Below are 70,552 nucleotides of genomic sequence, written 5' to 3'. Positions count from 1 at the left end.
TAGTTTTCATACAGCATTTAACTACTTCCTAGCGTCACCTTCTCTACCAGCAGAACCGAAACAAATCCTTGCTTAGCTTTCCCAAACAAGGAAAATCGCTTCGCTTCTGCCTTTACCCCTTGTATGTGACTGCCACCAGGAACAAAGAGGATCAGAATCAAGTCTGAGTCAAGACAACCTCTCCTGACCACTCGCCACCAAAAGACAGCAGATTTATCTATCCAGTATGCAACCCCATCACAGACACACTGAGTCCCACTCCTCCCAGTACCCACCCCAGTCTTAAAGCAGGGTAGTAGCCCGAGGTGCAGACTGGCCAGGTCCCTGCATGGCCAAGAGCACGTGCAGCCGCGGAGCTGCCCCGAAACTCTCCGTGTCGCCCACGCAGGGAGGCAGGTGCCTCACCGGGACGCTCCGATGCGCTCCCTGGAGATGCCGGTGCTGCCCACCGATCACGTTGGCACCTACAGCGTGTCGGCTGAACCCAGCCACTGGGCTCTCTTAAAATCCTATGACATGATTAAACACTTGAACCTCCAAGTGTTTTCTACAAAAACACAGAAGGTATTTGCTGTAATCGATAACCACAGGGGGGTTTATTTAAATTCCCTAACTGGAGCACACACACAGTTTTCCTCTGCTCTCCGATTCACAGGCATTCACGGAATGCACAAATTCACCAAAAGGGCAAGGGGACGGGTGACATTTGAGGTTTTAAAATACCACACATGACAAGCAGGGTGTCAGCCTTGTTGTTTTCAAAGCTGAGAAAGGATTACATACCAAAAAAAAAGCAAAAACCACACAACCAAAAGCCCCTCTCCCTGACCGCCAGACGTACAGGCTCCCACCTGGGCCAGTGCAAGCTGACAGGCACTCATCTCGTACGCGAATGCGAAATGCTGATGGACATTTATAATTTAAGCATGAGATTAAATGGGTTAAGAGCCCATTTGCCCGTTTTCACTGGGAAGAACAGCAATCATCATTTCCATTTCCTTTGCGTCCTCCTCAAGGTGTACAACGCTACATTTTAGACAATCATTCCAAAAATCTCTGAAAGATTGATTTAGACAGAAAAAGCCTGGGTAGATATCTCTGTTCACATTAATTACCTGCACGATCCACTTTCTCGACAGATTTTCTCTTAAAAATGGTCTAAAATTTGAACCTCCCTTAAGCAGTTAAAGCATAAAGCCAAGGTATTCGTTTGTTCCAAAACCGGGTCTCCGCTTGCAGTCAAATTAACGATAACACGGATAAACAACAACATTACCGGGCCCAGACCAAAAACCGCTACTCTGAGACTTGTTAAACAAACAGGGCACAGTCAGGCACCGAAAAACGCTATCAAATTGTTTTAAATTGATTTTTCTCAGGGTGACACCAAAAAACCGAGGCACGGCCCGACAGGCCACCCTCAGCGCTCCCTGGAAGTTAACTTAAAACTGCAGCATTTCCAATTCCGCTGCTGCTACTAGGAGCAAAACCAACCACGGGCTGCTGGGACGGGAGCATGAAGAAACGACTGTGAACAAACAGCACAGCAAGGAACAACCTGTTCTTACCATCGTGCAGAGATACGCTGGGCGAACTATTTCATGCACAGTCAGATGGAATTCTGCAACTGATTTACTCTTGTATTTTTTACTACAAAACTCTTGTTTGTTAAACTAACTGAGTATCAGCAAAAGACAAAATCTTTATAGAAGTGATTTCTAAACAGGAGATACACCTCATGAAATCCCAGAGCATCTTCATATATTCTCCCTGAAGCCGTAAGTATAGTGAGAAAGGCAGTAACAAACCCAGGGAAATTCCACCACGCTTCAGCTCAGCTTAACACGCAATTTCAGTGGCTATTTTCATGCACTTGTGTACACGTTAAGCCATAACAACCTACACTTCACCCTTTAAGACCACTTAAACCAGCCCATAAGCATTTTAAAAATTGCATCAAATACAATTACTGCCAAATAAACGACCTAATCTGAATAAACAGCTATGTGCAGTCACACATCCTCTTGAAGAAGAACAACATATTATCAGACAATTTCAAACCACTTCTGTTTTTGTAAAGGACACACCATGATCACTTAAAAAAACGCCACTGTACTATAAAGGGTGGTGAGTAAGCCTTCCTCCTGCTCTTGAAAATACCCACCAAGTGATACCCGGTAATGACACACGGCTGGCATCATCAGTTTCTTACGTGGAAAATTAAAATAGCAATTGCTGGCAAAAGAGCAACAGAATGAAGATGGGAATTTCGCTCTGAGCCACCCAGCACAGCAGAGGACCTCTGGGGAACAGAGATGTCCAGCTCCTACTGCGGGTCTCGGCAGAAGGTGCTAAAACAACTTTCTCTTCTGGCCTTTCAACCCCCTGAGCGCCCATCGCACGTGCAAGAGCAAACCAGAGGCAACTCTTTGCAAGAGGAACTTACACAAACATTCAGCAGTGGCTTAACGCTGCTCCTGCCAAAAGCATGAAGGACGCGGGGCTGAGCAGTTTGGCAAAAAACCCTTTTATTTACTGTAGCGTGAGCACAATCCCAAAGATTACTCTCTTTCTGCAAATGCCAGAGGACTTCACGTGTAACCCTGGCAAACACCACCATCCAAAAGGTATGAGGCCACAAGTTTCACCCAGGCACGCCAGCTCGGGTGCAGCAGGGCACTGTAGGTGCAGCACTTGCATTCTGAGGCACCAGTAAGGCCTCTGAAACGGCACTGGGCTCCAGGGACCCACAAGTTGACACGGTTACACCACAAATTTAGCAGGCATAGACAAGAAAAAAAACTAGCAACAAGCTTATTCATGACAGAAATCAATGGTTTTCCTCGTGTTTTCTTGTTCTAGAATCTCCTTCATCACCCATGCCACAGCACAGAATCCACCAACAAAACATTTAGTACCTACAAAGAGAGGCAGAGTTGTGCAAAGTAACATTAAATTTTCTGGTTCCAAAAGCAGGAAGATTTTCCCAGCACGGAAACGTTAAAGAAAGCCACAGAACAGCCCTTCAGCGAGGTGGTTTGGGCTAAGGTGGCCACGGCTGCGAAGCCAGGGAGCTGAGATGGTGCTGCAGGGGCTGCCACAAGGGAGGTAAGCAAGGCAACGCTCTTCAGGTCCTCTGTTCACCACTGCTTACCTTGAGGTATCGCTTAAACAACATCCTAATCCTCTTTGCATTCACACCCACACCTCTGTCGCTCAAATGAAACACCGTAAACTCAAGCTCTTTGGCTCGAGTGAAGCGCCAGGGCTGCTAACGGACGGGATACCAGTGGCGATGCTATGGGCTACAGATTAATTAGCTCTTCTGTTGAATGATTCATCTATATTTCATAAGAGCAATTTGGTGATGAATGCTGCTGTTCTGAGATCTGTTTACCACCTTCTGGCACCTCACAGGCGTAAAGAATAAGAGATGCCTTAAACGAGCTAAAGAAATCTGCCATTTCTGTTACATTTCCAATTTCTGCCATCCTTGCTATTTTCCATTAGTAATAGAAGGGTTCAGTTAAGCAGAAGCTAGGATGTAACATATTAAATAAGTATGTTTTATTCAGAGGTTTGCTATGGATAAAACCACAAGCACTTACAAACAGAGTAGTTTGTATGACCAGTCATGAGTTTCACCAAGTTGAAACTTCAAGCATATATATGAATCAAAAGGGGTATCACAAGAGCACTTCATTTTTATTAAACTGAAACATTACTCACTCTATCCAAAAAAAAGGAAAAGCATTCTCCGAAATTAAATGAAAGCACATTTTCATATGCATTTCTGAAAACTTCAGATTATGTGAAGTAACAGAAATTAATTTTTTAAAGCATTTTTTCTAATCCACCAACACTGCAAATTGCCTTGCTCCCAGGATGATCCCTGTTCTTCCCCTGTGCATCACCACCTCTTGAGCAGGGCAGCAGAGGAATCCCCAAAGCAAAAAAAACCCAGAGAGAGGCTAAACCACAGCCACCAGCCCTGCCCCTCTGCTGAGGCAGCTGCTATGGCGGCACTCCAGACAGGGAAGGAAAGGGACAGCAGAGCAGCACACAAACCGAGCCCATTTAATCACAAAAAGTACAAAAATGACACAGTTTGCAAGAGGCCAAACTGGTTCCTCAAGTACCCTTCGAGACCACGAGCACGGAGAACCCATCTCGCTACGCGACACACCTCCGACCCACGAAGAAAAACAACGCTGGTGAAATAAAATCCTCCCTTTTCTAACCAAGATACCCAACGGCCACCAATGAGGAGCTGTAAAAACAAGCCGGGTGAAGAGCAGCGTGCGTAAGCTGGTTTGTGTTTCAGTCCATTATTAGATGGAAAGATCTGTAGAGGGGACAGTCTATCCAAGGGGGCAGTCCAGCCCTTGTGATGGCATCTAGACCTAAAAGCTACGTGTCTACGTGAAGCTAGAGATGCAGGTTGTCTTTGTGCCGACCGTCCGAGGGAGAAACTTCTGTCTTCGACGTGACATGAGAGAAAATTCTGTCTTCAACATGACGTGACGACCGGCCAGGCTGTCCTCCAGAGACGTGGGTCTCACCACTGCGAAAGCAACTACACGTCTCTCTCTTGCGCTGGCTGTAGATGACCAGCTTCAATCAGCTTCCTTCCCTTCTTATGGCAAAAGGAAAGTGTTCATTAGTTGTTTTGTTTTGTGGGTTTTTTAATTATAAAAGGCAAAAAAAATAAGACCATTTCTCCTTGAATGGACCTATGATCACTCCCCTGGAGTTCACCTTTCAGTAACGCTGCTGAAGTCAGACTCGGCAGCACCCTGAAGTGAAACACATGACGGAAAAAAATCGTAGCTCCTCTTTATCCTTAGAAAACTTTGAATCATGTCTATTTTAATTTCTGGGGATGAAAGACCATGTCACCATTTCTAACGACAACGCACACGGGTAAAACAGATTTCTCCAGGACGAAGTCACTGGATCGTAAAGAACAGGAACAATCAGAAAACTTCACAGTTTTCTAGAAGTTAATCTGAAAGGAAAAGCCACGAGGACTTTAACAACATCCTGCGTTCCCAGGAGATTCAGGGAGGACGCTAGAATCGATCCACTAGCAGGGTGGTGATCGCAGTAAGGCCACGATGCACGGTTACCATATGAGCGCTGGGGTGTTTTCGGCTGCTTGCTGGTTTGCAGTTTGGGAGGGGAGAATGAAAAATTGTTCAGCTAAAATGGAGCCAGGGAATACAATTATGTAATACTCAGCAATCAGCATGCAGAATTATTATTTGATCAGGAAGGTATAAAATGGACTACTTTTTTCGAACACAGTTTACTAATATTGTTAAACTGGAAGAAATGACATTTATTTAGAGGAATGTGAAAAAAGCTCAAGGGCTACCTCAGCTTTGTTTAGAGCTTAAAGAACATGCTATTTTAACGTCCCTTTTTCATGAAAGATTTAGGAGATCATAATTTGAGGTGAAAGTGGGAAGTTTGTGGCCTGACCGTCAAGGTAAAGATATATCAATGCTATTAAGCCCAAAACGGAGCACAACAGCGTTCCAGTACAGCAGAGTGACTTTACTGTTGATTGTGGAAAAACAAGCAGTGACCAATTATTTCTTTCTGGGTGCACAATACTTAGATCATTATTGTACATCAGGGCCAAAATCTAGGTCACTAAAAGCTTTTTGCATCATCTGATAACAACCAGAGTCTCTAAGATCCTCTCCCCTTACGTTAATAAGCCTCATCTCAGGCCTTAAATAGAAAGCTCGAGCTCGTTCTAGGGGAGGAGAAAGGGGGAAAAAAATCAGAACACACTTGAAGGAAAAACAACATTTAAGAAAAAAGAAAACGACCACTTTAAGTTCTGAAAAAGAGAGATCATCCTGAAATGCAGATGCAGCACAAGGAAGGGGCAGGAGGAAGAGATGGGAGGCAGAACAAAAGAGATGGTCACGCGAACGGGCTCCAATGGCTCCACGGGATCCTGTCGTGGTTCTCTTCCCTTGGCCAGCTCATGTCATTCAAAGTGTGAGCTCCACCGGAAAAAAAAATGACTTCTTTTATGGAATAATAATTTTTTAAAAAAATGTTCTTTGAAGTACATGTCAGTATCGGAGAGTTTTTTAAATTGGTACTGGAGACAAAAACACTTGGAAGAGAAATATATTAAAAACCCCGTTAGAACTAAATATAGTCAGCAATTTAAGAACAAAACATGGAAAATTATTCAGTCTGGACCTTCAGCGGTAAAAATGATGATGAAATGACACCGTTATTAATACCAAACTCTAAGCGACAGACCAGAAAAGCTACATTTCTTCCAAGAACCTTGTTTCATATTTTCATACAAATCCTCATCAATCCTCAGCAATCTGAAAGACGGTGGTTTCTTGACTCCTTTTCTATTTTGCTTTGACATTTTATGCTGCTCCTGGCAGCTCTTTGGCTCATAAAAAAGCTGTCCTGTGCACTTTTGTCTACTGCTGATGTTTTGTCTGGCAAGCGTGACGCTACGATCTCACAGAACATCCAAGGTTTTATCACAGGCTGTTCATTTGAAGCAGGGCAAGGGAGAAGACTGGAAGCGATCGTATCAGTTCGGTTTTAGGAACCTGACTTCCTCAATGCATCAGTTATACTGTGGTATTTACATTTAAATATTAAGCTAGGAAATCTTGGCAAAGTGCTTCACTGCAGGTAATTCCCAGATAAATATCGGCAAGTACAGGCATTTTACCTAAAAAAACCTCCAGCCTGTTTTAGCAACGTAATCACACGACCATAATTAAAGCACACAACGCAAACATCCCTTACAGGCTCCCGTATCAATTCTTTAAATAGAGGACAAGCACCTTACATTTGCAGCTATTTCTTTCAGAAGTATTACTTCCAGATTTTCAAGGAAGACAATAACTTCACATCTAGATACTCGCAAAAGGAAAATAAAGCCTGTTTCCAAGACAACCGCATTAAGTTTCCAGACTGCTAGATACTAACTAAGAACATGCAAAAGATTACATATCCCAGATGATGACACTTGAAAGACTTTCCATGCACGTTCTTCTACTCCATTTATACCCACTGAAGCATTTCAAGCGTACATGCACATCCAAAAGAGACTCGGTATTCTTATTTTTTCCCATTACTTACATTCCTATATGCTCATTAGAGCCAAAACCTTAAACTAATATCGTAATGAAGAAAACCTCAAGCATAAATAAAACTTTAATCCGCTGCTTGGCATCTTGCATTGATTTCCCTGACACCACAAATAACCTTTCTGCTGAGGGTGCACTGAATTTTTTACTTTAATGGACCCATAGAAGAATGATGTGCTTGAATGAATTAAGTAAAAAGTCACAGGCAATATTTAATAAACAGACCAGAAGGTCTTTAGCGTAAAAGTCAGATCCATCCCTTAGGACAAACAGACAAAAACTTCCCCAGTTTTAACTGAACATATTCTACGTTCCCCGCTCCAGCACCATACACGGGATACTGATTTAGCAAAGCAAATTTGGCAACAGAAAATGCTGAGTCAAAGGCTGATTTTCTTGGCCAGTCTCACCACGGCCCCTCTAGTAAGAGGGGAGAGACAAGCCCTACCCGAGTGCTTGTGGAGGCATTTAAAAGAGCCAAGCGAGGAGCCATCAAAGTTTATCTACCTGCTGCTTCAACGTGGCACAAACAATTCGAGGTGTGCTCTGCACTGAGCACCACCTCCGAGTCTGGCCATCAGTAAAAGAAAGCCTACACAGAGGTGGACTCGTATGATTTCAAAGATAAAAAAAGATATTGCCCCTGGGAAACACAGGCGAGTGCCTGCAAGGGCGCTACCTCGGTAAGTATGACGTTCAGTCCGGTACTTCTGAAACAACTTCTACAGAAAAAACTCGGCGTATTTGACCACAATCACTCGGTTACAATTCAGCCCTTCTTGCTTTTAAAGCGCAGCAACAGGGCATCTCCAGGAAAATGAACACAAACTGATGTAACCGACGCTCTCCTTAAGACAACTGACAACACGCTGGTTTCTACTCAGAACTCACTCTGTGCAAAGGCGGCTTGTTACTGCCATTAACACGTGCTCTGTAGAACTTAATAAAAGGCAAAAGAGATTTGTGCAAATTTTTAAAGTGCTTGTTGCTGCAGCAAAAGATGTTAAAGGACGTTCAAGTTTTAGACGAGCCGTACACTTTGCGTACGTTACCAACGTACCTCTGTCAAATGAAGGTAACAACATGAATTGATTAAAGTCTCCCATATCCTCCAAGCAACAGAACAAATCGCAGCATTTCCTTCTTCTTCAGCTCCCTTGCTCTCAACATTACAACAGAAACTTCCTTACAGCCATTTCATTTTCCTAAAATATTGTGAGGTAACATATATGCAGCCAGAGAGTCCTCTGATGAAACAGTGCAGACAAAAAAGGTCAGAGAAATTAAAAGTTCCCATTCTAAACGTAATTCTAAAATTGTGCTGGTTTTTTTAGCAGTTTCTTAAGGTCAAAAAAAACTCTAAAGCCTACAAATCTATGTATCTTCCCATGGGTTTTTAACTTGCAGATTTTTATACAATCCCCGAACTACTTCAGAAGTAGCCACAGAAGTTAACTGAAGGAAATAAATGTGTCATCAGTACGTTCAAGAGCTGCTATAAAGGAGCATGCATCTCTACTGACTACATCAGAGCCCGCAAACCTGAAAAAAACCCAAAAACTTTTGTAATCATCTGCAAGTCACTATCTATTTATCCCTTCATCCAACGGCTCTGACATTTAAAAGGATTTTTACAGCGCCTGTCACAATACAGCAAGTACAGGCTGGGCTGTCACAGAAGACTGGAGGGATTAAGTACAAAAGGAAAAAGGAAAATTCACTGATCTGCTGAACAAGTTTCAAATTAGCTGTCTCTACAGCACTTTATTGAATTTTGAAAGCACTTCTGAAAAACTCTATCAAACGTTCTGTACTGTTCTTGGGGAGATCAAATACGTATCAAATTCAAGCCCAAACACAATCTCCTGTAATCTCTGTACAACAACTAGTTCAAAATTAACTCACCTAAATCTTGCTCTATTCCTTCTTTTTTGTTTCTACTGTTGCAGGAGGTTTTCCAACTATTACAGGGGGCTTGCTTTGAACTAGCAAATGACAGGAAAAACAGGGTAGGGGAGTAATAAAGGGGATGCAAACCAAGTCAAACAGCTTACAGCTCTACATACTTCACTCTGAAATGAGCACTCAGTTAACAGAAACTTAAGCTTTCGCACCAAAAATCCAGGCTGCCTACTTACTCCCAAGGCTTCTCACCACTAGAACCTCTCCTTTTTCCCTGTCCAACCACGAGCTGTCCGGTCGCAAGCAAAAATACATCTTGCGCTGGAAGAGAAGTTAATTTACCTCAATAATTTAAAGGAAAACGTCTTAAAAAGAATGTAAAAACACCAGGAAAATATCAAGGCAGCCTTGCCACGGCAGGGTTGGTCAAGCTGGCTTAGCCCTGTGCTCTGGCTGCCAGCCTCCCAGGGCTTTCCCAGCCGAGCACCACGGTCTGCAGCTACGGGGAAAGCGCTGACATTTGGAGCAGAAGCAGCCCGTCTGGAGCGGAGATCTCAAGGACGGGAAGTGTAGCCCATCAGTTCTACTCGTGTGTCAAAAACCCCCGAGATAAACTACCCCTGCTCTGAGCTAAGTGGCACCATGTCATCATTTTGGCACGGTACACCCGCACCCCGTCAGGCGCTCCCTCCGCACGAACACAACTATACTTTTAGCGTCAGCGTCAATGTCAAACTGCTGCACTGGTTGTTTGTCCTGTATCCAACAACAAGTCCTTTTCCTACTGTGTACGATCAGGAAGAGCTTTCAAACGAGACTAGAAAAATCTCTGCTTGCCACCCACTGATGACGCAAATAAACAGGTTGCCCCAAGGTCCCCGCGAGTCAGAGAACGCTAAAACTATTCAAGAGGATTCATTTGTGCGTCGAGACTTTTCAACGTTAAGGAATTATCTCACGTTTGCATGGCTTTAAAATGGCTCTGGACTTGTTTAAAGCTACGCAATGCTACATGAACCATAAAAACCTGAAATATTTTTGAGGTGTTTATACGTCTAAATGAATTCTGCTTGCTAGCCAAGAAAAATATGGAAAAGTCTGGTGCACATCTGCCCACAAGCAGGCAGCTACATGAGAATCAGGACGACTTCTCACTCTCCGCTCTGCAGGATGACTTTTAGAGCTACCTACTTAAGATAAACTCCCAATTAAGCTACTCTGCCTTTTAATTTAGTCACAGGATTCACTAGAGAGTCAGGCCAAGAGAGTAAACAGGAAAAAACTCTCAAATCGGCTGCCTGAAGACATCAGCAGAATGATCTTGAATAACGTTTACATCACCCACCACGCAGCGATGTTTCCCCTTGAACCACACTGCTGGTAGTTACGGGATCGTCACGAGCAGGGGTTTATTTCAGTCTTAGCGGGGGGATGAGGGTTAGCGTGCTTTGCTGTCCTGCAGAACGCTTCATGTGCCTCGGGGGACAAAAAAAAACCTACGCTCGCTAAATGGGGGAGAAAAAAAGAAAAACAAACAACTTATCTTCTCCATGTCAAAACGTAACATTTTAACAAGAATTTTTATGTTCTTAGAAGAGGAAAACACTGAAAACAAGACTGTACACCAATGGAGGGGGAAGCAATGGGATGGTTTGTATTCTCCTGTATTTATTCATGAGAAAACAGACTATAGATCGCCTCATCTTCACTGAAGTGTTTGCTATATCCACTACGGCAGCGATTTTACAAACAGCAGCTTTGCAAAACATCTGCCTTTGCAGACCCCAGCTTAGCAGTGCTTTATTTCATCAGCTGGGTGGAGAATTTCCCTGGGAAAGTTCCGCCACAGTTGCCATCAAAATAATCATACCTATCTGGAATACCTTTAGGATCCTATCTTCCCGCAAGAACGCTGCCGACAAGCAACCTAATCACAAACGAAAACAAACAAAAAAAGTCCCATTACTCGGGAAAAAGGAAACCTTTGGCAAGTAACTTGGTAACTTGCCAGCGATAGATGGATCACTGTACCAAAAGCTTTAATCAACAAAGGGGATATGCTAAACAGTACAAGGGGTCATGAGAACTTCATCTCACGCAACAGAATTGAACATCTGAAGGTGAAAATAAAAGACAAAGCCAAATAAACCAAATCCAAAGCGCTCATTCACGCTGCAATTAAACCCATTACACACTGCTGCACGCTTTGTGCTAGGCTACTAAATAAATTCAAGCGAAGCACTGTTAGATATCACTCTAGCTAATGCATCCTGAGATTGTAATCCATGGAAGACTGGCACTAAGTCTGCGATACCGAGGAACTGATTTTCAAAAGAAAAACCTGCACAAACTCATACACTTATTTATTCCTACCTGTACTTGCTACCGTGCGTTAAAAGTGTGTATGTGTGCAAATAAGTGCACAACCCATCCATCAAAAACAATACAATAAAAATTCATGATGACGTAGACAGCATTCACACCAGTTAATACTGGTTTCCAAGCCCTCGCTAATTGCCATAGAAGCCTTCCCATCAGGTACACTTCAGCCTGCCTGGCACACTAACCCTCGTTTCAGCCAGATATGTACTTTATATGGCCGACTCGTGTCTCGATATAAAATCAGATAAACCAAGCCAAAGCAAACTGAACACGCTGTTGAACGGCAAACGCGCAGCCAACATCACATCCACAGTTACATCTATACCTAAACTAATCAAAGTTTTAGGCAAAACCCAGCGCAGTAGGATTCGCAATTCTTGGGGATGGATTATCTCGGATTGTACCGCCAAGGACCCCAGTGGGTGCCAGGGGTCACGTCCTTTCGGAGCGCTCCGCTAGCACTTCAGTGCCAGGTAGTGCGAACGCCAATTTAAACGATGACTTTCTCACTTGTGCTCGAAGACCAGAAGCTCTGGGAATTTTCTCAGCTAACATTTGAAACTTATACTGTAAGTCAGATCTTTTCTTCACATCCTCTACACCGAACAGCAAAAATCACCAGGATCTGTGACCGGACGAGGACCCAAGCAACTTGATGTACGATGTAGGGGGCTCCAGAGGTCTCCTCCAGCCAAGGTCTTCCAGGTTGCCTCTGCTTTATTACCCTACTCATTAAAAAGCCAAGATTTTAATGACTATCTATAAGTAAAAAATATTTAAAATACAAATCTCAGGTTTGATCTGACATTACGTTTTGAGGATCACCAGATTTAAGATCCTTTTTAAAATGTTCCAGTACTGAACATATCACACTATAACAAACAGTTCTTTCCTTTCCCTAAGGAAAATGTATAAAAACAACTACACCAACTACAAATTTCACTAAGACAGACAAGTTCACATACTTAGAGAGATTAGTAATAGAATATTATCATCATTAAATAATCAGCTGATTTATTCAAACTGTACCAGAACACGAGCTTTTACTCAGCGCGTGCATAAGCCAGGTTCCATTCCACTCAGAACAGCTCAGAAATACTGTTTCCATGTTTCCCCACTTCTTACAAAACAGCTCAATATCTATTTACCTGGAATCAGACAACACACACTCAGGAGAAGAACCTGCAGCGGTCAATGCCGACCTTCCACCTTAACCTTTCCGTTTCAATTGTTTTGCTGTTCTCCACTGGACTGAAACATTTTTAAGCACCCCTTTCTATTCTTCCATTCAGAATAACATAAATGATGACAGAAGTTAATCTTTACCACTGGGAAAACATACACTTAGGATAACTAAAACACCCTAGTTTGGAAACATCTTGGACACAGAAAGTTAAATTTTAAAAAAACAAAGCAAAACAAAATGTTTTCATCTTACGATTACGGCCTTTCCAGAAAACCAAGAGCTAGCAATGTTGTAAAACCAGCAGCAAGGACCAGACAGCAGCAAAGGAGCAAGGGCCATACCAAGGGTCTGCTCCGATCCTGCAGGGTCTCGGGCTGCCTTTCTAGCAAAAGCCTAAAGGTTTTGTAAGGACTTGTCCTATTGCAGGTCACTGGGACTTGGGCTTCTAAGTCTTCGTCCTCATGACACCTTTTCAGCCACCCCAATACAGACACTTTTCCACCACTCAAAATCCTTCCATGATCAAGCCTCCCAATTCCTACAAGATTTTGGGGTCATCCTCTATTCAACTAATATACTGCTCTACACAAAACTTTGAAGAACAAGGGCATCTTGCTCTCTGTACTGCCATTTTTCCAGCCCGGGGGGTTTAATGCATCAGCACGAAACAAAACTTTAAACAGCTCCATTGCAAAATATAAATATTTAATTGTTTATAGCATAGGTTGATCTTATCAAGGAAAACAACGACAAACCCAGGCCAACTGCCACCAATGTTTCTAAAAACTAAAGGTCTCCCACAACTATTTTTCTCTATCCAGGCAAGTTTGGGAAACTAGTCTGCTGCTGAGGAGTGGCATCTGCTGGCAGACAGGCACTGCGCAAAAAATCAGATTCGCCAATGAAAGAAAAAGGAAAAAAAAAAAAAAAGGGAAAAAAAAAGGAAAATCAAGAGTTGACATTATTCACAAAGGAACCTTCACTTGCTTCTTGACTGAGAGGGTGACGATGTTTTTCCGAGCAGCGTAACTCCTTCCCGGTCTAGCGACGGTCCTGGATTGCCCACGAACAGAAGAACGTTGCTAGCGCTGCCCATGAAATTTCTTTTCACTAGTCCATCAGCAGCAGAACTCATGAAAAAAACCCCACAGCTACACAAGTTCTCATCTTTATAAACCACTAAGGACACAATACATGTTTGTTATTAATTAAAACCCTTCACATCACGGATGCCTTAAGTAAATTCTTACAATGACTCACTGTAACGGACGGTAAAAAGCTCGCTGGTGTGCTTCACCGCGAACAATCAACTGAATTTAAAAATTCAAGAGGCCCAGAAAACAACTGAGCATCGTGATTCGCTGTACACCCTAAAATTCATTCTCGGCATTAATTTTAAACTACTGGAAATGAAGCACATACACAGAACCAGTCACTTCAATGTGAACCAGAATAACCTTAATTTTAGAGCAACCTGCTTGCACCCACAGCCTAAAGCCGACCTATGCTCTCCAGGAGGCGCTGTTCTTTTAAGCCATGCTTCCTGTAACTGTGGCAGACTACAGCTTTTTTGTCCCAAAATATCATGGTGGATGATTGACACATGCCATATCCGTTTTGGAAGGGACAGAAAAAAGAGAAAGAGATTCTGTTTAAATGGTTTCTTCACCCATGTCCAGGAAGGAAAGTAGGAATAAATATAGTTTTATACTATATTTTCATTTTTAAAGAAGACTTCCTACTCTTAACAGCACCATGCAATACCAGTGTACTTTGCCACAGCACCTAGAAGGTGGCATTATTAACAATAAGGGGATTTTTTGGTGAAAAAGGTGTGCTTTTGTGCCATGTACGTCATAACACAGGCCACCTGACATCAGATCTGCGGCTAAAGAACCAGCTGGCCTCCAATGCCCATGACCCACTGTTGAGCTGAAACATCAACACCCAGTTGTTAGACCTTCAGAAATGAAGGGAGCCACGCTCACAGACAGACTCAGCCCTGGTGGCCCCATCGCCCCCCTGGGGACCCGGTGCCAGCACTTCCCAACTCCCTCCCAGCCCCACGCCCCTGGAAGCCTACGGGTGGAGAGCAGGGAGCTGGTCTTGGTGCGGAGTCCGAGGCGCAGCCCAGGCATGGTGGCTGATGGAGGTAGTATGGGTACTCCACCGGGCCAAGAACGCTTGCTGGAACATTTACACCATGATCTAGATTACAAGACGAGAACTTGGAAAGACTGCAAGGGGGAAAAATAAAGAGCAAAATACTATATGGTATGTCAAAAATACACATCTATTAAGGACTACAGGAAAAGAAAGCATTTAAGCTGACAAATGTGCCAGAGAAAAGCCTGAAGAGGAAGGAACAAAGCAAACCTATTGTGTTGGACTGTTTATTCAAAAGACTATGAGAAAAGGACTGTGAAGAACGCCAAGAACTTTCCGACTGCAGGAAAAAAAGGACTTTTACCATGCCATACCTGTTGAAAAACGTGGAGCCATACGCTGGCAGTCTCTAAAGTTCCTAGAATGCGATTAGGATATTTTTTTGAAATACTGCGGAGGCTAGTGCAGGTCGTTTATCTTAGGCTGGTTCTCCACGGCAGGTTTGACTCATCTACAAATCCAATTATGAAAAGCAATTTAAGTAAAAGTCACCAGAAAATGGGAGATCAGCGCTCTAAAGAAGGAAGCGTGAAAGAGGAATATACGAGATCTCTTTGCAGAGAGAGCAGATACATTTCTCCAGCAGAGAAAAAACGAAAATGGGCTTCAGAAAAGCAAACTTCAGCACCCCTGGGGAACCAGAAGCGCCAGGGCAACGCTTTGAGGGACAACAGAGTGGTGCAGGTGCCCTTTTCCCCGCTAGGGTGTCAAAGCGCAGCCACACTAAACATTGCAAACTACTGGGGTAGCTGCTGCGTTTCGCTGCTGGGGTAGCAAACTACCCCAAGGCCAACCAAAACCAGAGAGCTCATTAATTATGAAAACATTATGGCTAAGCCAGGTAGAAACCACGGCAAGGCTTTTGAATCAAAAAGCCTTCTCAAAATCTGCAGCAGCGCGTTACCAAATTTCAATATGTATTTTAATAAATAATTTAACAAGAATTGAATCTGCGCAAATTCCAGTTTATATTAGAAAATCCCAAATCCTACTTGTTCCCAGCACAGGAACAGACTTTCTCAATTTAAGTATTTGCTGCCATCGTGTGTACACTTCAAAAACTGCAATCTTACGAAGGAGATTTTCCATTTATCAAGTCAAAAACCAGCTATCAGGCCACACACGAGGGCATCAGAGCCTTCAGCGAGCTGATGAAGTTTCAAAGACTGCCACCACAACATGAATCCTTCTCTCACTGCAGGTTGCACATACATCCAACAGTATATAAAGTCAATTCAGCTACAAAGACAATGTGCTTCTGCTACGCCACCACAAAAAACCTGAGCTAAATGGTATTTGGTGGCGCACAGAAAATTAACCAATCGCTCTGGTTCATTCCATCAAGACTACCAACACAATTCACTACCTTCAGTCATGACATCCCCACAGAAGTGACGGAGACTTAAGCTCAAACTCTTCCACCAGGCTGCTTCTGGTTCAGATTCAGAAAAAGGGGAAAAAAAAAAAAAAGGAAAACAAACAAACAAAAAAAGAATGTCGCAGTGACCTAATGATCTCTCCCTCTAAATCATGGAATAGAATAGGAAGAAGTAAAAAATAGTCTAAAATAGCACAAAACTAGCGTATCAGTTTTGCATCGTTCATGAACTCCCACGGAGCAAGGGAATATGCATCTACCTTTTAAGGATGAGCAGCCAGCCAGTCTGGAAAGGTGGGTGCAAAATCAATTTAGAAGGTGTTCTACAGATTTAGCGAGTTACTGCAGGCGGGGGGAAAGGGCATCGTGCTCTCTTTCGCCTCAGTCTGCTCTGTCTCTCTGAAAGAACAAAACAGGCACATATTAACAGGACTCAGGCTCCCCACATACCACTAAGCCTAAAAACCAACACCCAGAAACTCTACTTCCAGTATTATTTCTAACTTACTTGTAGTATAATGAACATTTAATTAGAAATATTAACGTTACTTCTGGAAATGACCTTTAAAAACCTCTAAATTCAACCGTTTTATCAGATGCTGTGACTAAGTAGGTTCTCCAAACCGTACCCTTCAAAAAGCGCAGCTTGAAATTAGCAGCTTTGAGACACAGAAGTAAAAATATTTACAAAAGACAGCTAAAACAACACAAAGAGCGATGCAACTAAATACAAGACTATGAGTCGAAATATGACGTTCAACTTCTTGCAAAAAAACGTACTTGATTAACTGGCTTCAATATTAGTGAAGTGTATAAAAAAGCCTTCAGCCTGTAGCAGGTCCAAACACAGCAGTGTGTCCAATGTACAGCTCTATACTCAGGTGTGCTCCAGATTCCATTTTAACCGGCAGAAAATACCAATTTTGTCTCTACACAGGCCAGAAAAGCACATCTATGCAGTAAGCACAATTACAGCACTCGCAATATTATTGCAGTAATTACAAAATATGGCACTTGACAGCACTTGTGGCAAGTTGGCAGTGTTTATAGTGCAAAGGCACTGGAAACACAGTAAAACCTCCCATGCTTCCAAAACACTACAAGCTGACAATATTCACCCAAGTACCCAACAAATGCCAGCAGGGAGGTGTCAATAACACACCAACAAGCATAAATCCTTAGGGATTTGCAATTCCGATCCACACTCAGTCTGTCTGTTTGTCTTAAAATACAACCCAGTGCAAAAGGTCCGTGGATATTATCTTCATCGGAAAGCCTAACCTGGCAAGGTTCTCTAAATTCTCCTGTAAAATACTTTAACTAATAAAAATAGACAGTGCTGGAACATCAAGACGGGGGCAGAGCAATCAGAATACCCACCTCCTCCTCTGATTTTTGTTTTTTAAGTCGAAGAGGAAACAAGAAATCTAACGAGACTCATACTTGCACACGTACAACTTAAAAACAACTTTCTAAGACACCCGTTTTCTTTCTGTAGCCGAGTTAAACTTTTTGAAAAGGCTGCCAAGGAACACGGAAAGAACAGAATTGGGCTAATTTGCAGCAAATAAGATAAACTGTTAAATTCAAAGAGTACTCGGGGATCTGAATGCACACCGCCCAAAGAACGGACTCCAGATCATTACAGCTCTAACTTAAAAAAATCTGGAGGCCTAAGAATGATGTGCTATTATGTGTATCATTAACACATAAAGGCTTTCAATTCCCTCAGTTTCGAACACACCCACAAGCACTACGCTACGTTAGCTAGCAGGGTTGCTGGGTCTCATACGGCTTGGGGAGAGTTTTCTACCACCACTAGATGGAAACCTGAATTGCCTTTTAAACTGACAATTCTGGGAATGCTCCAGCGCTGGGTTTGCTTCTCCGGCGTCTGACCAGCCCTGTTTTCTTGTCTGGGGCTCCGATCACACGCTGGCTGTCACAGACCTGTACTCATGAGGAAAGCGTCCGTGCGCAGGCATACACAGAACGTCTACAGCGCCTTCAAACCTGAGAGCACTGACATAAATACGCCCTGCTCGCCTCCCAAGCCAGCGCACGGAATAGACCGTCGCACATATTAGAGATTTACCTCACTGCTACAGCGATTGAAACGTCTCAGTCTAAGCTGTAACTAAGAAAAATAGCCGTATTCTGCCAACGAATTCCAGCCGGGATTTAATTAATGCCACATTTGAAACATCAAAGGCGTGTTATATACTTTACAAATACATGCAATGACCAAATCTTCTGAGATTTCTAAACCTATCTGCACACCACCTGTTTACGGAAAGGTCTGTCACTTCAACGGATCCACCGTGCGGTGTGTGACATACAACCCGAGGCGACGGGACACGCCAGTGACTGACACTACTGTCTGACGTGACCCCAGTGACTCAGGTGTTATTTCCTGCTGTACCAAAACCGCGGTAAATAAAAACTTCAACTAGCAGACAGGCAGAGCTGTGAGGACAGCCACCTGACCAGCTACACGCAGTCATAGATGTGATAATACAGAGATAATTGGCAGAGGAACATGACAGAAGCATCGAGGACTGATGCCACAGCTCACGAAATTTTGAATTTGGAAAATACAATAAAGGTCTAAACCAAAATTTGCCTTTAAGTCTTATTTCCCACCAACCCCAGATCACACCGTTTTTGAAATAGGGGGAAAAAAAAAAATGCAGTGTATTTACACCTAACAAATTTAAACAAAAGAAGTTAACCAAATGTTAACCCACACCGATAGCTACACATAAAATAAAATAAATTTTAAAACCACCAAGAAATCACTGGCCTTAGCAGTGGGGAGATGAATCTGAAAGAGAACAGCGCTGCTCTCCCGACGGCAAGTCCCGGATGCCCCTTCCCGTGCCGGGCGTGCACCACGCCCGAGCCAGCGGGTATCCACCCGGTCACCCCAAGTCCCTCCGCAGGAGAAAGCTCCCAGACCACCCGGGTTCTCCGTGGATGATGAGCAGACACCAGCTCCTGCTTCTAAACCCAAATTTGAAAGAGCTCTGAAAGGATGGAAGCGATGCCATAATATGAAAAGAATGTTACTCCCGTGAAACCTTGCTGTCGGGATCCATGTGGTCAAACTTTGCCTTTGTTCTTCTACAATTTACAATTGCACACGAATTCAGGAAATTTACCAAATCACGGGTGCACCAAGGCAAAATTGCCACCTTACACATGCAGACTTCAAATCCTACAGCCCAGCAGGCCACCAGGAACACCAGATCGGAGCAGCAGGCTGATTTCCTGCGGCTGGTCATGCCCGAATCCCACGTGCTCTTCCAATTCATCAGCCGCAACTCCGCAGTTCTCAGAAAAGTGAGAAATTCTTTCCTGCCTTTTGAGAAATACCAAAGAAAATAGAGGAAATTGTCTCCAATTTAGGTCTCACAAATTAATACCCAGTGAACACCCTAAGTGGGGGCTAAATATGTAAGCCTCAGTAGGAATTTACTCTTAATAAGAAGGTTTTCATCCGGATAGCCATAAAAATCACTAAAAGCAAATTCCAATGTATCCGGTAATGTTGCAATGAAATACTACTCTTAAACCCTATTTCACGATTTTCATTAAAGCCATAAAATGGCAAAAACCGTAAAGTCATATTTCACTTCCGAAAAAAAAAGTATTTCTTTGTCAGGCAAAGAAAAGATCACTTATATAATGTACTTCACTGCAACGGGGAGAAGAACACAGAGAGCCAGCAGCAGTTTTAGACTTAGGCCACCTATATATTTGCTGAAAGACAGCACAAAGGGCAACCCACGTGTCCCATTCCCGTATTCCCAGTACGGGCCACAGCTTCCTCTTCCACCTGTCCAACTTTCCTTTGGCTATTTGCTCTTCAAACTCTCCTTTCAACATCTCAGCGTGGTTTTGAGTGCCAGAAGCTTAAAAATAAATCAAGAAGTGGAGGGAAGATCATACCAGCCCAAAGAATTAAGAAGCAAAAAATTCTGTAAGTGAATCCGCTCACGAGCAGAAAAAGGTGCATCCGGACAACTGTGTCCTGGGAAATGTCATGAGAGCACCTCACAATCATCCCAGCAAACGACATACTGCAAGTGACACGGGCAACTGGAAACAAATTTGATGTATGACAATTATTTGTATCATATCAAATATCATTCTGATCTAAAATACTAGCCAGTCTTCAGAGGCTACGTGACCAGGTTCCCCAGACAGAGACATACAGTTCCACCTTAATTTTACCAATATAATGCCTAGACTTGTTATCAGGGATGGAAAAAAATGTCACCTTTCTTTCAAGTATCCAACAGCAGCTGCCAGCTCCCAAATCAGCCTCGGTTCATTTGAAAGCTTACAAAAAGGCTTTCAGAGTCAAGAGTGGCCAAAGCATTTCAAAGGCAATTTATTCCATCTATTAGATGTGAGAAAGTGTCGTGTAATTCTGCAGAATGATTCTGCTCATCTCATGAGAGTCCAGACCTTCCCATCTACAGGGTCAGGCTTTTTAAACAAGCTAAGTACAAAATGGTCATTTTCAAAATCAAAAGAAGAATTAACTTCAATGATACAAAACAAATGATTACTGAAATTACTCAGCTGAATATTCTGCACGATATCATTTGTAACCTGGAATAAAGGAACCAATATCATCTCAATATTACCTATTCTTAAGCAAGCGTTCTCATCAGCCACCACATGATTTGGAAGACTGTTGAACTAATTCACTTATCATATCTGCCAACATTAATTCAATAGCATTCCAAGGTAATAATCACTATCAATCTAATTATATCAGCCATCTCCTGTAAATGAGTACCAATTATTTTAATTAAAATATTAAATATTTAGAAAATCGAAAGGAACATATATTAATAATTTAGACACTTAATTTGAATCCACCTGCACAACCACAATTCCCGAAGAACACAGCTTGCTTTGTGTCCCCCTTTAATCTTTCCAGCGGGTTTCAAAACACAAACCATCCATCCAACACAGGAAAAACGCAACATTTACCCTGTTCTACTTTTATATACGTACTTGCAGACTATTTCTATCGGTCTTATTCACTTCAGAACTCCTCCAAGAATCCTCAAAGGATGGCTTCTCTAGTTTGTAAACGCAAACGGGTCAGTTCAGGTAAAGTGACATTAGCGCACCGGGGTTCTGACGCTGAACGCCTCCATCCCTGTGCGGGGCAAACAAGGGGGTCCCTCCTCACCTCCTTGACGTGAAAACAAGATGAATCATTCACGTACTAAGATGATATCACTTGGGAACCTTTTTACTTCTCTTTTCCCCCCGTCTCTTTTTAAAGTTAATCTTCGAAATCTCCCTTTAATGTTCCACCTGCGCCCTTGCGGACTGCAGGGATATTCAAAACGCCTGTACCCCTGCTGGAGAATGAGTATTCAGGTCCTGCCCTGAGATTTGGGTTCGTCCCAAAAGCCACGGAACCGAACCTGATACCAAAGAACTACGGCAGTATTAGGAGCTGTGGTCGTTTGAAGGCCCTGCAAAATTACGATTCCTTTAATGGTTCTTTGTAAAGCTTTCAACAGTAAAACCCTACAGGTTCTTCACCGTGTTCCGCATGAAATAAAGAGGATTTGCTCAGCTTGTTTTCTTCGATGAACAATCAATGTGTCCAGTTCCCTGAAATCAGCGTGAGCCAAATACCAAGGGGAAAAAACCCAAAAAAACGCTTTGCGATCAAAATGCCAAGCCTGTTAACTAAGCAATTAGCAAACACGAACCAAATTGGAGGACACAAAAGCATACCACAAACACAGACTATGAACTAGTGTATTCAAGCATACACAGAAGGTCTGACCCTCCAAAAAAACCCTGAAGAGTTCTTACAAAAATCAAGTGGTTTCATGTTAAAATAAGCCGTCCTTGGAAATTTTCATTCAAAAAGCGTATGGGGTGGCTTATTAAGATTACACTTCATATCTAAGTCCTTATTCAAACTCAACAAACACGGATGCAATCATCATATCCACAATCTCTGCCCTCTGGTGAATACACATTAAGATACATACTTTAATATAAACGTACAAATACTATTTTTCTGTAACAAGAGACATCACGCCACTCTGAGCCAGGCACCCTAAGTGCAACGGAAGACACGAGGAAAAGAACTTTTCCAGGTGGAAGCTGAATATTGACACAGTAGAGTGCACACAGCAAGGTAAACACAGACCTTAACAAGCAAGCAGATCGGGAAGAGAAGTGCCTGACACGTGCAACACGCCAAAATACTGTTAACAGAGCTGTTAAGTTTGCGGGTTTCCCCCAAAAATGGCTAAAACTCAACAGGGAATATAAACATCACTTGGTATGAACGTTGCAGTGATTTGTTTGGGGTTTTTTTTGGTTGGTTTGTTTGGGTTTGGGGTTTTTTTTTAGTAGAAATAGACATGGAGGCAAGAAGTTCATGTGCGATTCCTATGCCCTCCGAGAAGCGGGTGCTTCGCAGGTACGCTGGGGTGTTCTGCAAGAACCGCTCGAGAGCCTCCCGCCTATTTCTGACCAAAGAGTGTCCTGCTGCCCAGGAAGGGTGCAAAGCGGACTCCAGTCTGAAGTAGAGCATCTTCCTCTGTTACCTAATCCAAGTTGTCCACAGGCCACCTTCCTCGGCCAGCTAGTCCAAGCCTTCGAGGGGCTGGGCACCACGGTGTAGCGCAAGACGCGGAGTGAGTCCCACAGGCCGTAAAATGTGAAAATCTGACGTAAAGTTCACCCTTGAAACAGATTCAGGGGAGAAAAAAATCCCAGAACGAAACTCTCATCTTTCACTTTAAAGATGAGAAGAGTCACATTAACTACGTGCAAATATCTCCCAGCATCTTCCTAGAAGACAGACATATTTGCAAAGTTCTTTATACGCAACGCACTCAAAACAGTTATTAAATTAGTTTCCTTTCCCTGAACATATCACAGCTAATAGCACTAAATGTCAGGTTTCAAAATTTGACTTCTGTTCCTTGTAGTCTAATTTTTTTCCCCAGTTTTCCCCTATAATCTACTTTAAAAACATTTTAAAACTGAGAAACATTTTTACCATTTGTTTACTTCACGGGAAGATACTTCAGTGTAAACGTTTTCTTCCTTTTCTAAAACTATTTTAAGGCAGATTTTAGCACTGAAAATAGTAACCTGTAACTTGTCTTTTTAGCTCACGTTAAAACTGGAAGCAGCGATGCGGAAACGTTTTGGCAATATCAAGTAAACGGCAACTGAGAATTACAATAGCATCAGGCACTTGAGAGGTAGATACAAATTTTCCCGATTTCAGGATCATCAGTTGGCAGGAGGCAATTAAAACACACTTATTCCTTTCCTCTGAAGAGAATACCAGGCAGCGTTCTCCCTGATGGCTGCTCACGCCCCAGAGCACAAGTAACGGAGCTGCTTTATCCCAAGATTTCAGCTACAGCGGGTACAAGGGATGGGCCAGATCTCCCCCCATTACCCTTCTGTGGGTAAACTGGGGGGGCACTGGATGCTACCCGCACTAACCAGCTTCCAGTGCAGAGCAGAACACAGTTTTCTTCCACAGAAAGGAAAATAGTTTTGAGATGCAGAAATACTACCAAACCAGTAGTTCAACAAGCATGAAAATTACGGCGAAGCTTGTCTGTGGATCTGCCTCTTGCAGTTGTTTTCCTGCTTTAACTGAAGTGTTCCCTCTGTGAAGCGCCTCTAACATCTGCCTGTCTGTGTGGGGCTTTTGGGGACTATTCATCTGCATCTGCTGGAGTTCAGGCAGCACCTCCAGAGTCTCCTTCCTCTGCTGCTGGTGAAACTCAGTTAATCTTAATCACCTCTGAGCCATCTGCTCTTCTGTCCTTGGTGAAACCAGCCGCTGCGCCCAGGGGGAGAGGCGGGGTGGGGGTAAGCTGGGAAGCCACATTCACCTAAGCCTTGTTTCGTTAGGAAACACGCTGAAAAAAGGTCACTCAAAAATGAAATTTTTGTTCATGTGCTGAGCTATTTACGCCTGTGTATTTAGCTAATTATAATTAGACAATTAGCTACGTATGTAATTATAAATATATATATACACATTTGTATAATGGATTATTATAAATTGTACAGATAATTTTGTGTATCTATTTTTATATAGGTATATATAGCTAATTTTATAGTTGTTGTCATTCTGTTATATATATATATATATATATATACGCATATATATCCACTTGTGTGCGCACGCTTGCAATCCCACACAGACGAGGCAAGGAAGGAAGAACCATAAAAGCTAACCTGCCCAGAAATGTACGATTACAAGGAATTTTGTGGCTCTGGAAGGAGCTGGCCCTTCAGGAAGCCCCTCTAAGCACAGGGACCAGCAATCAGCGCTAATTAGCAGCGAAGGAGCCAACAGGCATTCTCCGTCCCCCTCTCCACCCCATCCTCACACGACGCGAAGCCCAGCCCGCTGCCGCAGGCAGCAGCAGGGCTGGCAGAGGCACCGAGGAAGCACCGAGCAGCTTCCCAGCGCCCGGTCCCCCTTGCCGGGGCAGCCGCCAGGGCCTTTCCCGGCCCGCACCGGCGGGCCCCCGGGGAAGGCGGGCGGCGGCCCCGCGGCGCCCGCCGGCAGCGAGCTCCAGGCTCGGAGCCACCCGCCGGCCCCGCGGCCGGGGAGGCGGCTCCCCGCGCCGTGTCGGCCTCCTCCCCTCCCCGTGGGGCGGCGGGCACTTGCCTCCCATTCCCGCAGGAAGCGCTGGGCCTCGGCGGGCCCGGCGGCCTTGTGTTTCCTGAACTCCTCCTTCACGTAGCGATCGCCCAGCGCCCGCAGGGCGGCCGGCAGCGCCCGGTGCAGCAGCAGGATCCGCCGGTACAGGCCCCGCGCACCGCCCGGCATGGCGGCGGCGGCGGAGCGGGCACCGGCGGAGACCTGAGGCGGCCGCACCGGGGGCGGGGCGAGGGGGCCGAGCTCCGGGCCGGGCCAGAGCCCGGGATGGGGCCGAAGCAAGGCCCGGCATGGGCCGAGCTCCGGGCCGGGAAGGGCCCGGGATGGGGCCGAGGCAAGGCCCGGCATGGGCCGAGCTCCGGGCCGGGAAGGGCCCGGGATGGGGCCGAGGCAAGGCCCGGCATGGGCCGAGCTCCGGGCCGGGATGGGGCCGACCCCAGGCCCTGCCCGGCCCATCCCGGGCCGGGCCGGGCCTATTCTGGCGCAGGGAGGTGTGTACCCCTTGCCGATTTCAGTGACTGCCGGGTATAAGCCCATCTTGAAACTAAACCTCTGCTTTCTATGTCAGAAAATAATGCCGAATAAACTCAGAGCCTGCTTTTTTTCTGTTTTGCAGGAAATTCATCTGCGCCGTGTTTAAAACGTTACCGAGAAATTCAGTTGCAAATATAACTTTTAAAATAGGTGGAGGATGAATAAGCAGTCCGCTTTGTTTCAAAAAGATACGTGACAATAAAAGTTTTAAAAACAGTTCATTTTTAGCTCTGTTTTCACCGCCAGAAGAACAAACTGTGCTCTTTATTCCTGGGTAGAATTTGGCGCAAGTGAATTAGTCCACTAAAACCAAGTTTCATACACTTAAATTTGATTTATCTGCATTTTTGAGCATGGGTGAGAGACGAGTTGAAAATTACAGAATGTCAGAGGTTGGAAGGGACCTCAAAAGATCATCTAGTCCAACCCCCCTGCCAGAGCAGGACCGCCTAGAGTAGGTAAATCTTACTGCCTCCATGGGATTGCTTGGGACTTTGCGCCACCACCGAGCTCCTGTTTTCTGTTACCTCCCACCTACAGCCCCAGCTCCAACACCCCAGCCATCCATAACGGTTTTTTCAGCTATTTAGCATCACATCCAACCCACCCACATGGAAAAGTTTCCAAATGTCAACAGTCGTGGATATTTTGGGAAAAGCAAAGAGCATGAAAATCAGGCGGTGGAAGCAGTGGCCAAAGTCCTGCCTCATCACGGGTGCCTGTAAAGTTCCTTCCAGCCGGACAAATCATTGACTCTTCAAAAACAAAAAGGAAACGTTTCTAGAAGCCCAGGGAGGGTTAAGCTTTCCCCAGGGAACTGAGAAATGTCATCAAAACGTAATGCCTCGTCAAAAGCCCAAGTCAATTATACATGAACAACAGAGAAAAGAGCAAACTACGGACTATTGTGCTCACTACCATTTCTTGATGTTTATTTATTCCCCCAAGCACTTCAGTGCTGGAAAACTGAAGTCCCCACTAATGTAAAAGTGACCGAAATGAAAGAAAACTGTTATAGTTTCACTTTTTCTCACTGGCCATTTCCAGTTCTCTTCATGCCTGCGATGCTCTCGGCGTGGGCGGATGGGCCCTGGCAGGGGAGGCCTGATCCTCAAATTGATAGGTTTTGCTGTATAAGGATTTCTGGACTATGTGCATTTTGTCTACCCCTGTGACCTTCAATATGTTCAAATCTTTAAAAGACTGAAGTTCAAAAACTTCATTTGCTTTATCAGTTTTGCTTGTGGTGGCGCAATGCCACTCAATTATCTGAGGGTGCGTTCGTTTACAGAATTTATTCAGCTCTTTTTAATATGATGCCCACCGTACTTAACACTGCACACTGACAGCTTTCTCCTTGGCTACATCTGTACTGTCTCTATTTTTAGGAGTCCTTTTCCTTTAGTGGCCTGCTTAAGCCCTCTACTGGGCGCTTGGTTTGTGGCTCAAATACTCGGGATGCATCAGCCAGGCCTGTAACCTTCAACATTTCTTTATCTAGGAGGATATACTGGGCTATATGTGGTTTAGATACCCCATAAAGGATGCTCCCGGATCCAGCTGGGCTTTTGAGCACGGGCTCAGTGTTAGCTATGCTAAAATCGGAGCAGATCCTATGGAGACCGACCGGAGTACCTCTGTGCCGTCCTGCACAGTGCCTTTGGGTCTGGGGAGGCAGTGTCAGCTCTGCCGTAGGGCAGCGCAGAGGCCGGGACCGTGGCTTAGCCAAGATGCTAAGTCTTTATTAGCGTGGCTGGCACCGTGTGAGCAGCATCTCAGCCTTTTCCCAAGGATACACAAGAAATCTGCGGCAAAGCACAGATGCAAAGTGCTCTCCGTTGCTTAGCCGTCCTGCTGAGCTAGCAGCAAATCAATAAAAAGCAGAAGACAGATTTTGTCCCTGTGTGACCCCAGAGTGTCCATGTTGTTTGCTACGGTCCCGGCTCCAAATGTAGAAAGCTTGGAGGAATGTTTCCGTGTTTATTTTTTTCTTTTATTGGTAATGTGTTGACTAAAGAAGATGAAGCTGAAGTATTTATTGAGCTGTTATAATTGCTGTAATTTTTAAAATTATCAAGAGCATCCTGAGAGGAGTTCTTTTTTGTGAATCGAAAGAAATGATCAAATATAGAATGCAATGATGTGATATTCCTTTCCAGAACCATCAGTAGTCCTGACGAAGCTAAATTGCGTTGTCATCTGTTAAAAAAAAAAAAAAAAAAACAAAAAAAAAAAAAACAGGACAATCTGCAATCTTCCTCCAAACCGTGGGCAAATGTTACAGTCTGATTTCCTGCTCTAAAGAAAAAGAGCCTGTAGTCCTGTCCCACGTTTCCTGGTTTTGCATTGTGCGGATCGCAACACAGTTGGATCCCTTACTTCAGAAGTTTTTAATAAACTCTCTATGTATTCAAATGGATTCAAGACAGTTCCTTTTTGCACACTATTCTAGACCAAGGCAGGCTTTTCTGATTCAGAAGCCCAGCCGAAGATCTGTTGTGACGGCACAAATCGCCTGCTAAATATTCTGCGGCGTCTTCCAGGGTGCCTCGTAAACTAAGAAGACGTGGAATTATCCCTTCTTTGTGGGAAACAACTGCAAAATGAACAGTCTCATAAACGACTTAGAAAAAGCTACGGCTAATTGGCGATTCACAGGATGCTCCTGCCTCCGTCGCGGTGGAGTAGAGCTCTGTCCTTGATTCAACAGCAGCAACATCGGTCCTGGCATGGGATGGTCTCCTTCAAACCCACCAAAACGTTGGACATGCAAACTATTCTGCGTGGATGCTGTTAAAAAATAGACCAGTTCTTTCCCCAGGGCTTGGGGAAATACAAGCTGATGAAGGTACCAGCCATGGTTGCTGTTGGCTGCAGAGATGACTGCCTGTCCACGGCTGGCCCGGGTGGAACCGGCGTTCTTCACCCAGGCTGTGCCCCAGGCTGGTCAGCAGAGCGCAGAAGGGAGAGCAGGACAGATGGTTTTCATTCAAAAGCTCCATTTCAGTGAGGGGAAAAGATGCCGTAATAAATGGTGTTTGGTGTAACCCATCAGGATGGCTTCAGGTACTCGTGGATGAGTCTCACAGGAGGATGAAACCAAATAGTAGAAAATATTTCTTGTGAAATAAATAAAGAGCGTGATGATTTTGGAAGGTAGAGACAGCCAGCTGTTTCTGGACTTCAGTCAGTTGCGTGCTTGGCGCGTTGATAGCTTTTGGACATTAAAAGGAAGTTCTGCTTTGGGTCAGCTTACGCTTGAGCTGCTCATTCATTGCAGGATTTCTTCTTCTTTCATCTGAAGCATGTGATCGGTATCATCCGAGACACTTTTTTGTTTCGCAGTCAAAAGCAGCAGTTCCCGAGGAAGCTCTGCTGGCCTCCTGCAGGCTTGAAAGGTGCTGGAAATCTTCAGAGAATTTATCTGCCAAACTCTTACAAAGCTTCTGCTTGAACATGCCTGAGCAGAGCTTTGCAGCGAGCCAAATGGAGGAAGCGTCATGCTGGAGGAGTGCCAGGCTCGTACACGGACCCTCCTGCTCACCTGCTCCCCACTCCCCTCTCTGCAACTCTCCTGTCCTTAGCCCAGTGCCGGATTTCAAAGCACAGAGGCACCAGCTCTTCTCAGGTGAGCGGCTGTGAAATAAAGAGGGGAGGATCGCGAAGGACCTGTGAGGGTTTTCTCCAATCTCGTTTTCAGGAACGTCTGCTATTCAGCTGATATTTTCTAAAAGAGTTCAACTCCGCGAACTGACCCAAAATTAAAATTTGGGGTAGAATGATTAAAGAGCATCAAAACTCAATGTGATGACAGGCAAGATACTTTTAGCGGAAAAATCCTGCACCTTCATTTACAGGCAGTGGTGCCAAATCAGACTGTGAGCTGGAAATCTTTTTTATGCTTAAGCTATTATTGTTTTCAGCATTCAAAGAAAACACCCAAAAGATTGCCTGTATTACCCTGTATTACCCTGGATTATTTTTCTACTTTCAAAAATTCAAACAGAAATAGAAAACATCAATATTTAGAATCACTGTGTGTCTTCTCCTTTTCTGAACAATCTTCTGGGTAAATACACTACTAATCCACTTGGTTACTCTCCCACATGGGCTGTTCTGTTCCACCACATTAAAATTCTGTAAAAGATGCAATATTCTCCTGTTAATTCACATAAGTACAGTTTGAAAGAGCGTGTTTTGTTATTTCAAATACAATGTAAAGCGTGCACCACTCATGGGTAAAGCTTTGTTTTCCTGGTCTACTTACTAAATCATCGCAAAACTTAAAGCCATGTAAAGATAATTCCGCAAATCCATTAAAATTCCTTCCAGAAGAACAGAAATTGTTACGTAGATGGTTGTAACAGAGGGGGGAAGGAGAACAAGGGAGAAGATGGCCAAACTGCATAAATTAATATTTCAAAAAGCTGCAGAAAAGACCGTGTGCTCAGCCTCGGCGCGTCAGGAAGGGAGCACAAGTGAGCCCCTTCTGAACAACGGCGTCCGTGGATCCTGGGAGCTCCAGGTGACACTTGGGCAGTGAAACTAGCTACGCTACATCGCTTCTGTGCTTTTAGCCCGTACTAACCCAAGGGGAATTTAAAACACAATGTAAACACGTGTTTAAACGGAGTTAGAAGAAAGCTTGTTGGCCTGTCTCCTGTTTTAATTAAATATGTTTTATATGAAAAGCATAGCTTCCAAATGCAAGCTATGTGGTTTCTCTGGCAGCATTGCAGCTCTAAGTAAACACACTATAGTATTATTTTGTTTGCTTTCTTCCCTAATTAAGTTTTAAAAGTTTCCTCAGCTCGCTGTGTGGCTGCTCCAGTTTTGGCAGCGGTACTGTGGCAAAGGGGACTGGGAAGAAGACTACGCTTTCTCTTTCTCCCTCCCTCCACCGAGTAACCCAATCACAGATCAACTGGAAATCCCTTCTTGTGTTTTGAAGATATATAGATGACAGACTACGTGCCACAAGTGAAGCAAGAGCCCTGTGGGTCATAACCAGTGTGAGAGCCCGTACCTTCCCACTGGGAGAGAAACGAAGCCGTTGACTGCACCGATCCTGGGAGGTGGAGCTGCGAGTGCCCAGCCTGGAGTCTCCTCTGGAGATACTCAAAACCCACGTGGGCATGATCCTGTGCGACCTGCTCTGGGTGACCCTGCTCTGGCAGGGGGGTTGGACTAGATGATCTCCAGAGGTCCCTTCCAACCCCCACTATTCTGTGATTCTGTGATGGTGCTGCAGACTTCAGAGCAGAAACCAGAGCTGAGCTGCAAAATTTAAAGCCAAGCATGAATTTTGACAGCCTTTGAGGGTGTTTGGATTTCTCCTTTTACCTTCCTCAGAGGCTAGGGGTTTGCAGGCTCGAGGCTTTGCTGTAAAACTCAGCGTTCCACGAGTCGGGATCACTGTCTGCTGTTTAAAACGAAGCACACATAATCCAGCGTCATCCATCACTTTGGCATAAGCAACGTGCTATCAGCAAATCCCGTTTCCCATCTCAGGCTCTTCCTAGCCCTTTGATAGCCCTCTGAATGCACCCAGTCTGTCCAGGACAAGTTAACATACTGGCCCAGTACTGGAATCCTTAACTGGAACGCTCGGCATCACCTTTGATGAGAAGTGCTGGATAGGCATCTCTTGTCTCTACCCAGTTTCTGATGTTGTAATCAAGCAGGAAAACAAATCTGACACGAAACTGTGTAGCTCTGTGTCTTGTTTGTTGTGTTCCCTGCCCTGAAATCCAGCACCGCACTGCAGGCTGGGGGGTATCTGGAGGGTTACTCATCCTGGGTTTATTATTCACTGGATCTGGTAATATTTGGGGTTACATTTCTCAGTAGGCAAGATTTTCCTTGGTGGTTTCTTGCTATAACATCACCTATTAATGGTGGAGGTTCAGGATGGAACTGTAGGATACCACATGAAAAAAAAAAAGGCGCTTTAGCATAAATACTCGAGGTTCCTTGAACCCGTTTCATCCAACAGCGCTATCGCTGCTCATCAATTCCTCCCTCCGCCCCCTTCCCAACCCACCTGAGGGCAGGATCGGCGGTGATCAAAAGACGTGCCGCATTTCTTTGGATTGAAGTGATCACATCTGCGAAATATGGTTTTTCATAATGAGTTTATTGCTGTTTGCTTTGTGAATTATGGCTTTGCACTTCTCCTAAACCAAAACAAAAGTTATTTACAAGGTGCCACAGGAATAATTTTTAGACTGAAAAACAAGCTAGCCATCACAGGCTCCTCGCCGATACGTGAAAGTGCATTTGATTTTTTTTTTTATTTATTTCTTTGAGATTTGATTTTACACCGAGATGTGCAATGACAATTTGTTCTTGTATGCTGTGGAGCAGGAGCAGCTGCAGGTGGTATGGAAAGCACAAAGCCCTTCAAGTGCAAAAGCAAGCTGGAGGAAAAAAATTCTCAACTGTTTCAATCTAACGTGTTAGGTAGTGGGATGGTCACAGTCTCTTCAAAAGAAAAAAAAGTTGGAGAATTTCCACTGATGGGAGATAGCAACTACAAAGTGCCACAGCATCGTTTATTCTCCTGCTTTGGTTTTTTCCACCGTATATAAATTGTAACATTTTTATAGTGATGAATAGGGTAGAGAAAAATAATGTGTCTTTTAAAAACCTTGACAATGAGTCTTGAAAGCAAAGTGTTCAACGGTGCAATGGTGTACTTCTGGAGTTTATGGTGAAAACAGCATTCCGTAGGACAGCTGGTTTTCCCGTGAGCTCTAAAATTCAAACGTTTGCTGCATCGTGTTGAGAAATGGGAGAATCCTGTCCAGCCCTAGGGTACAGTCAGATGTCGGGTTGTTTCAGAAATGGATACCCAAAATTAAGCCCACCTTTAAAAAATAGGTCCCTTCCAACCTGGTGTTCTGTGATTACTGTGTTCAAGGGATCATTTTTTTTTATTTTTTATGCATGGAGGAGCACAAGCATACCAGGAGCCATACCGGGGAGGGATCAAGACTTCAGAAATTCTTCAAAAGGACAAGAATTACATCCTTTCTGTTGTTCATATTCCAAAATTGTGCTCTTCACAGCTTCCAGAGGGCTTTGCTGTGACTCATTTACCATCTTCCTGCGCTCTGTTTTCAAAGTTATGCCCTGGGAGCAAAACTTCTCATTTAAGTCCTGGATTTCAAAGTGCTCTAAAATCCACAGGCATCTCTGACATGTTTTGAAAATGGTTATACCTCATCAGAGCCAGGGGCAACATTACCCATGCAGGTCTGAAGTTGGTTGGTCTAGCAGGACTTCAGAGAATACCCTTTCTTTCCAACCTTCCCAGGAAGGACTGCCTTTAATGTGCTCTGAAATCCACCGGGATAGGATGATTGTCTTTAACACTGGGTTGTGACAATGGCTGCAGGGCAGTTGGCGGTGCAAATCTGGGGTCCTTCCTCCCTCTCCGTGGAGCTGCTTAGAGCAACTTTTGATTCCTGTTTCTTCGTGAACAGCTCAGCGAAGGCACGAATGCCGTGAAATATGTGTATGCATCAGCCTGGTCCTGAGCTCAGCTCTTCAGCTTGGCGAATGACGTTACTGAAATGCGGCAAACAGAGAGTTCAGAGTTATTGAACAGTGCTGATCGATTAGAAAAAGAGTAAAACAAAGTCAAAAATTGCTTTTCTGATTCTAGAACACAAATCACTGTTCTTGCTGTCAGTAAATGCTTTCGATTCCTGCTCAGCTATTGTCTGTATGATGCGTGTGCTGTTGTACAAGAGAAAGAATAGGTATGCCACACCAGCAGTGTGTGCATATATATGCATATACCTGCTTTTATATGAATGTACATACATGCACGTACACCCACGTGCCCCTCCAAGCACACATACGTATGCCCATACACACACACACACTCACAAGTGCACACAAAACAGTTTTGTTATTGTAGCGGTCTGAAGCAGTGTACCAAAATTGTATTTCCCTGGTTTACTTTGTAATCAGGTTTTTTAAGGTTTTTAATACGGTGACTTTTTTTTTTCTCTCTCGTAACGCCTCCCAGTACTTCCCACAACATGAGCTGTCCCCCACGCTTGTGTACTCGACTCTCACCGACGGCTGTGCACGCTTGCGTTTCAAAACGTGCCCTCAGCTGCGGTGAGGTTGCCTGTGAGCGCTACATCCCCCTTCAACAGCGGGGAAACCTGGAGAACGGAGACATCCTGCAAAGCCAGCGTTCGGGAAGACAGTGGCAGAGACGGGACAATAACCTAAGACATCCCTGGGTCTCAGTTCAGTGCTTTGGCCAATAGCTCCTATCGTCTTTGGGGTTTGCACAACTCCGTATTAATTCACACTGTGTCAACGTGACGGCTTTTAGTAACGACTTTTTGGACAGTACCTCCTCATTGTGAGATAAGTTACCCGTACAAAACCAATGGGAAGTTTAGTCAAACCTTTCTGTAGACACTGTAGAGGCTCTCTCGGAGGGAACATGCAGTTGTTGAGTCCTGAAGTCCTAACCCTAAAATGAACTGAAAGATGTTCTCGCAGCAGAGTTGCGAACGCCCCTAGCAGCAAGAGACTTGAAAGATACTGATTGTCTCTGACTGACGGCGAGTAACAGGAATATGTCTTAAGGCAAGATTTAAAGATACACTGAAGAGGGAAAATAAAACAGGGTTACAAAAACCTGAGGTTTCCCCCTTACACTTCAGTAGTTACAAAATATTCTTCTGGCTCTTGAATTGCGGCGTGCAAAGGCTCTGTACTGAGTCATTTCGTTTCTGTAAGTAACAACCCTGTCCTAGCCTTCTTATTGGCATTTACTCCTATGCCACCCACATTGAGCTCCAAATCTGGATCCAAGGATTGCTGAGCTGTGAAGACTGTATTTGTATAATTCTGCCAGTAACCACCCATATAACCTCAGAAGAATCAAAGAGAACTAAAGATATGCTGAAACATTCAGGAGTCATTTGAACAGCACCTACCAGGAGATGCTCGCACGTTTAGGGGTCTTTTATATGCATCCTATTCCGTTCTCTGGTTGGTCTTTTCAGGGTGGAGAGCGATGGGAAAGGGCCAAAGGCGGCTGTTTGTGTTGGCTCGTTTAGCGAAAAAGAAGTTTTGTCTTCCATCCGCCTCACCTCCAGATGGTAGAAAGGCAAATCTCAGCCCTGTGCCACGCTGCGGGACCAGGGGAAGGCAGCTGAGCGTCGCCACAGGGCGCAAAAAGTGCATTTAAAAGGGGATGGGGACTAAAATCTGCTAAGAACAATGAGCATGGCTATGCTGTGTACCCGTGCCACAGCCCTCTCATTCATTGCCTGGGAATCGTGCCGTCCTCAGTGGGTGAGTGTCTTCTTTTTGCCTTCTTGCTAATTAAATGAAGAGATTTACCCAGGGCCAACAAGAGGTCAAAGCAAGAGCAAGGCAGCATCAGCATCCTCACCTCCCTCTCCTGCCTTCACCCTCACCGGGGGAGTTCCCATGTCCAGTTTTGCTTGTCCCGGAGGAGTTCTGGCTTAACAGAAGTTACTGGAAGGCTGGAAGCGAAGTGTTCATCACTTGTGGTGTCTGAATGAAACGACCTAAAGGTGGCACAGGCTGTGTGCTCCCAAAAAGCAGAGCCTTCCAGGATGTCTCAAAGTGAGCACCCAAGGGTGATTAACGCCGGCTCGCTCGTGGAACGTGCCCAGAAGGAGACTGCAGCTCTGGGTGTGCAAAGCTCTCTGGCTCCTCTCTGCACGTGTGCGTGAAGAAGACACATCTTTATGCAAGCAGGCCTCTGTTTTGAAAACAAGGAGACAAAAATGGGTGTAAAATCCCCGCTCTGTCTGACTGGCAGTAGCAGAGGTGTGGCACACCTGAGGACCAACGTTCTTCCGTCTGTGCTTTTAACCAGGGTGCTTCACCCTCCCACCTTTATTTTCTCAGACTTTATAAACATTTTTCAAGGATTTAACTGCCTCTCCGTGTTTCCTCATTCTCCCAACTCAGACAAAGAAAATGAGTTGATTCATTTCAGGTTTAAGTAATGAATTTCTCATAATTTTCTCTCCCTGACTCCCTTGCACGAGCATAAGGCTGCATTGTCTGGGATGCACTGGCCGCGTGGAAGATGTTTATTTGTAATAAAGATATACCAGAGTCCCCTGTATCCACTGGAAATGATAAACACAGAAATACCTCCACAATTCTTCGGTTTGTTAAAAAACAAAAAAATGTGTTTACAATGAGTATCTTTAGGTCCCAGTTTGACGTCACAGTGTCCCTTTACACAAATAACCCAGGCAATGCAATGCTTTTCGGAGGGGCAGCAGAGGTTACCACTGACTGCCTTCCTGCCGGTCGAGAGATTCAGCAGATTTTTGGGGTCTGGACGAAAAACCCCACCCTTTATTATCTGAACAAATATTTTTTCTTAACGGTTCCTGTGTAACCAAGTTCATGGGAAATGTGAGTAAAAGTCAAGTGAGGGAAGAGAGTAACTGGGTGGACTCTGCAGAGTGTTTGCTATTACCCAGAATTACTGTGGAACGCACCCATGGACACACACAGATGCGGACCCACCTGCCAGCATGAAAGGCAGGGGTTTATATTAGCCCTAAACAGGGACACGAGTGTCACACTTAGAGTTCTCAGGCCACACCTCGGTTGGCTGCTGCAGTGAGAAAACCATTAACATACATGACCACTTGCAGAAGTCACGGATGGCCTGGTAACGTAGGAGAGCAGCCTGGAAATCTGCAGCTGGCTTATTTTTTATTCATTATTAGGTGTCACTGTGTTTAACATGAAAGTTCACATCCCGTAATAGCTCTGTTAAAGAAGTCACACATGTCAGAAAACACGGAAGACGTTTTCTTGCTCTTGGGTTTTTTTTTTCCCCCCAACACAATACAGCCATTCAGAACCAGCACCCAGGATGTCACATCCAAACTAGCGGCTTCGCAGATGCGCACATTCCTGCTTTGCCCTGCGTCCTCAATGCTGCCACTCAGGAATCAAATGCCAGTTCTGACGCCCTGAAGTTATTTGAGGAGGGAAATGCAGCCCAGAGTGGCCCCGTGGCGAGCATCCCTGCATCCCCTGCAGGGGATGTCTCAATCCGATGCGCAGAAGGATATTGCTGCTCTGCATGGTCTGGTATGTTTTGACCCTCAGATCGGTTTTGTCACAGATTTCTGGTTTTAAGCTACGCAGCAGACCATTTTTAGATCTGTTTAAGCACACACTGAACTAGTAACACCTTCTTTTCTTTTCCGTGGTTTGCCTTTTCTCCTCCTGTCTCCTCCCTCTCCCCCTCACCCCTTTGCTTCCTTGCAAGCAGCGCTGTGAAAAGCCCATTGTTGAGCCGTGGGGTTGTGACATTAGGGTCAAATCCCTACCCCTTCGCTCACGTTCCCTCTTCTGCTCTCTCAGGGGTGAAATCGAAGCGAGGGAGTAACACCCAAACCTGTGCAGAGCCTTGGGCCGCTCGCTTACGCTACAAACAGAGCCCACAGGGCGATGCTTCACTTTGGGCACAGTCTTGACTCCCACTAAAACCAGCAGAGCTCAAGCCTCCACGGATTGGGGTGACCATCCTTAATGCAGAGCTTTATATCAACGCGTCGCTCGTGTTTGCTGCTCTTGCTTGCCCTTTTTGGCCAGCCTGGATTTTCTTCTCACCACCTAAAGGCCTGTGCAGCCCTGGACTGGATCTAGTCCGTGCTGTACCCCTCAGCTCTGGATTGATTTGCTTCCACGAACTGGAGCCAAAGCCTTCCTTCCAGCACAGCCTATTCCTCCTCTGGGTGCTATGCTGATACGGGTGCTGTGCTGACACCACGGCCGTGTAACGTTTCCAACCCACTGCCGCCCACCGAGTAAATTGGCACAGCCTACCTGGTTTGGAAAGCAAGCGTGATGACTTTTGGAGGTGCTGGTTCTGCTGAACTCCGTCATCTTGTTGAGGTGACAGAACTAAAAATTACAGGAGGGGAGCTGGTGGTAGACAAGGGATTTCAAAATGATAGACTTCGAACAGCAGAAGCAGGAGCTGGGAGGAAATTTATTCTCCTTGCTATTGTTAGCATGCACGTTTTCAGAAAGAGGCATGTTTTGATTGCCTCCTTTATTTATTTTTAACAACACTATTTGCAAGAGAAGTACCTTACTGCTGGAACACCGTGTATTTGGGGTTGATTAGGTATAATCTTCTGCACAAGATTTAGAGATTGCATCATGTTAAGAGAAAAATGCACTAATAGCAGCGCAGTGCAGAAATCAAGACTGTGTCATTTGAGGAGATCAGGACACCCCGCTTCCGTGGATCCTTTTCAAGACCCACCGCGTCGGTGCACTTGGGATCTTGTTTGTGGATTTCAGCCGGTTACACGCAGTGTAAGTTGCCTTAACTCCATTTTTCATCACTACTGAACACAAGAGGGAAGCTTCGCACCATCAGAGGATTTGGCCAGTGTTTTGCCTGTTTGTTTGTTTTTCAACTCGCCATAAACAAGTGGTACATAAGTAAAATACCTTAAGTTTTCTGGTTTGCAATTGCCATTGTTTTACTTGCGGTATCTGCGGATGTTCCTCTGATTTAGCATCCCGCCTCTCAGAAGGGTGACATCCCCTCTCCTCGCACCGTCGAATCTGCGCTGTTTTCTGCACATAATCCTCCTGCCAACCCTCCCACAGCCATCTGCCTTGGCCAGTAGATGTCATTGTGTTTCCACCGCAAGAGCACATCAAACATATTCATCTGGCTGTAAATGCGTATCCAGTCCTGCAAACAATGCTGTTGACTATTCGGGATTTTTGCTGCCCTGCAGCAAAATATTTGTTAAAGATGCTTAGCCAGAAAAGAGTGAAAATTAAGCCCAAGCATTTGATAGCTGTGACTAACTAGCCAGAATACCCTTGGTCTCAGCTAATATAGTGCCAGTGGTGTTATACAAACACAGCTTACTCAACAGGACACAAATCATTGTTAATAAACTATTACAAAAGATGCCAACAGAAGAGGACAGCAATAATGCCTCGTGGATTAGCCAGCTTCTTTAAGTAACCAGCTTGCTTTGCTGTGAGGTAATCCGCTCTTCAGTACTCAGAGAGGCAGAATTGAGGATTTATACTTCAGAACTCTTTAGACCTTCAGAGTGTAATGAAAAGTGGCTGCAGCCTGTTATTTTTCAGCTATGTTATCCTGGACTACGTTAACAGCTTCCTAATTTGCATGATATAATAATATTTGTGATGTCATGAGAAAGTTCCATTTGAGGTCAAAATATGGTAGCAATAGAGAAGCAAACACTTGGCAGTCATCCCAGGGGCAGGGTTTTCCAGAAAGTCTGACATATTTTTCTATCAGCAAAAACTCAAGATACATCGCTTTAGCTTTTATTTTTAACCATCGCTTCATGAACTTAATGAATGTTAAACGGGCTTTGATATCTAAAAAGCTACATTCTCAATTACAGCTCATTTCCCAAGCTAGCTCGAGAAGGAGCACGAGATGAACGGAGGGTGAAGTCAGCTTGCGACAGCCGCGCCAGAAAAGGCACGTAGGGCCAAATTCCTCGCTGGCAGCAGCCAGCAAGGCTCGGCTGGCTCTGACAACACAGGAGACCCTTGACAGATTCAGCAGAGGCCTGGCCTTTTGCAGTGTGCTCAGAGTCCCACGGGCCGGCCACGGAACTGAGTGAAGTCAATGGAAATCTTTCGCTTGCTGGCAGTGGGCTGCGGGTGAAGGCGTGAATCAGGTTTTCTGGAGGCTGGGCAGCAGCACATCTGGGTTGGGGTGAGGCAGCTGAAAGGCACGGGCTTGGATTTGAAAGGACGAGCTCCATCTCATAAGACTCTCTCTCTCCTCAAGCTTAACTAGCTCAGGAGTAACCTGGGAGGATGCTGTGGTAGATGACGTTCTTCCCTTGCGATGCCCATGGGAGCAACGAGGAAAGCGGCTCATCCTCTTGCTCGCTCATGGAAACACCAAAGCCCCTTTCTGGCCTGGAAGACTTTTGCACAGGGAGGAATCACAGGATGGTTTGGGTTGGAAGGGACCTTTAAGGATCAGGGGACATCTATCACTAGATCCAACCTGACCTCGAACACTTCCAGGGATGGGGCATCCACAACGATGGGCGGGAACTGTGGCTGTCTCCAAGTCCAGCTATGAGGCACATGCTGCAGGGAGAGAGGCGCTGTAACTGCGGACCCCTTTGGCTGGCCAGACCTTTCCACTGGAGGAGCAGCAGGGTGCCCAGTGGGGGGCCCACAGGTACGGCGGCAGCTTCCTCCGGGCTGTAGGACGCATGGGGCACGTTGGAGGATCACAGCAGCATCACCCGCTCGCTTCCGCACAGGAGCCGTCCACAGTGCAGACCTGGTCTTTCCAATGTCATCCCTTATAAAAAAAAAAAAAGAGTTGTGTGACAAAATACAAGCCTAACACTATCGATGGGTCCGGCTACAGGCGACGTACCCATCTCCCACCCACGACTCCTCGCTCCCGTCAGACGTGCTACCGCTGCTCCCTCTCCGAGCGTGCAGAGGAAACTCTGCGCTCCTCAGCTGAGGCTGGGCTCGGGCTGCTGGGCTCCCAGACGCTCCCGTTTACCTGGGGTGTCTCACCAGAACAAGATAATTCAGCCTTGCCCTCGGGTAACTTTTTTGATCTACGTCAGCTGAGCCGTAAATGTAAAATATGAAACATGCAGCCGCTGTCTCAAAAAGCTGTATTCCCAGCTCAGTGCTTCTCCATCTGATTCCACTCACTCCTGCCTCCTGCCCCACACAGCCAGGGCTTGCTGGCACGTTTGACTGAGGATTTAACTCTCTAAAAGCCCGTCAGGGACTTTTCTGCTTTCGGGCACACACTATTTTCAGGCAACCTACTACTTCATTACTGTCAAACGTACACAAAAGGCATGAGAAGAAAACGGAGCCCTGGTTTTCTGTCTGCCTGAGGACAGCCCCACACAGGTGGAGACAGCGGCGTGCACCCTGGTGGGATGGATGTGGGAGCTGGCTTGAATCTGGACTCCAGCAAGCCTCCTCTGTCTCATTTTTCCCTCTCAAACAGGGGAGGTAATGCTATTCATTATCTTGTTTCACCTGAGGAAAAACGTTATCAAGGCGAGTAAGGCACTTACACACTACAGAGACTGGAGAATTCCCACGCCTGCAAAAGATCATGAAGAAAGGACTGACTCTGCTTGTACCAAGTGCAGTGGCTGAAAGGGAGGGGATCCCTAATTTTAACATGACAGTAAAAATACTGACCTGTCTCACGTCCTAAGCATGCCTTGGATATCCTCGCCAACGCAAATGTTCCAATTAAAACCAGAAAAATAGCAGTTGATGATATTGTTAGAGCCTGCGTGAGAACACGCTTCCGTAAGGGAGACGAATGAATATTGTACATTTTGATCAATCCAAGGTTTGTGGTATTTGGAGCTGCCGCTACCTTCATATTCTTCAATTTTTAACGTAATTCTCCAGGCGCTGGAGTATCTTTCCTTGCTTAGAGCAGATCCGAGCGTGGGCACAGGCAGGTGGAGGTTTTGCAGCGCGGTTCGGGGAACCAGAGTCTCTGTCCGCAGCGGCCGGGGAGGCGCGTGACCCTGGGGTGGCCGCGCTGCTGGCCTGCACGGGTGTCACTGCAAGAGCATCTCCAGCGGGATCGGTTCCCCCTCGTCACGGAGGCCTCAGAGAGGCTCCGGCTTCGACCTGTCGCCCGGCTTTCCTCTGCACACCACGGAGGCAGCTCACGCACTGCCCACCCCGTGAATCTACTAGACATAGCACCGAGAGGCATGAAAAGAGAGCTGTTGGGGGTTTTTCGGTGTTTTCTACCGTGGTATTTTTCTCCAGTCGCCTTTCTCTACCCCTCGGGGCGCAACTAGGCTCTCCTGAATTTAACTGCCTAAAAGTTAGGCAGGGAGGCTAATTCGCTTCTCTAGGCTCCCCCTCTGCATCTGGGACCGCCACGTCCTGACAAAACCTCATCGCATCCTAAGAGGCAGGTCTAACCCCGACGGACCAAACCCCCTTTGGTTCCTTCTGCTGCCTGCGAGGGGAGTTGAGGCCCCTGGGCACCTCGCTGCCCAGCTCAAGCACTTGACTTCTGAAGGGCCAAAGACGATGGGCTGCCTCCCGGTGAGTGCTGTGCCCGCCTTTGCGAGCCGTAACGGCAGGCTGTGCACCCACCAGGCTCTGCATCCTCCAGCCTTGCGGTAGATTTACCTATACCTGTAATCTCTTGGCCGTTTTTTGAAAGAAAATATCGAGTTTTGCAACAGCTGGAAATTGAAGCACGAAAACCTGATCATGTTCATGCATAATAATTACTCTTCAGCGGGGTTGTTTTGCATTCTGACTGTTCTTAGAACAGTATCACAAAACTCTCTTGGTGTGCTCAGCGTGGAAAGTCAGCTGAGATGCTATAATGATGTCGAAATGAAGTGCTGTCAGCGCAAATCCGTAAAATGACATAACGGTGTCAGAAATGAAAGGGAATCATATCAGAGTGTGTTCCAGCACCACTCAAAAATTTGTGAGAGGAAAGGGTGCCACGATTTGGGGACAATGTTTGTTATGACAGAAATGCTCAAACAGCTTAAAAGGGAAACGGCGTTTGCCAGCCACGTCGCTTTTTAATCCAACAGATTTACCAAGAAGTTGTGCTAATTTCCCCTATAAAGATCTCTGTGAGCGGAACGGTGCTTTGTGTGGCAGAAAGTGGGGTTTAAGTAGTTGCAGCCCCGGGCTTCTTCTGAAATGGAATGGGAAGGTTCCTTGCGTTGTTCGCTTAAATAGACGGTCATTTCTCTTTTGACAGAAGGGACAAGAAAGCACCTCTCATCTAGTTATCCTCCTTGAGGAATCCCACATCCCCGTCTCCATCACACCACCCGAAAGAAAGGACCCTCTAAGCAACACAGGTAGGACAAATCTATCCCTGTATCTATTTTTTCAACTTTGTGCCCAGAAATTCCCATACCCTTTGAGGCAGGATCTGTATTTGGTGGCTGTTCAACTCCCTACCACCTAACATCGTGCTCGGCAGCAAAAACGGCGGCAGAAGAAGAAGAAGGAGGGCTGGGGAGCTGACTTCCAGGGTGGTCTGTGTTCAGGGACTGGCTGGGCATCAGTCTGCCTGTGGGAGGTGGTTGCCTTTGCTTTGCTTGCTGTTTTTTTCTCTTTCCTTCACCTGTTAAACTGCCTTTATCCTCACCCGTGAGTTTTCTTGCTTTTGCTCTTCCTCTTTCTCCCACCATCCCACTGCATGGGGGGAGCGAGCGAGCGGCAGCATGGCCAGAGCCAGCCCACCAGGGAGGTAAACTGGGTAGCTGAGCAGAACCCAGACCTCCCAAGCTTTGCATTTGCCTTGTTAAGGTTTTGCTACGCTCTCTCATAACCAAAACTATTCCTCAGTACTTCTAAAAGTCCTCTTCCAAGCCAAGTGCTGCGGAGGACACAGCACAGGGTGAAATAACAACAGCCAGCCTCGTCTGCTGCAGCGGCCGGACGCAAAACTTCAGCTGGTGGCTCCTACCCCTGCCCCATCCGACGGCTGAGCTGGAGCACGTCACGGTGAGCTGAGAACCTGCAAAGGCTCGGGGCTGACCTGACTTGGCTTCTGGGCAAGCCCATGGTGAGCCTCCTCTGGCAGCAATGGGAGCAGCCTGACCCCAAACCGCTTGATTTGCTGGTGGTTGTGAGTTTGCCATGACCTTTACCATGGTGTATGAGGCTTAATTACCTTCATTATTAAAAAGGAGTGCTGTTTGGAGCGCTCTGACTTCAGCTTCTCCTGGGACCACACCACACTTGTCCCCGTGTTTGAACACCCGTCCGTAGTGCCCGGAGCGGCAGCCGTGCCAGGGGATGCTCTGGTGACCTACGAGTCTGAAGAGCCAAGCGTTAAACTCACAGCATGGGCGCACAGAGAGCGAAAACGCCTCTCTCTGCTGGTTCTCGGGGGACCTCCTGGATCCCATGCGGTCACCTGCTAAATACTGTGTCATAGATGGCCTGGAAAGTGCTCCCGCCGAGTCGGATTGATCCAGCCTGCAGTGCGTGTATTAGGGCCCACTCGTGTCCTAAATACTTGAGTTTGACAGGATTCTTGGGAGAAGGGATAGGTCAGGAGAGAGCAACCCTTCCTCGAGACACATCCATCTCGCTCCACCTCAGCAGTGGTGGCTGAGGGTGCTGGCCTAGGCTCCAGACCTGCGTTGTGGGTGGCTAAAATAAGGCACGCTGCAAAGAGCGTGTTAAGGAACCGACCAGGTTGTCCCCAACGTTCATGGGTGGAACCTTCCAACCAGACACAAGAGGTTGCCTAAAATTTCAGCTAATGAGGAGAATCTTTCGAAGCGCCAATCTGCCGTAGGGGCTTACATTTGCCAGTGCTCGATTTAAACAACAAGGTCGGTTCTGATTACTTTTTTTTCAACCAAAGTTGTCTTTTAACAACAACTGTAGATTTGGTTACTCAAAAATATTCCATGGCTTGATTTGAGAGGTTCTTATCTGCCTATACCAAAAAAAACAAAGGGACAAAATAGTATGGAAGTCTAAAAAGTCCACGCTAAAGTTTTACAAGGCATTTTCGTTCTGTGAATACAAAATTTCTTTCATTTCCTTCGTACAGAACCAAAGGCCTTAAAGAAGCACTCAAAGCTGAAGTAAAAAAAATTAATTTCAGGTCAAGAAAAATGTATCTTTTACATGACCTGAAAAATTCGTCAGAATTTCTGCTTTCTACAACATTCAGAATAATTATTGAGTGATCGTTCAAAATAAGCTTTGAAAAGATCCATCAGACTTTCCAGTGAAATAAAATCCTGCCTAAAAGGCCTGGACTTTGTGAAAAGCAGTTGCCTCATATCAGCAATGGACGAAAATTGGAAAGCAATACTACTGATTTCAAGGGGAAAAGATTTTTTCTGCGACGGTTTTGCAACTTGTTTTTGCTATAGAAGTAGCGGTAAGAAAAATTTCAGTTTTGTTTCTAAACGGATATTCAAGCAGATTAAAACTCTCTGGGAAATCTCTGAAGGTGCTGCTGATTTCAACTAAATAACATCCTTTGGATATTTACAATTTTGACAAAATATTCCCATTTACCTAGGAATAGCTCATTAGGCTTTCGTTTGTGTAAAATACGCTCCCCAAAGTAGTAAAGAAAGTGGAAAATCACGTTTCGCATGGCAGTAAAATGGGATATGTTTTAAAGCCTTTCGATTAAAATTTGGATTCCTTCAAGGAAGGTTGAATATTCTTTTTTTTCCCCCACAAATAGGATTTTCGCTCAAAGGAACTCTCCGAGATCTTCTGTACATTCATATACTTAAAAAGTAAGTCTATTACTATGTCAAATGTGTCTCACTGGAAAAAGCTATTGACTTTTCCATTCTATTGCTTTAATTTTCCGCCACTCTTGTACGTTGGAATACTCCAGGTGGGTGCTGCGTGTGCTTCTGATTATGCTGTGTTACACAGCAGGGAAACCTCTTATCTCAGACTGGTTGCCTGGTTGAGAAAAAAACACATTTAAGGTAGTAAACACAGCTGTGGCAGAAGTATTTTCTATTTCCTTGCTGTTTGTTTTAATGTACTGAAATGACACAATTATGGAAGTTTGCAAAAATGCCAAAATGTAAAACAGAATCATCATTTGGTCTGTGTGTTCCTGTTATGGCCTGTACGCCTTCAGACAGAGCTTCGAACGGCCCACGAACACCTTTAGAAATGTCTTTTCTGCTTTACGCCCTGTTTTGCCCTGATAAATAAAATACAGAATTTCCGAGCAAAGGAATTTAAAAGTAATCTTGTGGTTACACTGGTATTATAAAGTGTTCAAATCTTGTTCTTGCCATTTTTCATGCCAGCTTGGAACTTTTGGCTCGAAGATTTGCGTTTCTATTGTCTTTCTTTTTGACTCTGTGCAAGTGCTTTAGAGATAGGAAATTCGCAGATCTGTGGAGGGAAAAAAAAAAAAAAAAAAAAAGGAAAAAAAGAATAGAGGTTTTGTAAATCTAACCACGGCCACTTCATGTGAAGAAAATGAAATCTGAACTCTGAAAGAGGACAATGCCTTTTATTTATTTTTTTTTCAGCTTGCAAAGAAATAGAGTAATGCAATCCCTTTTATTTCCTACTTAAACGAGGCTGCAGCGTTTTCATCTGCGGCGTGTAAAGCCTGCTTTGCAAAGAGGAAATTCGGAGCACGCACGTTGTAAGTGTTTGCCGAGAGCAACCGGGCTTATACGGGTTGAGTAAACAGCACTGTAAAAATTGTAAAATTGTACAAACACAACATGCAGAAACACGTGAGCGTCGCCCTTTTTTTAACACTTTCTGAAGTCCTAGTGGGAAAAGACAAAGTGTGAAGCCCTCAAGAAGGAGCTCTGCTCCACTCGAGCTCCAACTGTGCTCCATCCCCTACCGTTTCACCAAAAGAACCAGATTTTGACCGAGATCCTCGGTCCCAACTCCACCCACCAGCTCCCGAAGCCGTCTCCCCTGAAACCCTGTGTGAGGTGATGCTAACGAACGTCCTGGCCGCTTTGCTCGGCGGAAGATTCCGCCCTTTATCTCAAGCGCACGGAGGGCTGCGCCGAGGTCCTTTGGCTGCGGCTGGAAAGACTCGCTTGGATCGCGCTGTACCCTCCCTTCGCTCCGACCACAGCTATTATTTCGCTGCCCAGAACTGTTGTAACACGGCTGCCTCCCTTCACCACCTCCCATTTTATCGAGCTCCTTTTCCAAAGCCGGAGAGGAGAATTGTCATCTCTTGTAGAACCCAGCAGAAAGGCCGGGGGCGGGCTGCGGGGCCATGGCTTTCTGTGCTCTCCAGTCCACCCGTCCCTTCTCCAGACTGTACATCCGTTGAGGCAAAGAGCAACAGCAAGCCTGGCGAGGATTTCTGACCCACCTCCAATCAAGGGCCAGAGGAAGAAGAAATTTCATGCCCAACCCATCACAGCAGAGTCCTCCAGCAAGGTGGGATGGAGAAGAAAGAGGGCAGGTGAGAGCCTCGAAAGCATGGCTTCCGAAATAGGCAGGCTGAGGCAGAAGCTACAGCTCTGTGGTTCCAGGTACTGGACCAAGAAAGGGAGCATGGGCACACCAAACACCCATCCACCCCCCTGCTGAAGCCAACGGGGACCCTTTCTACTGGTTTTAGGAGGACCTGGGTCACGTTGGTGGTTTGTATCGGGTGAGTTCCCCGTGGAGATCAGGGAAAAGGAAGGGGCAGCCCTTGTGGTAAAATTTTTGAGGAAATCTGCTTCACTGTGAGGGTTGCAGAGCACGGAACAGGCTGCCCAGGGAGGCCGTGGAGTCTCCTTCCCTGGAGATATTCAGAGCCTACCTGGGCATGATCCTGGGCAACTTGTTGTAGGTGACCCTGCTCTGGCAGGGGGGTTGGACTAGATGATCCCCAGAGGTCCCTTCCGCCCCCCACCATCCTGTGACTCTGTCTCTAGGGTTAACTGCTGGTCCTTCCAGCGGTGAGAAGCCCCCAGCCCAAATCCAGGCATTGTCATGCGCCCACCATGTCTAACAAAGAGGGATTCTGAAGTCAGGGTGATGGGCATTAACCGTGAGGACTTTGTTTGGCAGCACGTGAGGAAAAAAAAAAAAAAAAAAGTGGATTTTTTTTGTGAAACTGACAAAAAAGATTACTGAAAATATACAGCCCAAAGGGACCACAGCAATCCCGTGCCCTGATTTCCTGCACACAACCTCATTTGGTCACGTCTGCATCATTCGTTCATCCCCTGCTTGATCCAAAGATCTCACCTGGCAAGGGAGGCATCTTCATGAAAAAGCACAAGTCATGCAGAAGCCACCATAACCCTTTGGGGTTTTTTTCCCAAAGGTTAATTTACCCTTTTTGGAAGAAGAAGAAAGAAGGAAAAAAAAAAAAAAAAAAAAAGATAAAACATGGCTTCTTTCTAATCCAAACGTATTTTCAGCTAAATATCTTCCATGAAAATTCTTTTCCTTCTGCAGGTATTCACTCAGGAGGCACTCCTCCTCAAAATACGTGCCTGCCTCAGAGCCTCTCAAGAAAAACACCTTATTTCTCACTCCCAAACCAAGGCATTTTCCTAATAATAGAAGAACTCACAGGCTCACAGAAGCACAAATGATACAGCCCCAAGAGCTATTTTTCAGTCACTGACTAGAGAACATTGTGATGAAGAAATCTGAGCTGAGGAAGAAAATAACCTCCATTTTTCCAATAAATGAAGATCTTCACAGGAATGTAAAACGGATCTTAAAGCAGAGCATCTTGACGCTTCTTGCAGCAGGGCCTCTTTCAAGGACAAAGACGTAATTCAAACACAGAGACCAGAGAAAGAAGAAAAGTCTTCTTATGAAGACTTTCCTCTCCACTTATGAACATGACGGTGACCTTAGAGAGCCCCTTGAAGAGCCACAGCTCTGACAACGCAGCCAGTGGCATCCAGCTCCCCTGCGGGGCTGCTCGCAGCTGCAGGCTGGGTTGCGAAAGACGGAGGAGGAGAAGAAGGTTCCCCTGGGCTGCTGCGTAGGAAACTTTTAAGAGACCGAGTCTGGAGTATGGCAGCATGTGTTTTAGCGAAGGCCGTGAAAGCTACGGCAGGAGGTGAGAAAAAATAATACAGCCCTGGAACTGCAGTCACAGGGAATGCCTAGTGTATATTTATTTGAGAAATAATAATAAGGCTGAGCTATCACGGGGGAACTGAACAGAAAGTGGGGTTTATGGCAAGTTATTCAGTCGCTTTCTAGACATTACCTACTGCTAAACAGCGCATATCCTGGCGGTGAGGAGGCACTGATAAATTTAACAGCCGAGGCCAGGCAGACCGAGTAACACCGGTGGGAAGGACAGGACCGCACGACAAGAGATGTGCCTTTGCTCTTTCGATCTCTAGCCTGCCGGGCGTCCTGGCCCCTCGTCCAGCGTCCCTTCTCGCGTTCACTGCTCCGGCAGCCTGACTGCTGGGGTTTATTTCTGCATCGATTCCTAGGGTTGGGCGCTGCCAGAGTGGAGCCGATCGCACCGGCTAAACTCAGCAGTAACTGAACTGGAGTTTCCGAGAGTTTTTCCTGAGGCTGCCATCATCTGCGAAGGCCTACATTATAAAAGCCTGGCTGAGCTCCGTAGAGCAACGTATTAGATCATTGTTAAAAAGGCAAAAGGAAAATTGCAAGCTTAATTCCTGAGGTTTGTAGGGGAAAACCCACGTGCGGCAGCGATGCACGGGTGGGTGGGCTTCCCCGAGCCCCTCCGCCGGCAGCCCGGCCCTGCCCTGAACACGCACCAAAGGGCCTGAAGAGCTACGCCTCCAATTCTTCGGCCAGCCGTCATTTACCAGGGATGTCGGAGATCTGGGAAAGCATTCCTGAGGCATCGGGATGCAAAGCGATTTATCTCCTACCTGACGTCCCCGCAGCAGCGAGGCAGCGACCCTGCTCCGATCGGAGAGGCCGAGAAGTGAGTTATGGCTGAAGGAGATGTGACGGGCGGGGGAGAACGAGCAGAGTGAAAGGGCTGTCCTGGAGAGGGATCCCTTCCTCGCGGAGCAGCTGCCTTTGGCTGCGTGGAGAGGGATCTCTTCCTTGAGGAGCAGCTGCCTTGGGCCACCTGGAGAGGGATCTCTTCCTTGAGGAGCAGCTGCTTTTGGCCACCCGGAGAGGGATCTCTTCCTTGAGGAGCAGCTGCTTTTGGCTACGTGGAGAGGGATCTCTTCCTTGAGGAGCAGCTGCCTTGGGCCACCTGGAGAGGGATCTCTTCCTTGAGGAGCAGCTGCTTTTGGCTACGTGGAGAGGGATCTCTTCCTTGAGAAGCAGCTGCCTTGGGCCACCTGGAGAGGGATCTCTTCCTTGAGGAGCAGCTGCCTTTGGCTACTCAGCACTAGAAGCTGCAGCAATCAATTTTAAGCCCTGAAAAAATCATGACAGTCACCCAGCCCTGAAAAGATCATATCCAGCCCAGCTGCCCACCCTGAATTTCCTGAAGTCGTTCCCTCCTGCCGCCACGGCCAAGGTCCTTTTCCTCCTCCGCTCTTGGTCGGAGGCCCTTCCCAACCACCGCTCCGACTGCCGTGCCAGACCTCTGCAGCCGGGCAGCGAGGGCAGCTGGCAGAATTATTTTCTTGGAGTTTGTGGCAAAGAGAGCTTTTACACCCGGCTCTCCTGCACCAGAGCAGCCCCCCCCCCCCAGCAGCAGTGTCGCCCGTGGGGCCCCAGGTCCGTGCTCAAACGTCTGTGATGGAAACCTCGGGCAACAGCCGTGCTCCGGCAGCCCTCGCTGCGGACCCAAACGGCCGATGGCAGGATGGCTCCGCCTGGTTTGTGTCTTGTCTTTCTTGGAAGCCACTGGGCCTCACATCAGTCGAAGTACCTGCAGCTCCTGGAACAGCAACACGCGGCTAGCTGGGGAGCGGGCAGGCAGAAGAGCAACTCCGTTGGGAGAAGCTGGGTTGTCTGGTGACGTTTCTCTCCATGACCTCAGAAAGAGGCCGGTGTTACACCGTGATGGAAGTATGTGGGCTGGAAACAGGGGGAAAAAAAGACTGGGATGGGCTTTTTCCTGGAAACAGGGGAAAAAAAAGACTGGGACGGGCTTTTTCCTGAAACATCCTGCCCAGCCCAGAGCTGACCTCCTTGTTTGTAGAGATGGGTTGCATCCACGTCAAGCACTTGAATTGAAGAACACCGGGAGCTCCCCATCAGGTGGCCGGAGCTCCGAAAGGGAAGGGGATGGGTGAGTTCGTTGAGTGTTTCTCATTCTGGAGGGGCAGGTCATGGCCGGGCTGCGACTGCCAGGCAATGTCCTGCCTTGGGAAGGCCGTGATGCGTCGAGAGGCGGCTGAGGAACCCCTCAGCGACCCTGGCAGGCGCACCCCGAGACAGGAGGGAAGGGGGGGCTGCAGGCAGGGGTCTTCTCTCTCCAGGAATCTCTTCACATCGTCTTGTCCCACACCTTTCTCTCTGCCTGCTATAGCTGGCGCTAACGGGGAGCCCTGGCTCCTCCCTTCAGTCCTGTGGGTGCAGTTTGGGGGAAATAGGTGCAAAGCGAACGCTTTGGGATGGAGGGCGAAGCCAACACCTACCCCAGGCGGGCTTCCATCCCGGGGTCACACGTGCATCCTTCCACCCACACCAACGGTCACCTTCACAGGAACACAAACCCTCCTTTCCTTTTCGGAGGGGTGTGAGCTCTCCAAAGCAGAGCGTGCCATGCCTAGGGTGGAGAAATGCCTGTTTTCCTCTCTGAACCAGCCGTACCCGGAGCTGGAAGCTCTGCAGAAAGCTACTGAAATCTGAGCAAAACCTCCTACGCTCTTTCTGTGGGGTTTATTTCTCCTCCCCTGTGGTTTTTTTTTTTCTCCCCAAATCCTTTCCTGCGTTTGTCCCTTTATCACTGCCCTGGGAGCATCCTTCCAGGTAGCTCGCTGGCCCTCCCCGCTCTTGCCCATACCCAACAGGACAAGATTTTTACTTTGAAGCAGATATAATTGGGTTGTTTTGGTTTTTTTTTTGCCCAGCCTCAGGCGGGAACACAAGGGCTTTCAGTCCCTTTGCCTCTTCCTTCCGAAAATACTCCCCCGAGTTAAACAAGTCCTAAGCCTACGACGATGCACCGGAGCGCCGGGGAAGCCCTCGGTTGTTGTAGCCATTGGGAAATCACCATTTTCTGATGCTGGAGAGCAAGAGTTAGTCCATGTTTCCACTGTGGAGGGCTGTTTGGTTTGTTGTTGTTGTTGTTGTTTTAAAAGAAAAGGGCAAAAAAAAAAATTCTTTTCATTCTTTGCCAGCGATTTCCATGGAAATAAAGTTTCCAGCAAAAACTCGATGCCCGAACGAGAATATTTTATCCAGCAAGTGAAAGATTTTTCTCTGAACAATTGCAAGATTTCATCCAAAAAGCCTGAGCGGCTTCACCCAAAATTATTTCCCTCCTCGGCTGCTAACAAAGCGAGGGAGAACCCTCCTCAAACAACCCCCCCGCACCGGCCGGGATGCTCCCGACCCCAAACCGGGGCAGGGGCGGGGCGGCCCGTCGGGCGTCGTCGTCCCCCCCCCCCCCCCCCCTTCCGCGGAGTTTGGGGGGAGTTTTTTATTTTGGGGGGGGGGGTTAGGGAACAATCGCCGCGTTGTCCTTCCGCGGCCGCCGGCCCGGCGGCTCCCTCTCGCCGTGCCCTGCGGGGACAAGCGCTGGCGGGGCCGCCCGGCTCCGCGGCCGCCGCTCAGTCTGGCCCCGCCGGCGGAGGCGGTGGGAAGCGGGGGGGGGGGGGACGGGACGGGACGGGGGGGACGGAGGGGGGGGACACACACACACAACCGGGGGGAAGGGGGGGTGCGCAGGTAACGCGTCTGCGCTGCGGCATCGCGGCCACAGCGTGGCGCTGTTGTCACGGGCAATGGCCGCTCCGCGCCGCCCGCGCAACTTCCGCGCTGCGGGAGCGGTGGGGACGGCGGGGGGGGGGGGGTCCGGCGCGGATTTTTGGGGCTAAAAGGGCAGCGGGGGTGGGGGGGGTGGGGGTGGGCAGCGGGACGGGCATGTGGGGGTAAACAATGAGCGTATTGTGAGAGGGGAGCGCGGCCGCGGAGCGCTCGCCCCCCGCCGGATGCGTTAAATACAAACCGCTGGGGGGGGGGTGTTTTAAAAAAAAAGGAAAAAAAAAAGCAGAAAGTCAAGTAAATCGGGAAGGAAACCCGCAAAGAAGCGGCGGCGGGTGCCCGCAGCTCGGTAACCCCGCAGCGGCTGCGGGAGCCCTCGGGGGGAAAAATCAGCCGGGAAGGGGAGGCGGGGGGGGTAGCTGTATTTGATGGATTTCTCTTTTTTTTCTTAATATCAAACTTTTTTCTTTTTTATTCCTTTTTTTATAATATTTTTTCTTTTTTTAATATCAAACCTTTTTTAAATTTTTTTCCTTTTTTTAATATCAAACCTTTTTTTTTCTTTCTTTCTTTTTTTCCCCTTTTCTTTCCGCGCTTTGCCCCAGAACCACATTTCGCTGCAGGGAAGCGGCGCAGAGCTCCGCGGGGAGCCTGTCGGGGCGGCTCGGCCGGGGCTGGGTGCGATCCCAGCGCCCAGGTCCGCTCCTCTTTTCTCCCTTTCCGACAGCACCTTTCCTGCCCGGACGTGTTGAAGTGCAGTGCCCTGGAATTTACGACACAAATGGGCTTTTCCCCACCACCACCACCACCCCCCCTCCTCCCTTTCCCCCTCTTCATCTGTTTAAAATCTCCACCGTCCCTTCCAACTGGATGCAAACTGGGAGCTTTAATAAACTTACTTCCCCCTTCCCCAGTCGTAACCATACAGCCCAGTTCCTCTCTTCAGAAAAAAAAAAATAATAAAGGAAAGGGGAGAGATTTCCAATGGATGTGAGTGATGCACATCATGCAATGCTCGGGGGTTTGTTTAATGTGATTTTATACGAGCTGCGGACGCTTCCAAAGCAAACACTAAGTTCAAGTCCAGCACGCAGGGTTGTGTCACAAGTGTCACCCGGCCGGCTGGGAGATCTTCGGTGAGCAAACAGCCTAAATCTGGAGGGTAAACAACTTCAGAAGAATCTACAACTCCAGGTCACTGAAAACGGCATTTTATTTGTTTTCCTTAGTGTCTAGTAAAATCTGATCTTTTTTTTTATTATTATTTTTTATATTCATTTTTATTTTTTTGCCAGGCTGCTGTTAAAATCACCGGGGACGAGCATCACCAGCCCGTGGCTCACCCCGGCCTGGCCGCGGAGCCCATCGCCTGGGTGCGCAGCCGGGCGAGGAAAACCGGGTGCTGGTGACGGAGGGTGCTACTGGTCAGGGTGCTGGGTTGGGGAGGGGGTGTTGGAGGGGGTGATGCGACACCCCCGCCCAGCGCCAGCCACTTTCTGGAGGCGGGGGTGTCACCCGAGAAGGGGGGTTTTGGGATGGCTCCAGCGTGCCCCAGCCAGGTCGCCTGTCTCCAAACCCTCGGGGCCGTCTGGTGCCACCAGTGGCACCAGTACCCCCCCCTCCCAGCAGCTCCCCCCCACGGCAGGGACTCTCCCGCCCGGCTCCGGGCCGTGCTAGGGTCTTCGACGCAGGAAATGATGTAATAAAAAGGTCAAAATTTTGGGGAGAGTGGGTTAATGTCATTTTTTTTATTTAAGGCGGAGGTCCCGGGCCGGGGGGGGGGGGGTGTGAGGGGGGTGGGGGTGTGTGTCCCCGGAGAGGGGACACGATCCGGGTGAAACAGCCCCGGCTCAGCAATGGCGCTGTGAACCGGGAGCGCCCGGAGCCGTGTCCCCAAACCACCCAGAGGCACTGGCCGGAGCATCCCAGCGGCTGCCCCCCCCCCCCCTTCCCGGGGGGGCTGCGGGGGCACACACAAACCTCCCGATCGCGACGCTCCGGCTGGGAGATGGCTGCCGGGCTTCACTTGAAAAGAGCTTGAATGGGACATTTTTTTAAAAAAAAACCCTTTTTTCCTTTTTTTTTTTTTAACTTTTTTCCTTTTTTTTTAACTTTTCTTTCCTTCTTTTTTAAACTTTTTTCCTTTTTTTTAACTTTTCTTTCCTTCTTTTTTTAACTTTTTTCCCTTTTGTTTTCACTCTTTTTTCCTTTTTTTTTTTAACTTTTTTTCCCTCTTTTTTTTTCCCAAAGTTTTTTTCCTCTTTTTTTTTAAACTTTTTTTTTCCTCCCCCTTTTTTTTTTTTTTTTTTTTTTTAAAGCCAAAGCTTTGTTGTGCTCAACTCGTCGGACGAGTTAGGGTGTCGCTGCTCCCGCTCGCTCTGGCCAATGGAACCCGATCCACCCCGCTGTGCGTAAGAGCGCAATTAAGGATTTAACCACGCCGCTGCTGCGCCCCAGCCGCAGTCTGCCGGAGCCAGCCCCAGCGCCGCACCCGCCTCCGCCTCCCTTCCGCGGCCATGGCCGCCTAGAGCCGCGCAGCCCCCGCCGCCGCCCCCCGCGATGACAGGGGTCTTTGACAGGAGGGTCCCCACCATCCGAGCCGCCGACTTCCAAGCGCCCTTCCAGACGGCCGCGGCCATGCACCACCCCTCCCAGGAGTCCCCCACTTTACCCGAGTCCTCCGCCACGGATTCCGACTACTACAGCCCGCCGGGGGGAGCCCCGCACGGCTACTGCTCGCCCACCTCGGCTTCCTACGGCAAAGCGCTCAACCCCTACCAGTACCAGTACGCCGGCATGAGCGGGGCCGCTGGGAGCTACCCCCCCAAAGGCTACGCGGACTACAGCTACGCCAGCCCCTACCACCAGTACGGCGGGGCGTACAGCCGCGGGCAGAGCTCCGCCAGCCAGCCAGGTGGGAGCCGGGGGTGGCGGGGGGGGGAGGCGGGGGGGGGGGCTTTCCGCGGCGGTGGGGAGGGGGCGAGAGGTTCCCCGCGCTGCGTGGAGCGCGGGGATGCGGCTTTCCCTGGAGCACGGGGAGAAATGATGATAAAATTAAGTAAAATAAAATAAAATAAAAAATTAAAATAAATTATTTTTTTTAAAAAAAGTGGGAAAAATAAAAAGTAGGAAAAATTAAAAAGTGGGGATAATTAAAAAGCGGGAAAAAAAAAAAGAAGGAAAAAAGAGGGGGGAAGGAGGGAATAAAAAGGGGGGGATAAAAGGGAAGAAAATAAAAGGGGGGAATAAAAAAGGAACTAAAAAAGGGGAGGGATAATAAGGGGGGGATAGAAGTGGAGGAAAATTTAAAAAGAGGAAAAATAGCAAAGGGGGGAAATAAAAAGGGGGAAAAATAAGTAAGAGGGGAATAGAAAAGAGGAAAAAATTTTAAAGGGGAAATTAAAAGGGGGGAAATAAGGAAGGGGGGGGGATAGAAAGGAAAAAAATAAAAGGGAAAAAATAAAAAAGGGGGGAAGAGGAAAATTAAAGTTCAAAAAAAAAATGGAAAGCTGGTCTAGTTTTCCACACGATCTACAGCACAAATCCTAGGAGTAGTGCTTGAGAGAAGCAAAAGTCGCTCAGCTGCCGCCTTCCCCCCTCCTTCCCCCCCGCAGGCAGAAGGGTGAAAATAGCCGAGCCTTGTGGCGTGTCTCAAAACTCAGGTTCGCGGTGGCGAAGAAAGTTTCCTTCCCCCTGTGCTGGCGGGGCGGGGGAGGAGACTGGGAGGGGGAGCGCGGCCGTGGCGCGGCTGCGAAGCCGGGAGGAATTTTTTTTTTAATTTATTATTATTATTATTTATTTTTTTTACCAGAAAGCGCCGCGGTTTTATCGCTTTCTATTTACTTCTTTGTAAGTTGTTGCAGCGAGGAGGAGGGAATATATTAAAAAAATAAATAGAAAAAAAGGAGACAGGGAAAATTAAAAAAAAAAAAAAAAAAAAAAAAAAAAAAAGGAAGCGCGTTGGGGCTCGGCCGGGACGCGGGGGACCGCGCTCCGGGGCCGCGCCGGCGGCGGCGGGGGAAGCGCTCGGTGCCCTGGGTAAGGGCTCCGCTCCGCGCCGGCTTTTTCCCAGTAAACCCCCAAAAAACCTCCTCATTCCCGCGCGCGTCCCGCCCCCCCGCCCTCCGCGCAGCGCTGCGCTGCGCGTTCCGCGGAGGATGCTCGGGGAGGCGGCGGAAAGTCGGGAAAGCGCGGAGGGAGCGCAACACACCCCCCACACACCCCGGGGCGGGGGGGGGGAGGGAAGGGAAGGGAAGGGAAGGGAAGGGGGGGGGCGCCCCGTCGGGCCGGCGCCGCTGCCCTGCCCTGCCCGCGGGCGGGACGCCGGCGGCGGCGTAGACTGCGCGGCGCGGAGCGGAGCCTCGTCCTTCTCGCCTTCACGCCCGCGTCTCTCCCCCCCCTCCCGCCCTTGCTGCCGTGCAGAGAAGGAGGTGGCGGAGCCCGAGGTGCGGATGGTGAACGGCAAACCCAAGAAAGTGCGCAAACCCCGCACCATCTACTCCAGCTTCCAGCTGGCCGCGCTGCAGAGGAGGTTCCAGAAGACCCAGTACCTCGCCCTGCCCGAGCGGGCCGAGCTGGCCGCCTCCCTGGGGCTCACGCAGACACAGGTACCGCACTCGGCTCGGCTCGGCTCGGCTTGGCTATGCTAAGCTCGGCTCGGCTCGGCTTGCCTAAGCTCGGCTTGGTTTGGCTAGGCTCGGCTCGGGTCTGCTTGGCCAATCTCGGCTTGGTTTGGCTAGGCTCGGCTCGGCTCTGCTTGGCCAATCTCGGCTCGGCTAGACTCGGCTCGGCTAGACTCGGCTCGGCTTGGCTAAGCTCGGCTCGGCTCGGCTAGACTCGGCTAGAATCGGCTTGGCTCGGCTTGCCTAAGTTTCGTTTGGCTCGGCTAAGCTCGGTTCGGCTCGGCTCGGCCCGGCCAGGCAGAGCGCAGACCACCCCACTCCCGGGTCCTTTCCCCCCCCACCACCACGACCCCCATCCCCGCACCGGCGCGGAGGGAAGGGCCGGATCGGGCCCCGCGGAGGGGGCCGGGAAGGGCCGGGCGGGCGGCGGGGGAAGCGGGTCCGCAGCCGCGGAGCGCGGGTTTGCCAGGCGGGCCTTAACCGTGTCGCTTTGCCTTCCCCCCTCCCTCTTTTCCCTCCTCCTCCTCCCACTACACCCTCCCCCCCCCCCCCCCCCCTCCTCTTTCCAGGTGAAAATTTGGTTCCAGAACAAGCGGTCCAAGATCAAGAAGATCATGAAGAACGGGGAGATGCCCCCGGAGCACAGCCCCAGCTCCAGCGACCCCATGGCCTGCAACTCGCCCCAGTCGCCCGCGGTTTGGGAACCCCAGGGCTCGTCCCGCTCGCTCAGCCACCACGGCCACGGGCACCCCCCAAACTCCAACCCGTCCCCCGCGTCCAGCTACCTGGAGAGCTCCGCGTCCTGGTACCCCGCTGCCAACTCCATCGGCTCCCACCTCCAACCCCACGGCTCCCTACAGCACCCGTTAGCGCTGGCCTCTGGGACGATTTATTAAGAGTCTGACCCTCATTATTTTATTTTTTTTAATTTTTTTTTTTTTTGGTTGTTCCTTGGACTCCTGTGTTTTACTGTTAAGGAATAATAACGAAAGGAATGCATATGGGGGATTTCTAAAAGGGAAAAAGAAACAAACAAAAAAAAAGATTAAAATGTGTAAAGCTTGTGCATGTAACTTATTGCATTTCAAAGGAAACCCTTTTTTTATACAATACGGACGTTTTTTGGCTCAGCTGTGGACACTATCAATGGTGCCTTGAAATCTATGACCTCAACTTTTCCAGAGACTTTTTTTCAATGTTATTTTAACCCTGTAAATAATTGTAGATAGAGGAATTAAACTGTATATTCTGAATAAAATAAAATTATTTCGACCACGAGAAACGTTTCCAAATTACCCCTTCTTCTGTTAATAATGGAGGGAGGGAATTTAATAATAATAACAATGATGATGACGATGATGCCAATTTGCTTGCAGAGCGTGAGCGACAAAGAAGCTCGTTGCGGGGGCCCGATCCTGGGAGCTCACCTTCAGTCGCCGTGCCGTGCCGTGCCACCGCAGCCCGGGCGGGTCGGCAGGATCTGACCCCTGTAGGTCTCCAAAGCGAGCCGGGGGAGGGGAGAGGGGGGGCGGCGATGCCCTCTCCCCGCTTTGGCAAACCTGCGTCCCCCTCCTCGCCGCCGGGGGGGTTCAGCCGAGGCGCCGGCTGCCCACCCTGCCGCTTGGGAAGCGAATCCCTCGCCGTAAACCGCCCCGAATCCTTTCCCGGGAGCAATTAGCGGCGAGACCCGCGCACTCCGCAGCCCATCAGTGGCCCGTGTGCGCTCGGCTAATTATACAAATTACGTCTCTGTCAAAGGGAGCCGCTAAATAGGAGAAAAGGATAAAATTAAGGGTCCCGCTCCCCTTGCTTCTGGTAAAAGCCCGCGGCGGCTCCGGCTGAAGGAGGGACTTTGCGGAGGTACTTTTATATATTTTTTTTGTTTCATTGTTTTAGTCTTTTACCTGCACGCTTTAGGGGAAAAGCTGGGGGACACACACCCACCCCCTCACCTTTCCTTGTCCCCGACCGCCGTGGAAGCGGGGGGTGACGACGCCCCACGCTGGGAATTCACGACCGTGCGAGGCAAAGCGGCAGCAGCGACAAAGGATCCCCGAGAGAAAAATGTACCCCCCTGCCACCCGGGGATGGCGGGGCTGGGGCGGAGGGGGCTGGAAAGGCTCTCTCCTGCCCTGGGGGGGGGGCACTTACCTGCCTCCAGCCTTCCTCCCCGCTGCCCTCCCCCCTCCTTTCTTCTCCCTCCGCTCCTGCCCGCCGTGTTCGGTGCGGGTGCGGGTTTTCTCCCCGGAGAAAAAAAGCCCGGGGTTGCTGTTTTGTAACAGGTTTGGGGGTTGGTAGATGGCTTGCAGTACAATAGGGCAGTTTGTTCCGTCAAGCTGCTCCCTGCACGCCGGGGAAAGGGTGCGTGGGTGCCGGAGACAGGGCGGCGGGGGCCACCGCAAGCTGCCCACCCCCCCGGCCCGCTGCCCCGCTGAACAGGCTGCCTCTGGGCACCGGCTCCTCATCATTTGACTCGCAAGGTTTACAGGGACTTTCCGCCACTCGGAGGCTCCTGAAAAGCTCGGCTTTGTCCGTTTTGCTAACTTCCACCCCGCGAGGAAAAAAAAAAAAAAAAAAAAAAAAAAAAAGGAGAAAAAGCCCGACCTTTTCATTTTCTTTTCCTCGTTTCCCTCTAGACAAGCATCACGCTTTTTTTTTTTTTCCCTCCTGCAGTAAGAGATTCTCCCCTTCCCTTTGGAGAAAGGCTTGTGGAAGTCTCTTTCCCAGGTCGGTCCACCCACCCTTTTCTTGGCGGAGCTGCCGCGGGGCTGTTCGGTGACGGTAACCGGGAGGAGAGCGCAGGAACGGCTCCGGGGAGGGCGGGATGCCGACCGGCAGGGTGCCGGGCAGGGATGGGAATTCGGGAATTCACAGCCTGGGCTCTGGCACCACTCCCCGGCTGCCGAAGCAGCGCGGCTCCCGTTTCCACGCCGGTCCCTCTCCGCGCTTCGTTTTTTCCTCCTCCCAGCTCGGGGTGCTGTGGGGCAGGTCGGGAGGGAGAACCTGGCACCCCTTCCCGGGAGAAGGTAGCCAGGTCGGGTTAGGAAATGCCTCGTCGCCCCGGCCCCCAGTGTACACACCCCCACCCCTGCCCAAGGGTGTACAGCCCTTCAGGAGAGCCCCGGGCCGGGCGGGGGGATGCTCTTGTCCCCCTACACCCCCGGAGGGAGCCTGGCTTGGCCGGGGCCTCCCCGGGGAAGGGATGAGATGAAGTGTCCTTTGTCTGCCGCTGGATTTGGGCTCGGCGGGTTGCTGGCTCGGGGCTTTTTGGTCCCGTTCCCCCCCGCTTCTCTCTTGCCCTCCCTTCTCTTTTCCTGGCGGCCACTTCCCTGTGGAGCCGGGGCAGCTCGGGGAGCCGAGAGGAGCCGCATTCCTGTGGGTGCCGAGCGGCTCCAGGGCTGAGCCGCAGGGCCTGACACACAGACAGACAGACACAGAGACGACACACAGACAGAGCAGCCTGCAGCCTCAGCCGCCCCAAATCGAGCTCCTGACACTGCCCGCTCCCCCCCCCCCCCCCCTCCCCGACCCCCGGCGGGCTCTCCCAACCACAGCAGATCCACGCACCCACCCCACCCCAAGGATGGGGCGCACACCCGCAACAACACCCACATCCAGAGCTGACCACCACCACCCACGGGCACGGGGGGGAACACCTTCCCCCGTGTCCCACTCCCTAAAGAGCCCCCCCGCCGCTCCCTGCCCGTCGCTTGTCCCTGCAGCCCAAACCTGCCCCGCACATGTGGCATCGATTAAAGGTTTCTACCGCGCGGTTTTGGGACTGACAGACTTCAGGTGGCTCGGCTGGGGATCACGGCAAGGAGATCTATTGCTTCAGGAAAGTGGAGGGGGGGAGGGGGGGAAGAAGCCCCTCTTCTTGCTTTCAGTCATTTCAGCGGTTGCCTGCAGTGAGGCAATAACCTGCTTTATGGGTCAGACAAGAGCCGTGGAAATGGGAACCGCGGAGTTTACATTAAGCCTCCCTTTCTCTCTCTTTTCTCTCTTTCTGTTTTTTTTTTTTCCTTTTTTTTTTTTTTTTTTTTAGGGAGAATCTGTGTTACATCAATTAAGCGTTTCTGCTCTTTGTTCGGCGGTGCGTGTGTTTACACGCGATTGGGGAGGATAAGCAGTGGTTTATCCGCCAGGAACACAGCCCCGATAAATCCCGACACGCACCCACGCCTCGGGTGTCTGCGCCAACACCTTCCATGGACACGACCTCCAAGGCCACGGGAGAAGCTCCCAGACCCCCCTCGCCTCCTTATTTCCCTGGAGGTGGGAGTGCGGCCCGGCCAGAAGCTGCGACTGATTCAGCGCTTGGCAAGGAGGAGCCCGGGGGGTGGCTCCCCGCTCCCCTCCCGCCGCCGCCTGCCCCTCGGCGCTCCCGGGGAGGTTGCCTAAACCTCAGCCTGGGCTTTGCAGCCGCGATCAGCGAGTCTCGCCGGGCCTGATCCTGCCTTGGCTCCGTGCTCTGCCTGGCTGCGGAGCTGGCCCCCTCCACCCCAAGAAACCTTCACCTCCTCGATGCGCATCATGGAACGCGGTTTATACCGCCAAACTGAGCTTGCTTTCCGCCCTTTTTTTTTTTTTTTTTTTTTCCCCTCCGGTTCTTTTTATTAATTCCCGTGGAGAAAAGCGCGCAGAGGCCAGCGAGAGCCGGGGTCGGTCCCCCTCCTACTCCCCCCGCACCCGCACCCCGCCGGTACCCGCCGCCGGGGCAGCAACGGCGCTTTGATGATTTGGGCCATGAAAAACGAAGCGGGTTTGGTGTATTTCGTGCCCAGGGGTTAATAAAAGCTCGTCGGGAAAGCGAACTAGCCCAAGGAGCGAACCTCGCTAGCCGCGGGTAGTCCTGTTAGCCGGGCTCTTTCGGTTAATTAATTACCATTGAGTCGGTTCTGTCGTAATTGCCTTAAGGACCCCTGAACGACTGGTCCAGAGGGTGCGCGGGAGCGCAAAAGGCCGCCGCAGCATCCCGCGGAGGATGCCCGGGCCTGGCATCCCGCATGCCGCACCCGCACCCCGCGCTCTTCCCCCGCCCGGTGACGAGGTTCCCGAGGGGGTTTTGGGGTTTTTTTTTTTCCTTTTTTTTTTTTTTTTTTCTTTTTTTTCCCCGAAAGTGACGTTCAGTCACCTGAGCGGAGGCACAGGCCAGGGACGAGCACGCTTTTGGGTGGGGGGGGGAGGGGGGGGGGGGCCCGGGGGATCCTCCGGAGAGCGCGGAGCCGGGAGGCGGACTGATGCCAGGGGGGGGGAGAACGCGCAGCATCAGCCCCTGCCCGCGCATCGGCGGCGGTTTGGACGCGTAAAGCTGCGGACCACCGATTTGCTATTTTCTTAATTCCCGCTCTTCTGGTTCCCTATGAATCAAACAGCCTTTTGTCCTTCGGAGTTTGATTTGATCGCTCCTGCTCACATCTCACTTTTGTGCCGCGCTCTCCCTATACCATTACTCATTGAGTGCCCCGCGAAATTACAATCGTACATTTTCAACTCAGCAACCCATTTGCAGAGCAAAAAATAGGGTCTAAATAATGGCTGAATTAGCCCTACTGGACAGTTTCAGATGTAACACTGTAATAATTATATTGCAGGCTGGATTAGGATGCTATTATCATAATCTGGACGTTTACAATTATCTGTAATTTGCAAAGATGCGCCAGGTCTTGATTACAGCAGGTTTTTTTGTTTTTTTTTTTTTTTTTTTTTATCAAGCTAACCATCACTAAACAGTGACAGTAATAACAGCTAATTTTGCTGGCAATATAAGAGGTGCTGGGGTGTGCAAACAATTTCACACCTGGATGTGCTCACTCAACCAAGAATATAGAGAAAGAGCTTCTGCCCTGAGACTCAGAAAAATATTCTCCACCGCTTCTGTTCGGTGTAGATTTCTAGACCCTGAGCCTTGCTTAGCAGAATTGCACAGGGGGTAAGTTTGGGGGCTCGCTTGGGGGTTTGGGGTCGCTTTGGGACTGCTTCGCGCCTTCCCCTTCGAGGCTCCGTCTTTCCCCTTCCCCCCCCCCCCCCCCCCTTTCGGTCCCGGAGGTTCCTCTCATCGACGGCTCCGGTCGCTACTGGGCAGGAAGGGGGGGGGGGGGGGGGGGCGGGGTACAACGAGGGTCCCACCGGGCTACCGGAGGGGCTACGCGGTGCTCGACAACCGGAGGAGAAACCGTGCGACCCCCGGGGTCAGGCCCCGCGCCCCCGCCCCCCCTCCCACGCTGTGACACCCCCCCCCCCCCCCCCCTCCGGTGGCGCAGCGGGGCGGTGGCAGCGCGGCTCTCGGCGGCGCCCATCCCCGCGGCCCCGGGGCGGCGGCGGGTGGCGGCAGGTTGGGCGGGCGGCGTGGGGAGGGGACCTGCCGCCTCTCCATCCATAAGATGACGCTGTTTCACGGAGAGTCTCCCGGGGCGGCGGCAGCTCGAGTGGGGAGAAACCGGCGCTTCCCTTGCGCTCCCACCCCGCTCTCGGGGAGGCCTCCCCGCACCCCCTCACCCACGCTATTAAGCTAATCGGGCTTTTTTTTTATTATTAATTATTAAATAATTAATGTACCCGGTTATTTTTTTAATATTTATTTTCGTGCTCGCTTGCTTGTTGTCCGGGCTTTATTCGAGCCTACCTGAGCAATCACTCGCGGGGGGGAGGAGGAGGAGGGGGGCACGACGCCCCGAGGCTTTCCGCGCCGTTACCCACGCTGGCACCGGTGAGGAAGAGCCCCTCGAAAGCCCACGACAAGCAGCGACACCCCCTCCCCTCCCCCCCCCCCCCCCCCCCCCCGGGACCTCCCGCCGCCGTCCCCCCTCGGCGGCCGCAGCGAAAGGGTTAATAAGGCGGCTGCTGCGGGGGGTCGTGGGGGGCCGGGACCCGCCAGGTTGGGCTGGGCCGGGCTGCGGGGCATCCCCCGGGTTTCTGCGGGGGGCGAGGGTGAGCCCGCACAGGGGCCGGCTTTGGGGGGAAAAAGCCGGGTTTTGGGAAAGATGCGCGCACACGCACAGAGAGAGGCAAACCCGGTGCTGGTGTAAGTGTACGGTAGCTTTCTCTCCAGTGTCATTTGAATAATTCAGTGAGCCCCACTACCAGCTGTACTTCTGAAGCCTCTTCCATTCTTTTCAGCATTATAATTTTGGTTAATTTTCAATTTTAGGCCCTACGTCTCTGCAATTTGTGTATGAATAACAGAATAATTTTCCTCTTTTGTTTCGCCTTTCCTGTTCCTGAATCTAAATAAAGATGGCTTTTTAGTATTAAAAGTGGAAGAAAATTACAGGTAATTATCTTTGACGGTAAAAACGCTGTAATCAGCGGGCTACATGAAAAATTACTCTAATTATGGCTGCATTTAAGAGAATGGAAAAAAACCTTCTTGTGGATAAAAACCTTAAATTGTCCCCAATGTCTGCTTCAAATTGGATGGCACTGCAGCTGGAGGCTTTGTTCAGGATTGATCCTGGGGAGCTCTGAACCCAAAGTTTCACAGTGGGAAGGGGAAAAAAAGAAAAGAAAACATTTTTCCTAATGTAACAATACGAATGGTAGAAAATGACAAGACTGATCGGTTTTAAACCACTCTGAAGACTGACTGAGCGTGGAAGTTGCTCAAAAAAAAAAAAAACCAAACCAAAAAAACACCCCCCAAAAAACTGGTATATTGGTAAGTAGTCTTTGCTTTGTGTCTAATTATAGTGACTGTCCTTTTGCACGACTGTATGTAGCTGTCATTATGTGGAGCACTCTGAGGATCTCTATTGACTTCTGATAAATGGCTCAGTGGTTTCAAGGTTCATAATTTGAAGGATGCCCAGGTCTCTAGCCATTAATTCTCGCAGCATGGGGCACCCAGCTTGGCTGAGGAAAAGGGCTTTTTCATTGTCAGTGGTTGCTGTGCTTTCCACACGCCGGTGAGGCTGGAGCTGGCTGGACAGCCGCGTCGTGTGCCTGGGCACCTCTGCGGGCTTGGCAAAGCGTTCCTCAGCTTGCACCGGCTGCTCTTGAGAAAAAAAAAAAAAAAAAAACAAAAAAAAAACAACAAAGGAGGGCGCCTCCTTTCTTAATAATTCCGAATCTCCAGCCTTTGGGGAGAAAGGCAGGGGCTTTGGGTTTCGCCTCGGTGAGAAAGCTCGGCTCAGCTGAGCGGCGGAGCGGTGAAACCGCCGCAGAAACGGCCGCGGTGATGAGAAACTTCTTTTTCTAGGCTTGGCTTAGCGTTTCTAGGCTCAGCTTTGCGGTCTCGGCATCTCTTAGTCGTAGCCTTCAAACTAACCGAACCACCAGCTCCCACCCCCCTTTCTCCCCCTCTCCATCCTTTCTGTCTTTGCTCGCAGGTATCGGTTCAGGTAGCCGCGTCCGTGCGCGCAGGCAAGCGGGGCCACCGCGGGGAGTTGCCTGGGCTGAATTTGGGGGGGGGACAAGTCGAGGGGCGCCGCGGGGAGTTGCCTGGACTGAACTAGGGGGGGACAGGTCGAGGGGCGCCGCGGGGAATTGTCTGGGCTGAACTATGGGGGGACAAGTCGGGGGGCACTGCGGACAGTTGCCTGGGCTGAATTTGGGGGGGGACACAGGTCGGAGGGCACTGCGGGGAGTTACCTGGGCTAAATTTGGGGGGGAGGCAGGTCGGGGGGCTCCGCGGGGAGTTGCTTGGGCTGAACTAGGGGGGGGACAGGTTGGGGGAGGTGGGGATCCACCAAGGTGGAGAGAAATAGGAGCCAGGCGGGCGTTTTGTGGCTTTTACTCTATATATGAAAGAAGACAAAACCATACAAAGTCTATGTACACCTAAAATTCAACAATATATACAGAAAGGTTGCTCGGGGGAAGGGTCCCTCTCGCTCGGGGGGGGGGTGGGGGGGGTGGGTATGTGTGTGAGACTGCCGTCAGGCAGCGCTGAACCTTCCTTCCCCGCGGATCCCTCGCTCTGTCCTTCCTGCTCGGCTCCGGGAGTCTGTCCGGGTGTGTGCGGGTGTGTGCGGGTGTGCGCGGGGGCTCTTCGCGGGAGAGACGGTGGTTTCTTCTGAGCCGCAGCCCATTGCGTTTTGAGAAAGCATGCAGGTTTTGCTTCGTGGTAATGTTCTAATCTTACAGTATGTTTTCATTTTTCAACCAGTTCTCCTTTTTTTTTTTCCCCTCTTCATTTTTTTTTTTTAAATCCCTTCTTCTCCCTTTTATTATTTTTTTTTTTTCTTTCCCCAGTCCGGATTTGGTGAATAAAAATGAAGGAGCTTTGACTAGTCTCTCTTTCATCATGTAATGTCTTTAGCTCATTAAACAAGTAAAAACGGCTGCCATGGTAGATTCAGGTTCTTCTTGTGGGCAAAGTCTGTAAAAAGTTTGTTTTGACGTATACTCCACAAAGAAAGAGGCTGGTGCCTTGGAGTCCAAAGGAAAATATCCTAAAGAGAAGTGTCTTCTGTGCGCCAGAATGAAAAGTGTGTCTTGCTGTTCAAGATCAATCGCTGAGGTTGCTTAAAAAAAAAAAATAATAAAATAAAATAAAATAAAGCCACTCTGTCTCTTTGCCGCATGTACAAGTTCACACAGAGCCTGTCAGCTGGCACGGCTTGGCAAAGCAGGGGAACTTCTTGCCATGTCGAGACGAGGCGTTCTCGGGAGATTATTTCTCTTGGACAATTCACATCATTTGTGGTCTCTGCATTGTGTCTTGATGTGGAGAAGAATACCAGTGAGAATAGCCAGGCATGTAGCTGTTGGGAGGCATATTGACTCCCTTGGCAGAAGCTGAAACGTCCCAGACCGGAGGCAGAGCCGGCGAGCGAGGGGAGAGGGTGGCGGAACCGGGCAGAGGGTCGCTCTCGTGGGGGTTGCTGCCCTGCTTCAGCAGCTTCTTGAATTTGGAGCGCTTGTTCTGAAACCAGATCTTCACCTGTCAACCAAAAACCGCAGCAGAGGTTAGGCTGCCCCTCAGCACCCGGGGCACGGCGAGGGGAGAGCCCGGGGGTTTGCTTCGGAGGAGGTTTTTGGGGATGGGGAGATGGGAAAGGGGGGGGTGAGCTACGGCTGCTCTCGGGCTCTGGGTGCAGCTGGAGAGGAGAGGCAGAGCGGAGCTGGAAAGCGAGAGGGATGCGGGTTTGAACCCGGGAGGTTGTTTTCCCTGGGCAGGCCAGATGGATGGAGCTGCCACAGAGTACCTGCTCTGGGCTCTCCTCGTTCGGAATTTTGGAGGTCAATTCGATCATTTGGGCAAACTGTTGTCCAACACGGGCGACCAGATGGTTTTGGTGCCAGGAAAGAGGAGCCAAGAGACAAAGGGCGTCTCACAAAGCAATCGCGCATCCGAAAACACGCGCGATCGAGCGGTCCCTGCTGATGCGACGGGGCGGGAGGCACAGCGGAACCAGGGCTGTGGCTTATATTTTAAAAGCCGTCTTTAAAGAAAGGAATATTCTCCTTTCTCGGCGAGTAATTGTCTATCAAGATCGGTTCGGTTCTCATCGTGCTTTTAATCCGGCAGAACTCCGGAGGAGGGAGCCTTGCCCCCCAAGGAGGTGTGCAAGGATCGGGCCCACTCTGGGCAGATGCGAACGATGGCAGAAGTCAGATGTACTTAAGGCACGCATACTCACATTTTTCTTAAAAAAAAAAAAAAACAAAACCAAAAAAACCCGCCAAAGAACAAAGAAAACAACTCCCCCGCGTGTGTTTGCCCTCGCCAACTTTGCGGACGTGGTGTTGGGGGGGGGGGGGGGGGGCTGCGGGCTCAGGATCAGGCCCCTAAATCTGTACTTGCGGGGCAGTGGCGGGACAGAACGTGCGGTGCTGAGGGCCCCAGCACCTCGTTTGTGCTACCATGGGGTCTGTTCCCGCGACTGTTGTTCGCTGGGTATTTAAACCCCACTGGGTGGAAAGCGGCTGTTAGCAGCGACAGTGACAAAATTCCCGGAGCTGCTCGCCGAGCTCATGAATTCACAGGATTCTGCTTCACCCGAATTGATCCCATTTCGCCCTTCCCCGCAAACCCCAGCCTGGGAAGCCCGTGTGATGCCTCCTTGTGTCTTCCCAAGCTGAAATTAGCTCCAACCGCACTTCGCTACGGCTTAACCCGCTGTAATTTGGGACACGGCTGCCTTTGATCTTCACATCTATTATCACCTTCCCGTGCGTTTTGCCCCGGGGTAACCGCCGCATTTAGTCATCCAGGGCGAATTAACTATTGATTTTACAGGTATTTCCTAGCGTGTTCCTGCTTCCCCTCTGCCTATCGGTTGCTGCGAGGCAGCTCCGCTTTGCTTTTAGCTCTCCCTCAGGCCCAGCGACTCCTCCTCGCCTGTGTGGTGTTCTCCTTTTCCACAGCCGGGCGATTGGACCTGGGTGCTGGAAGCCATCCGAAAATAGAGTGTCAAGTGGGATGTTGTGGCATCAGAAAGGGAGCGTTTGCTCGCCAGGAGACAGACGAGTCCCGTCGCACAGGGACGGGGGGGGGGGGGACACCCTGCGCGATGCCTTTTACAGAGGAGCATCGCGCTTCGCTTGGCCTTTATTGCTCGAGCAGGATTTCAGGGATTTGGGGATTCCCAGTAATTACCTGTGTCTGGGTAAGTCCTAATGAAGCTGCCAGTTCAGCTCGCTCGGGAAGCGCCAGGTACTGAGTCTGCTGGAAGCGGTGGTTTAAAGCCTGGAGTTGTAGACTAGAGTAAATGGTTCGAGGCTTCCGAATCTTTTTCCCTTTGCCATTGAATCTGATTTCACCGTTTTCGATCACCGTGGTTTTTTGCTGATCTGCAAGCACAACAACGCTGCTGAAACATCCCCCTTCCTCAGCTCCGCACCGCGGGTTTGGGTTTTGGTTTTTTTTTTTGGCCGCCGCCGCCGCTCCCCGCAAACCTGCCCCGCGACGCCGGTTCAACACCAGCGCGTCCACACAGGCTCCGGCTCCTTGCTGGGGCTGCTGGGGAGCTACTGGGAGAAAACCGACACTGTCCGGGCACAGCGGGCACGCTGCCGTTCCCCCGGGGCAGGGGAAAAAAAAAAAAAAAAAGAAAAAGAATTTTTTTTTTTTTTTTACAAAAAATAACAAGAATTAAAGCGCATCGCTGGCTTCCTGAAGGGATGCCTGGTTCCAGGGCCAGCCGGGGTTTGACCCAGCTCATGGACTTCGAGTCGCCAGTTTGGTGGTCAGTGAATCACCACGCCGAGAGTTTTTAACAATGCTTTCACACCCACCCCCCCACCCCGTGCTCCCCCCCCCCCCGCCCCGCACCCCCTCCCTCGCCGTGCCCCTGCGGATGAATACGTACAAACAAGCGGCTCCCTGCAAAATAATTTTTAAAAAGGAGAAAAAGGACTATAAATCAGACGCGCCCCCCCCCCCCCCCCCCCCCCCCCCGTCCCAGCGGTATGCGACCCGCTCGCCTGGAAACTTTCACTCCTCAGGTGTTGGCAGGAATTTTGGCTAAAGCCGGTCCCCGCCGTAACAAAGGAGCGCCGAGCGCAGCCCCCTGCGGAGGCGCCGGTGCCCAGCGCCGCGGTACCGCCGGCGGCGGGGATGGGGATGAGGAGGGGGGGCACACACACGGCGGCGGGTACCGGGAGCTGTAGGCCCCCCCCCCCCCCCCACACACACACAGACACCCCCTCCCCTGCCCCATCTTCTCCCCACCGCGGCGGGAGAGAGCTCGCCGCCCGCCCCGCTCTCACCCCGCATCTTCCCTCGGCGGGGGTCGTTCTGCTGCTGGGGAGAGGGATGGAGGGAGGACGAAAGGGGGGTTCGGGAAGAGATTGGGGGAGATGTGGGGGGGAAAAGGGGGGGGGGGGCTCACCTGCGTCGTCCGCCCGCGTTTGGCTGGCCGCGGTGGTGTTGTGGTAGGACTGGAGGTAAGGGCTGTGCTGCGAGGGGCTCACGTAGGGGTAGGCGGCCAGAGAGCGGTGGTTGTAGGAGCCGGCGGTGCCGGAGTAGGGCGAGCTGTGGTGGTGGTGGTGGTGGTGGTGCTGGTGAGGGTGGGAGCCGGCGGCGGAGTGCAGGCAGTGCAGCGGGTAGTGGGCGCCGGCCATGGCCGGCGAGCTCTGCTGGGAGTGGGGTGGCGGTGGTGGCGGTGGTGGTGGTGGAGGAGGAGGAGGCTGCGGCGGCGGTTGTTGCTGCTGCCCGAACTCCATGAAGGCGGATTTGGAGGAGTCTTGCGCGTCCAGCCCGTCAGCCATCGTAGTCATGGTCATCATCAAAGTTTGGGAGGGAGAGCGCGGCGCTCCCCGGCTCGCCCCCCGCGCTCCGCCGCCGCCGCCTCTCTGCCCAGCCACCGCTCCCCTCGCCCGCCGCGGCACCGCTGGAGAGGCGGCGGGGATTTAATTTAATTTCTTTTCTTTTTTTTTTTTCCCCCCCCTTTTTTTTTTTTTTTTTTTTTGCCTTTCCTTCTTTTCCGCCTTTTTTTTTTTCCCTTTTTTTTTTTTTTTTCCTCCCCTCTCCTCTCTTTCCCCCCCCCCCTCCTCTCCAAGGAGCCGTTGTGCGAGGGGCCTCGTTCACTTGAGGGAGGGGAGGAAGAGGAGGGCGGTGTGCGGGGTGTGCGGAGGGGGAGGGCGGGCTACACCCCGCGCTTTTTTGCGCCGCTCTTTTCCTTCATCACCATCCCCCCCCCCCTCCTCCTCCTCCTCCTCCTCCTCCCTGCGCGTGGGGTGGGTGGTTGCTTTTTTTTTTGGGGGGGGGGGGAATATGATGTTTAAGCCGAGAAAGTTGGGGCTCCGGCGCATCGGCTTGAAGGGCAGGGACGCGCACAAGTCGAATGGTTCGTCTCCGGAGGGCAGCGCCTCCCTCATTGGTCACTCAACCCCATGACGTCACCGCCCCGCCGCGCCGGCAGCGCGCGCTGCCCGCCCCCCCCCCCCTTTTTTTTTTTCCCCTTTTTCTTTTTCCTTTTTTTTTTTTTCCCCCCCCCCCCCCCCCCCCCCACCCGCGCAGAGGAGCGCGCAAAGCGCTGCGCGGGTAGGGGAAAGGGGAAAGCCTGCTCCATCCCCCTCCCCAAATCACGCATATCCCCCCCCCCATGACCTCCCCCCCCCCCCCCCCCCTTTGCGCGGTATTTTCGCCGCGACGCTCAGCGCGTTTTTTCCCCGCGGAAAGCGGCGGCGGCGGCAGCTCCGTAAATCGCTTTCAAATGTATGCAAATGGCTACGTGCGGTTGGCGGTTTTGGCAAAAGCTTGATTAGGATATAAAC

The 70,552-nt window shown here is 49.1% G+C and overlaps 3 protein-coding genes across 3 annotated transcripts in view; 1 reads left to right on the top strand and 2 right to left on the bottom strand.

The window, feature by feature from the left end:
- The window catches only part of SDHAF3 (succinate dehydrogenase complex assembly factor 3), a 28,878-nt gene extending 3,856 nt beyond the window's left edge, over window positions 1–25,022 (bottom strand). The window contains exon 1 of the mRNA XM_086468083.1: window positions 24,861–25,022. Within this exon, the coding sequence (XP_086324209.1) occupies window positions 24,861–25,022 (162 nt within the window). The remainder of the gene's footprint in view (window positions 1–24,860) is intronic.
- Window positions 25,023–54,326: 29,304 nt separating this feature from the next.
- DLX5 (distal-less homeobox 5) lies at window positions 54,327–57,285 on the top strand. Its single transcript, XM_086468332.1, has 3 exons — window positions 54,327–54,681; window positions 56,190–56,374; window positions 56,959–57,285. The coding sequence occupies exons 1-3, from the start codon at window positions 54,327–54,329 to the stop codon at window positions 57,283–57,285; spliced, it is 867 nt and encodes a 288-aa protein (XP_086324458.1).
- An 8,735-nt stretch (window positions 57,286–66,020) lies between these two features.
- DLX6 (distal-less homeobox 6) lies at window positions 66,021–69,562 on the bottom strand. The gene is made up of 3 exons (XM_086468251.1): window positions 69,166–69,562; window positions 67,932–68,125; window positions 66,021–66,272 (listed from the first exon to the last, which is right to left on the bottom strand). The coding sequence occupies exons 1-3, from the start codon at window positions 69,560–69,562 to the stop codon at window positions 66,021–66,023; spliced, it is 843 nt and encodes a 280-aa protein (XP_086324377.1).
- Between the last annotated feature and the right edge of the window lie 990 nt (window positions 69,563–70,552).

This window comes from Leptosomus discolor, chromosome 7 (assembly GCF_034619465.1).
Source record: "Leptosomus discolor isolate bLepDis1 chromosome 7, bLepDis1.hap2, whole genome shotgun sequence".
NCBI classification, from domain to species: Eukaryota; Metazoa; Chordata; class Aves; order Leptosomiformes; family Leptosomidae; genus Leptosomus; species Leptosomus discolor.
The sequence above is the reverse complement of the archived record's forward strand: the minus strand, read 5'-3'. Positions and strand labels throughout refer to the sequence as shown.

Coding starts and splice junctions, on each gene's coding strand:
- DLX5 (XM_086468332.1), top strand. CDS start 54,327: ATGACAGGGGTCTTTGACAGGAGGGTCCCCACCATCCGAGCCGCCGAC. Junction 54,682..56,189: donor GAGCTCCGCCAGCCAGCCAG/GTGGGAGCCGGG, acceptor GCTGCCGTGCAG/AGAAGGAGGTGGCGGAGCCC. Junction 56,375..56,958: donor TGGGGCTCACGCAGACACAG/GTACCGCACTCG, acceptor TCCTCTTTCCAG/GTGAAAATTTGGTTCCAGAA.
- DLX6 (XM_086468251.1), bottom strand. CDS start 69,562: ATGATGACCATGACTACGATGGCTGACGGGCTGGACGCGCAAGACTCC. Junction 68,126..69,165: donor AACGCGGGCGGACGACGCAG/GTGAGCCCCCCC, acceptor TTGTGCTTGCAG/ATCAGCAAAAAACCACGGTG. Junction 66,273..67,931: donor TAGGACTTACCCAGACACAG/GTAATTACTGGG, acceptor TTTGGTTGACAG/GTGAAGATCTGGTTTCAGAA.